General features: G+C 33.7%; 1 protein-coding gene across 1 annotated transcript; it reads right to left on the reverse strand.

Annotated features, from left to right (window-relative positions):
- Nucleotides 1-15,632: 15,632 nt before the first annotated feature.
- Nucleotides 15,633-52,548, reverse strand: Cpsf160 (cleavage and polyadenylation specificity factor subunit 1). Its single transcript, XM_088226748.1, has 28 exons — nucleotides 52,128-52,548; nucleotides 51,708-51,922; nucleotides 49,208-49,375; nucleotides 47,497-47,657; nucleotides 45,796-45,935; nucleotides 44,552-44,662; nucleotides 42,288-42,469; nucleotides 41,116-41,254; nucleotides 40,033-40,181; nucleotides 38,724-38,910; nucleotides 38,232-38,362; nucleotides 37,086-37,224; nucleotides 35,769-36,022; nucleotides 34,455-34,598; nucleotides 32,982-33,176; nucleotides 30,661-30,849; nucleotides 29,909-30,050; nucleotides 27,743-27,933; nucleotides 25,347-25,561; nucleotides 24,409-24,555; nucleotides 23,129-23,201; nucleotides 21,230-21,382; nucleotides 20,649-20,843; nucleotides 19,571-19,685; nucleotides 19,314-19,448; nucleotides 18,139-18,268; nucleotides 16,961-17,066; nucleotides 15,633-15,774 (listed from the first exon to the last, which is right to left on the reverse strand). The coding sequence occupies exons 1-28, from the start codon at nucleotides 52,288-52,290 to the stop codon at nucleotides 15,694-15,696; spliced, it is 4,350 nt and encodes a 1,449-aa protein (XP_088082874.1). The 5' UTR covers nucleotides 52,291-52,548; the 3' UTR covers nucleotides 15,633-15,693.
- Between the last annotated feature and the right edge of the window lie 12,895 nt (nucleotides 52,549-65,443).

Genomic DNA, 65,443 nt, shown 5'->3' on the forward strand with positions numbered 1-65,443 from the left:
ATTTTTTTTTTTTAAATAAAAAAACAATTTAATTATGTATTTGACCAGTTTTAATAATTTTTAAAGTCTGGCTGTCCACAAAACTTAAGATGTGTATTGGTTGAGCCGATAATTTGTTTCGATGTATTTTAGCCAGAATAATCATATGTAAGTTGCTACGCCTGACGGGAAATTTTTGGTTTTGCTACACTGTTTGGCCTGCGCGCTTCTTTTCGCTTTTTCAACGAGTCATGTTCGCACGCTTTTGAATTGACAAAAGTATTTCTTTATTTATATTTACAATCATTTCATCATCCGCCGCCTCCAGACGAAATTGTGTGCCTGCGGTGTTCCTGATCACCAATTTCCCTGACAACGTGAGCTGATCGCCGACAAGGAAGAGGACGCAACATCAGGTTAGTCAGTGTTAATACATGTAGATTATCTCTGGTCCGAGTACATCTTTAATAAATTGTTGGCGGCATAATCCACTAGCTCATATTGTCAGTTTGGTGAGTTAACTTATTATTCTGCTATCATAAATTTATTTTTATAACGCAAAGGTGAATCTATTTCCACGATTCATCATAATATGCATTTAAGCGGGGGACTTTAAATTGTAGCAAAACCAAAAATGTCCCGTCTGGCGAAGCAACCCAACAAAACCAAAATTAGCCAGCATCTACTTACATATGATTATTCTGGCTAAAATACATCGAAATTAATTATCGGCCCGACCATGCATATTGTAGCCTTAGCAAAACTCTGATGTTCATATGTTGTGTCATTGTGTATTAAACATGTTTTTTTATTGTTTAATAATTTTGTTTTGTGTTAAAGGAATTTTGGTGATTTTTTTTAGTCTGGCTATTTGCCAGATCTAAATTGAATGATACCTCATTCAAACTTTGAATGTATGAGATGACATTCTGTACTTAAAAACATTTTTTTCCTACACGTATTTTTAAATTAGTGAATTTATCAAATTCAAATACTTTTTTTTTCATGTTTATTGAATTTATTTTGAACAAAATAATAATCAAATTTATTCACTTGAATTCTTTAAGGAGAACTAAATTTCTGGAGGCATTTATCTTCCCATCAGCATCTATACCGTAAAAATTTCTAGTGCTGTGGGTGTTTTCTACAAATTGAGAAATGTCGTTTTTGTGATCAACGCTATTTTCAGAACTACAGTTTTTTTTAGGAAAGCGGCTTGACTATTTTTAGAAGAACATAGAATTGATCTTACTGCACTCGATAACACCAATATCTCCAATTTCCAAAATTGTGGACTGGCTGCTTTCTGGATAACTATTCTCAATGAGTCCTTGTATTTGTCTTCCTTGCGAGAGATGCCGGGTCGATTTTTGGCTGATTTGTCACTACAATGTTTTATCCTTCAGAAACGTAAAACTGATCGTCTTTACTTCGTGTAAAAACGATCGTGACAAGCTGAATTTGGTGTTACAATGCAGTGCTCTAAGCGAGCAAATTAATTATTGATGATGATGACAAGAATTGTAATTATTCAATCGAAATACCAGTGCCTCGATTATGAACACTATCTTCATATGTATATATCGAGGCGGTATACTTAACTTCTATACTATCTGTATATAACCTCGGTATATTCTACCTACTTGTCATATCGACATCATATGATCGAAACAAGCCAATGGAATGATTGCAAACAATTAGTCCGCGTTCCTTACGCCATTAACATTTAAAATACTTCTCATTTATATTTTAAATAGGCTTCTGTAATAAAAAATGCTCACTTAAAAGCGATTATAAACTTCAATAAATCCCAATTCAAACAAAAAATGCTCGCTTGAACATGAATTTTGCATGACTTTTGGAAATCACATAGACGGTACGCTTAACGATCGTCTGTATGAATCTACCGATCGACTACAAAGCCCGCTCCTATAACGTCTCGATACATACACTCGGAAAGATAGTAAAACAGATGGAAAAAATATAATAACTAAATTTTTTTTTTACAGTGGTAACTTTCTGACGCATATAATCTGTGTCTGACGCCTAGATACTCTTATTTGTTAATAGGAGAGAACCTAACGACATTATTTTCACATCTAGGCGTTCGTTTTTATTAAAGTGACAGTCATGTCGGAATTTAATTCGACTTCAAAACTTACTTATTTCTCTCTCATATTTTTAAGAGGCTTTTAAGAAAAAAGTGCTAACCTCAAAACCATTAAAAATTTTAATAAATCATAATTAAAGGAAAAATTGCTCGTTAGAACAAAATTTTTGACCCTTTTAATGCGTAGATAAACGTATCGAGGGGTTCTAGACTCGTCGGTATAAAATTATGTACTTACATCAAAACTTGATGGTCGGGAGACTTTTATCTTCAACTATGACGTTATACTGAAGCTTATACTGAAGAGCGTAGGTATGTTTATCGTGACGTACGCTTCCCCTTGCTTCATATCGATGTACCATATTTGCCGCAACAAATCGGTTTCTTAGAACAGGCATTTGCCCATATAGGAACCGATTGCAACATTAGGCGTATTAATATTTCTGGCTTGCCGACCCTTCATATACTGAGCCTACTCCTAGTACAAGCAGAATTTGCCAGAGTGTTTTTTGTGCCATTTTTGTAACATTGTATGTATAAACTAATAAATGAATGAATAAAAAACCTACACAAAACTTAAAGGTGGAGGGGGGGTTGGTAGTATATCTTTATAATCGCTAGAGGGAATTTATCTTCAACTATACCGTCTAGGTGAATGTATGACGTCTTTATCTTCCCATCATAATCGAGGCCCTGGTGTCTATTATAACGGGTCATACACCTGAAGTTTTTAAGGTACTTTTTTCTCATTTTTGTTTTTTTTTAATGCAATATTTTCTAACGGGAGTCGTCCTCATAAAAGATCTCCCAAAAGATAGAAGGTCTCTTGAGAATAGACCACATAGGTCTATAGTCAGGGTTTCCCAAAGTATGTTCCGCGGAACTTGAATAGGTGTTTCGCAAAAAATTAGAGTAATTCTTTAAGAAATCATTTTTTCCTTAAAACTGGTGGGGATAATTCCTGGATTCAGAATCCATTTTCCGTAATAGATGAAGCAGGTTTTGGCCCAAATGATTATGAAAATCTAATTGATTTTATAAGTGACTCTGATTTAAAATAAGAATACAAAGATTAAATGATATCAGGACTTGCTTGTTAAAAAATGTACGCCAATGTGTCAAAACAAGCTATCATTTTAATTCAAATATCAAAATGCAGAAACAGGATCAATGCCACTACAAATATATACAAGAGTCAGTCAAAAACTAATACCTCCTATTTTTTCCACTTAAATAAAGTTAGTCAAGTGAATTTTTTTAATTTGGCGCTATTCTTCAAACCATCTTCTATAATCTACTGTAGTAGTAACTTTCTTCGTCAACAAGTAGCAGCACTGCAGTCGCTTGCAAAATCACCGACATCGATGTTCTTATTAGACAGCGTTCAGTGATTGAGTTTTTGAATGTAGAAGGTGAAACGCCTGTTCGAATTCATAAAAGACTGAAAAATGTGTTCAGTGGTACAACAATGGATGGCAGTACTGTTAGACAATGGGTTCATCGCTGTAATGGAGCTGAAAGACAAACACCGTTGGTTCCAGAAAAGTGTAGTGGCAGGCCGTTGACTGCAGTGACTCCACAAAATATTCAGCGAGTCGATGACATCATTAATGGTGACCGCCGGATAACTATAGATGAATTTTGTTGCATTCTCTCCCTCAGTAAAGGCAGTGTGATGACAATTATTGGACAATTGGGGTACTCAAAAGCTTATACTTTTTACCATAGTTGAAAACATGCCCTTGTATGAACCAAAACTGTGTCATGTACGGAGATTATATTGAGAAGTGACAAATCAATCGTCTAGAGTATAGTATTCTACCAATGCAATTGGATTTTAATTTCTTGACAATAAAAGGGAAATTTTGGACTTACCTTCGTATTTTGGCGGGCTCCGTGGTGTGATGGTCACTCTTGACTCACGCACGGAAGGTTCCGGGTTCGATTCCCGGTGAGAAAATAAAAAAAATATTTTTCTAAAGCCTGGGTGTTCTGTATTGTAATTCACGACTGTAATTGGCCTGTTGATGAAAATAAATATATATTCGAATTCAACTCACCAAGTGCTTGACATCAAAAAGATTGGCGATTCAAGAGCTCAAAATCATTTGAGTCATCGGGAATTTTATTTACTCATACTTTTATGTGAATCGTTATAATTACTAAATAAATAATAAATGTTTTAATAAAAAATAAATTTACTTTATTATCATAAATTACCAGCCCTAAAAGATAAGCTAATTGTTCAGTTAAAATTTCCGGATTATCCATTCGTGAAAAACTTTGAGAAACCCTAAAAGAAAAGGGAAGAAAAATTCAAAAGCCCTCTCTAAAATTTTTTTCACCTCTTTTGTATTATTTTATTTGAATTTGATATAGTTCAATTTAAATTAAATAACATGTTTTATCTGATTTAAAAAATGTACACTTGAGCCAAAAATGTTCATTGAATTGATAGCTGTTCAAGTATTCTGTATTTTTTCATTAGTTCTATCGAAATTGGTGGATTTATGAGATCGGGTTCAGTGATTTTTCAAACAACCTACGAGATTTCCTTAATTGACGATCCCTTCGGGTAGTATAAGTCACTTTTATGTACTGAAATCTCATTTAGATAGGTAACTATTTATGGCCACGAAATCCTTGATTTTAATTCGAAAGTTATCTCTTTAACAAAAAATAGGCCTACAAATTTAACTCCATAGCGCCAAAAATAATTAACATTTAATTTTTATATTGAAAATTTCCGACGACGTATTTTTATATAGACACGCTACGGGCGCGAGGACTTTTTTTATTCAATTGTAGGACAAACTGAAACAAGAAAGCTCTTTAACGTCACAAACATCAACAGATGAAAGAATTAAAGGGATTTAGATCTTCAAATATGGGCAGAATGGTGAATGTTACACAGTGTGTAAAGTGACCACTTAAACAGCCAATGACAGGTCATAAGCCCTGTAGATGCCTAGACTTCTATATTACCTTCTCTAAAATATTCTTCATCTCTGTTGTAATATGTTAGTAAAAAAATATTGTTTTTATCAAATACTTTTCTACTTTTTAAATATCGCTATTCAAAGTGACAAAATTTTATTATTTTTCCAAAAATTTTGCTGCGTCTTACAGCCTTATTAATAAGAAGTACGCAATCATAATATTCTACATACCCTTTGGAGAGCATTGAATATTGTATGGCTGTTTTTATATTTCGGGATGGTTTGGAATACAAATTGCTACCCTTTCGTACTCTATATTGTGTTTCAAAGCACCCTTAGTTAGACCCAACATAATCTCACGTTCTCATAAAGGAAAATCCGCTATCCACAAGGCAATGTTTCCTATTATCGAAATTTGACAAGTGCTTTTTTTAATAACATAAGATAAAATAAAAGGGTCAGTAATAACTTCAAAATTCCATTAGGAAACATCACTTTTCATCGTTCCAACAGAACGATTGACCTGTTAATCCTCTTCTTATAGGTATACAGTGATTGAAATCTCCTCTAAAATCCCATGAGAAATAAATGCATGAACTTAATGATCATGATTACGTATTTTTATTGATAAATTGTTGAATTCTCTTAGGAAAAAATCTTAGTTAATAAGTACACACGCTCAACTTATTTTTCAACAAATGAAAAATGAAAAAAACCAATGTAATTTTTACTATTTTGTGTAATTCTATTATGGAATATATATTATATGCATGTGAAATTGTATCGACGAATACTTTCAAATTGTTTGTTTTCTAGATTACATATTTTTGCAATTGCCTAATAAAATAAAATAAAAAAAATAAAAAAATAAAATAAAATTAGGTACTTTCATATTTTATTTATTTTCTTTTCTTAAAAAAAATCTTAGGCAACTCTGTCTGAATCCGATGGCAATAAGATTTATTTAGACCGAGTTACTAAAAAACTTTTTATTTTCATAAAATCTGTTTTAATTTCATTATTTTTATTATTTTCAAAATATTAGCTTTCTCGTGATTTACCCAAATATTTCAATTTCCTGAGCCATTTCAACGAGTTGTAAATAACTCACTATTAGAAAATATGAATCACGCTGTGGTAGAGTGGGGTTCGAACTTCAGACCTCTGATCCGGGAGTTAGCGAATCTAGCCACGGAACCACAATCTGGTTCTATTCTGAACCAAAAAATTCTAGCAATATATTTAGTCATTTGTCAGTTCGCAGAAATACTTTGATACAGATGCACGTCGGTTTAATTGTAATTGTTTTTTTTAAACATAAGGCGGAATGTGGGACTGTGAAAGTAAATAAAATACCTAGCGTCGGCGGCTCGCTAGTTTGTGTATTAGGCCTTAAAAAATCGTTTTGAACACTTAAAAAAATGTGTCTCCTTAAATACCTTTTCTAAATAAATTTAACATTTTAAAACTAACATTTCAAAACATTTTTTAAATATGTTTTAAACAACGCCTTTTAATTTAATAGAGACGTCACAAACACAATGAAAATGGCATTTATTTCAATTTAATTCTTACAATCTAATTTTAGTGGGTAAAAAATTCAACTCGATTAAACGATTCGATAAATGATATTAGTCTATAACCAGATACTGATTTTTTATGTTACCGGTTTAAGACGTACCCGTCTCCGTTCTTCGTTTATTTATCTATTTATTTATACATTAAAAATTACAATCGTTTAAATATTAATGAACTTATTAAAGCTTTTTGGGCTGTGCCCGTGTCAAGCCATAATAATTAACAATAAAAATACATAGTAAAATTAATAATATTACACTTATTTGTTTATAAATTTGTATAAACCACTTTATTTTTTTTTATTACACTTCGACCGGTTTCGAGGTTACTACCTCATCGTCAGGAATTTAACTAACTTATAATTACACGCGTTGCTATTTATATAATAAAATATTGTATGAAAGAGACAGAAAATTGAAAGAAAGAGAGAGAAAGAAGATAAAATAAATCATAACGGGAAAAGTTTTAAAAGAGGACTTTAAGTTAAATTTAATTGATTATTTATTATTTGAAATAGTAGTATTGAAAAAAACGAAGTAATTGTATCATTGAAATCAACTGAAAAAGAATATATATATACATATATAAAAACGTAATTGAGATATGTTTTCTAGAGATGTGCACCCAAACAAATATTGAATCGACAGAATTATCTTTAATGTACTATAAAATACGGTTATATATCTAAGGTTAAATACATTTACAGAACTATATTCTCCACTCCAGGACTAAATTAATATTTGATTAATTTGTCTTCGTCAGACTTTTTAAATTTTGCCAATTTCGCATTTTAATGAGTTTGATTGAATGAGGGGCTCCATGGATCATCGGGCGGTGAAAATGATAGTTTTGCCATTCTTTAAATTTTAACTAATTCCACTTTAAACAATTAAAACCCTTTCAATACAAGGTAACCAACGCAATATAAACGTTAGGTAAGTTTAAAACAAGGCGACACCACTGAATGGTTTTCAACGCTTTCAGTATAAGGTACTTTTGGGGAAAAGCTTTCACAATTTCTATTTTAGATTTCAGTAAAGTAACTACTAAAAAATAAAAGAAAAGGCGATTTTGCGTATAATTTATCGTCACTTGCGATACTAATATCTATTCTCCGTACGTTTCGATTTAAACATCTTTTTAAGCGACTTTGAAATAAAACCCCAACGAGATAAAAGAGATTTTTTCAAATTCGATATTTTTTTATCGATAATACTTTTTCCTATAATTATAATTTTATTCTTATCTCAAAGCCCTTATACATTCTTTTTATTTTCGATAGACGGGTATTTCAAAAGAGAAGGAGAACATTTCTAAAGGGGGATGAATATCTAGGCATTTTAATTATTTGTTCTTTAAAACATGCATTTCATATCATGACAATTTTTACATTCAATGCTCCAGAACGGCGTTATTTACTTATATTAATTTATTATACTGTTTTCAACCGGGTTGTGGTCCTGTGGTAGCATTGTAGACTCACGGACCAAAGGTCCGAGGTTCAAATCCTACTCTACCACAACTCGATTTCCATTTATATATATATTTATTTATTTATTATATATACGGCCTAAGCCAACAGTTACTTGAAGAAACATAAATGCAAGAAACTGAACAAAAATAACATAAAACTAAGTAGCAAAGACAAACAAGGCCAAAACAATGATTGTACGCAAGTTATTCAAAAAAACGAAAGACATAAGACTTCGAGCTAAACCATGCCAATCCAACTTCATCCCACACTGTTTTACGAAAAGCCGGAAGATCTATCCCAAAGAATTTCAAGTCGTGTGATGAATTGACTAATCTACACATTCTGGACATTGGGCATAAAAACAAAAGTTGCTCTTAGATTTGATAAATAGCAGATTTTGACTTCTGGTGACACGGTTGGGAACATGAAAAGAAATTGATTGCAACCGAGATGGGACATCACTTATAGCATTAGCATATTTATGTTTTTTGCACCACAACAGGCTCGAAGGCCCAATTACAGTGGTGAATTACAGCTCAGAACGCCCAGGCTTGAGAAAAATCAGATGAATTTTTTGTGTTCTCACCGGGAATCGAACCCGGAACCATTTATCCAGCTCAAGTTATTTGCGACTTTTAGGAAATGGTCTGAATTTTTTAAATATTTGAGTAAATAATACGAACTCAAGTATTTCTTTTATTTAAAAAAAAATGTCGGGAATCGAACCCGAGACCTCTTGCATGGTAGGCAAACGCGCTGACCACTACACCACTAGGCCGATTTTTTTTTAATATACCCACTTCATATTTTTTACTATAGTTTTAATATCAATACATGAATTCACGAAGATATTTGAATTCGCTTCTCGGGATTTCTTTTATTTGCCGATGACTTGAAATTATTCTTCGATATAGAAAACTCAGTCGACTGTTTGCGCCTTCAGTCCAATATTGCTATAAATTAATAAAAACATGTTGCCGTGTATTATTATATAACTTTTCTACATTCCATTTTTCGACATGTATATTTTTTCATTATTTAAATTTTATTTTATTTATTTGGATAACCAACAGCTATAATTATCTTATATATACATAAATATATATATGACAAAACAAATAACAAATAAGCCAATTACAGGTGTTCACGAGTAGCATCGCAGTAAGTTAAAAAAGATTCTCGAACATAAAATGAATAGTAATTAAATGTAAATTCAAAAGAAAAGAAAAAATACTACGAATTATTTCGAAAGCAAACGCCGTACGTCATTATTTTTCTATTATTATTTTGTATATTGTTTTGATTATTTTGTATGTTATTAACATATTAATGTTAATAAGTGTTTTGTTTTATATATGGAAGAGTCCCGACTTAACACGGAATTTTCTAACAAGTCGAGACATAAAAAAATATAACTGTGCTCTATGATAAAATTGTGTATTTTGTGCATTAAATAAATAAATATAACAATATCCTTGACTGGAGTACTATCAACAAAATGTATGTCAATATTTCAAAATGCGTAATTTTATCTTTTTTTTTTTTTTTAAATTTAAATCTTAAAGTAGGACACACATATCATACATATTGTTATGTGTGTTCTAATAATAACATTGCAAATATATTTAATTTATAAATTGTTTATGTTTATTTAAAATTGAATTTTGTGACTTTGCCTTTTTCCTAAATGGAAGTCTAATTTTGTTCTTTTCTCTAGTATTGTGATCGTGTTCATGCTGGTTCCGATCAATTTTTTTCCAAAATTCTGTATTTTTATTAGAGTTTATAATTTTATGAACAAATATCATTGTATTGTAAAATATTCTTTGTTTATATGTTAATAATTTCATTTCATTTACCATCGACTTTACCCTCGTATATCTGTTTTTTTTTTCAAAATGATTCTAAAGGCTTTATTTTGTAATACAGTAAGTTTATCTATGTTTTCTTTGTTTGATAAAAATAAAATGCTACTACAGTAGTTAACGTGTGGTTCAATAATTGCTTTGTAAATAGTTTTGCTGGAGTCCTTATCAATAAATCTTCTGATCCTTCCCAAAATTGATATTTTTTTTGCAATCTTATTTATTATCATCTTAGCGTTTTGGTGAAATGTAAGTTTTGAATCCAACATTACACCTAAATATTTAATTTCAGTGACTTCATTAAGTTTTTCATTTTCTATTACAATTGATGGTGTAATTTCTATTCTTTTGTTTCCTATATTCATATATTTAGTTTTGTTAACATTTAATTTTAATTTATTAATTTTTAGCCACAGTGATACACTATTAAGATCATGATTTAGTCTGTCCATAATTGTTTTATAATTTTCTCCCGATATATATATTAAGGCATCGTCTGCAAAGAGTCTTATTTTTGAATATTTTAATGTTTCGACAATATCATTTATGTATATAATAAACAAAACCGGTCCGAGAACCGATCCTTGTGGTACTCCCAATGAAATTTTGAGGGGCTCGGAAATTTCATCATTCACCTTCGTTATTTGGTATCTATCGCCAAGATACTCTTCAAACCATTTCACTAGAGCATTGCGTACTGTATATCACAGATACGCAATGGAAGACCGCCAACTCATGTTTCGACAATTAAGGATCTTTGGGTAATCTATAAAAGCAGTGTTCATGCTCACATCGAGAGAACACGTGACCTTGCACTGAAGATGTTGGGCTTTATTCTCCGAACTGGCGGGGTTTTCAATGCTTCCCGTACATTCAGAATCATGTACAACTCGTTGGTTCGGACCAGAGCCTCGATTATGATGGGAAGATACAGACGTCATACCTTTACCTTGACGGTATAGTTGAAGATAAATTCCCTCTAGTGATTATAAAGATATACTACCGACCCCCACCTTCAAGTTTTGGGTAGGTACATCGATATGAAACAAGGGGAAGCGTACCTCACGGTACACATATCTACGCTCTAAAATGACATAGCTTCAGTCGTCATAGTTGAAGATAAAAGTCTCCCGACCGACTATAAAGGTACTACCGATACCCCCAACATCAAGTTTTGATGTAAGTACATCGGTTTATACTGACGGATCTAGAACCCCTCGTTTATCTACGTATTAAAAGTGTCAAAAAGTTTGTTCCCCCGAACAATTTTTCCTTTAATTGTGATTTATTAAAAAATTTTATCGTTTTGAGGTTGGCACTTTTTTTCTTAAAAGCCTATTAAAAATATGAGAGAGAAGTAAGTAAATTATGAAGTCGAATTAAATTCCAACATAACTGTCACTTTAATAAAACGAACGCCTAGATGTGAAAATAATGTCGCTAGATTCTGTCCTATTAACAAATAAGAGTATCTAGGCGTTAGAAAGTTACCACTCTAAAAAAAATATTTAGTTATTGTATTTTATCCATCTGTTTTACTATCTTTCTGAGTGCATGTATCGAGACGTTAAAGGAGCCGGCTTTGTAGTCAATCGGTAGATACATACAGACGATCGTTAAGCGTACCGTCTAGGTGATTTCCAAAAGTCATACAAAATTCATGTTCAAGCGAGCATTTTTTGCTTGAATTGGGATTTAATGGAGTTTATAATTGCTTTGAAGTGAGCACTTTTTATTACAGAAGCCTGTTTAAACTATAAATGAGAACTATTTTAAATGTTAATGACGTAAGGAACGCGGACTAATTGTTTGCGGTCATTCCATTGGCTTGTTTCGATCATATGATGTCGATATGACAAGTAGGTAGAACATACCGAAGTAAGAGGTAAGATACAAATAGTACAGAAGTTAAATATACCGTCTCAATATATACAGATGAAGATAGCGTTCATAATCGAGGCACTGGCTTGAGAGCGCCTCGGGGATATGGAGTCCGCACGAGACGAGATATTCCTTCATGTTGAAGAAGGCTCAGAAAAAATTCTGAGGTATCTCTACATGATGGAGTATAGTAGTTATCCGTGGCTCTATCCCACTGCATTCCTCTTGGGCATGCTTGGGACCAACAGTTTGCAACTTAGAAGGGATGGGTTCACACTGACCCAAATTTTTAGACTGACAAGAGGTTTTATCGAGAACTCAGCCATTTTAGAGATTATCCCTTTTTATGTTCCTGATGGTTTTCTCCGACAGCATCAGCACAGACTGTTTAACCTCCCGGCTTCCAAAACCAACCTGCCTCAGGTTATACCGATTGAAAGAGCAGTCAGACAGCTGAACATTATCACTTTAGAGATCGACATCTTACACATCAGTGAAACTATGTTTAAGAGGCAAATACTCTTGCTATTGGAGAGTAATGTACATTAACAATGTCGAACGTATCGAGGAGATCCCGTCGCGATTTTCCCGATGGAGATCACGTCGCACGCTCCCGCCACCTCCCGTCCGAGCAAAATCCGCACGGTCAGCTGTTTCTTAACTTTGCAGAACAATACCGCCGCGAATATCCATCAGAAACTCGTGGAAGTTTATGATAGCACCGCAGAAGGGAAATGCTAGCCCGCGGAGTAAGCCTCCTGCATGACAACGCCAGGCCCCACACCGCGCGAAGTACACAGGAGCTATTGACATCGTTTGTATGGGACATGGTCACCTGACTTGCGCCTTCGGACTATCTCCTTTTCACTAAACTTAAGAGTTTTTAGGTGGGAAACGTTGAATATAATTGTCGTAACCTTATTTTGTGGATAACCCTCGTATGTAACTACGGCCTTATTAAAAATCCAAGTTTTCTGATTTGGCAAGACAGTGCGTGCGTCAGTAGGACAATTTTTGTCATTTCCTAAGATTTTCTCTCAACTCTTTAATCGTGCATTCTATAAAAATATTCCCTGTATCTTTTTAAAGAACACAATTTTTTCTACAATTTATCCTAAGAATACACTTTTCAAAACCTCATACTTACAGAAACACCTTCAAAGTACATTTCCAAAAAAGTCAGTGTCCATCATCACTTAACTAATGTGCAAAGCAAATAGCCGCACCTTAAGTTACGGCCGTTTAGCTTAAAGCTAGGGTTTCCTAGGACAGCGGTGCCCGCATCTTAACGGCCGTAGTGAACGGTGATGCGGTAGGCAGCCGTCGTAGTGGTGAATAGAGAGTGGTTTTATTCTTTAACGGTGTTATCAACACCATTTTTTTAGGAAACCACTTTTTAGTCACCGTTACGATGGCTGTCAACAGCATCACTGTTCACTACGGCCGTTAAAATACGGGCACCGCTGTCCTAGGAAACCCTAGCTTAACAGGGCCCCGATTACAATGGGAAGTTAACATTTATCTTCAATTTTATCTACAAACTAAAATTAAGTTTTCTGTATAAAAAACAGAATATGGATACATTTTTTTTCTTGTAAACATGTTCAATTATAGGTTACCGATGGAGATACTTGAGGGCATTGGAAGCAAAGATAGCAACCTCCAAAAAATTAATATTTTGGTTATGATGTCGTTCTGTAGTTTATCAACTTTATTTTTATAAAAATCATGAGTTGAGTTGCAAATGTACTTTAAAATCATACTTCTGATGGTTTGAAAATAGTGTTTGGAAGCAAAATAGCAATTTCCATCAGCCATTTTATTCGACCAATGACAGGCTTGAGATTTAAATTTTCCAAATGGCCGTGCCATACAAATATTAAGAAAGTTTTTTTAATTAGTGTTTCTATTAAAGCTAATTTATTAGTATCTTAAAGTTTAAGTTCAGTGACAATAACATTTCTAACATAAAGACTCTTTGGCATTAGTGTAACAGTTTTTGTTATTTTTCTCAAAACACCAAAACGGGAGTTTACTATCGTTGCTTCCAATGCCCTCACTTTAAATGGTCATGCAAATATACTCATTTTCTTTATTGACAGTCGAGGATAACTCTGTTAACTTCTCATTGTAATCGGGGCTCAGGGCTCCAGGCATTCCTGTAAGTAGCCTCCATCATATTCCATCGCCTATTTCAATATCTTTCCTATATTGGGATATTTACTAGCCAAGAAGCCGGATATCGTAATATTTTGGTATTTGTTTTGCCAGAAAGCATCAATTTAAGTTGCTACTTATTTACAACCTAATATGTAAAAATTGTATTTAAATAACGTAGGAATCACACCATATATTTGAGATTTTTTCATTAATTTAAAAAAAACACAAAAAAAATTGTTGGCTCTTTTGGAAAGTTGTGTAAATTTTGCCTTCCAACTGTCAATATGTAACATTTATACTAAAAAGTGTTTTTTCATAGCAATCGGAACTAGCTCCCTCGGTATATTCAAAAATCTTCATGTAAAATCTATAAAACAACTTTATGTAAAAGTTCTGTTACTATACGCACACAAACATTATTCTTTACCTTCCATAACTTCTTTCACAAATATAAGAGTTACTAGATACTCCACCCTAATGCTACAAAAAAATAAATTAATACAACCTTCGGTCAAAGAGGATTGGCCTACTACTCGGTTAAAGTGTACAATCTACTTCCATTATCCGTAAGGACAATTAGTAAGTACTCAGAATATAAAATTGCTATTAAGAAATGGATAGTGGAGGTGGGTTGCGCACGGATAGATGAGTGGATCAACTACTGTTTATGAAATTTGGTCTCTTGGTCTATATAAATTGGTTATGTTGTTTATGATTATTTTAGTTTATATTACTTATTATATTAATGATAATTAGGTTAATTAGATTAATTACGTTTTTTTTTATTATTATTTTGTTAACTTTATTGAATAACTAATTAAAGGCATGTTTCACTTTTTGTAAAATGTTTCCCTCGGCACGGGACACCCCAGTGAGGGAACATCATTCTGTTTAAAAAAAAAATACAAATAATGTAAACGTATAAATACATATATAGTCTTTTAGAGAATTTGTAGAATATTTCAGAATTCATATTTTGTCAAGAGTCTAATGTCTTTTGAGTATGAACTAAACTAATATTTTTATACTGTTCTTTCCTATCAAAGTGAAGTAGTTCTGCCTATAAAATGTATATATACTTAAACAAAATTGTCAAATATAGTAATAACAATCCTTTCACTGCGACTAGATTAAATCGAATTTATGTTTTGGTGACTAAATTGACGAGCGTCAGTAGAGGAGAGTAATACTTCAAAATAATAATGAAGTGAAAAAAAAAACAGAAACCGATAGGAAAACCTATAAAACGGTTTCTGGGTATGCGGAGTGCTTTTACTGTAGATAAGTGTTACCAGCACAAAGTGACGATGCGTGAGCTGGTTCTCGACAGTAGACATATTAAATTTTGTCAATGTCACAGCTCAAATGGATTACAAGGAAATGGGGTGAATGGGCTGACCTTTTTTGTAGATTCTCTTATTTTTCTGCTTAAGCGGAAAAATTCAAAACCGAAAATGCACTTCAATCGCGGTCAAATCGGACAGTGACCCCAGGTGGCAAAATAATAAACTCAATAGTTATTGGAACTATAAAGGTGCAAAAGGGACAGGATTCAAGTGGGCGAGAGAAAAGGAGACAGGTATAGGAATTTATTTATGCTGTGACACATTTTTAATCGGCCTAACCACAAAGATAATAAAAAACCATTAAATTCATATTTTTTTTATTTTTACACTTAATTACAATAATTGTTTTTAGTAAATAAAATTAAAAGTGGGCAGTCAATCTATCAATCTCCACAAGATCTGAGAATATTTCTTCTTCCTTGGTGCCAATTTTTTTGGCAATCTGAAATAAAATAAAAACATTTTAAACTCTGTAGAAAAAATGTATTGACTTTACACAATATCACACATCCAATAAAATAGAATAAAATATTTAAAAAAAGAAGCATTTGCAAGAGACCCTAAAAAATAAATAAACATGCTTTTAAACCATGTATTTTTCACTTAGTTTTTCTTTCTACTCTTCAAAGCGATGCTGATGTGTCAAACATATTTAGTTATGTCTTTAAAAATGCTTTAGCATTTTTAAAAGAAAATCTTGATTGTCAAAGAAAATAGTTAAAACATGACTCTGTTTCAGAAAGACAGCGTTCAAATGAGTGTAAAAGGTCGTTTACACATGGACAATACAATATTGTTCAGTCCCAGGATTCGACCATTGTCCATGTGTAAACAGAAATTCGTAGAACAGGACATTGTTCCGAGATTTTGTCACAGAGATAGACGGACTGGCTATCTTCGTAGAACAATGATATCCTCCACCACCGTGGGCGGCCACATTTACTTCGCGGACAACACTCACGGACAGGACCTTGTGACAATAGCAATTTTCTGGACGCGCGCATGAAAATGGTGTGAGAAAAAAACATTTTTATTATTTAGATTATTTTTTGACAATTCCAATACATCTTGGTATAAAATAAATCATATTTTTAGTAAATTTGCTCCTCATACACTGTCATGTATTAATTTTCACAGTGAACTGCAGCCAAATTTCCATATTGTCCCAGCATTCTGTCCTGGGAGCCGGGGCAAGACAATATTGCCTTATTTATTGTATTGTCCACGCATAAATGATACTTTAGTGCAAGTGTGTACATAGAACCATGAAGCGAGTAAATCGTAAAGTTACAATAGGGAAATATCACATACTACGAATACCGATAAAAATATATGAAATGGATTAAGAAAAATTAATTGTATTTTCAAAATCAATATGGATATTAAAGGGAAATGTTTTCATACATGAATTTAAAAAATAAATTATTGAAAAATATGTCCCTACAAAAACATGACATTTTCGGCCATAATTTTTACATCAAGATTCGTGAAGGATGTTTTATTTAAATTTAAACAGTCAAAAAGTTCAAAATTTACACAAATTGTGACATATTGACGACATATATTTGTGAAGTAAAAATTCCCATGGGACGTAAATAAATGTCTTGGAATACATAAGAATACTTCACCTCGATTTTTTCATGTTCCGGAAGATAAAGGTATTGGCTAACTAAGTCTCCATCCAATATTCCTCTTGCCGGACCACCAGGTACTTTCTTAGAAGATTTATAAGTTCTAAAAAAAATTGTTATTTTAAAATTCAACAAAACAAAACCAAAGTAAATTGTTACCCGAATACATGTTCAGTAAAATTTGACGTAATAATGAAATTCATTGCTATCCTCCGAAGAGAGGTGAATGTTTCAGACTCCCAAAACAAGAATCAGGGCAACTCAGAACAATATATACCATAAAGTTTGAACAAACTCAAAATATTGTTGATAAATCCACCTGGTCCATGAAGAAGTATAGAATTTGAAAAAATAAAATTTTCAGCTGTTGCCTAGTATGTAGGTGAAATAATTCAATTACATGAATCTCACCCGCATAAATAAAGGTTTTAGCTGTTTAACTTCACAAACATCAACAGATGACAGAATTGAAGGAATATAGATGTTCAAATATGGGCAGAATGGTGAATGTTACACAGTGTGTAAAGTGGCCACTTAAACCACCCAATGACAGGTCATAAGCCCTGTAGATGCCTAGACTTCTATATTGCTCTCTAAAATGTTCTTCATCTTTATCGGTATCGACTACAATTCATGCGTTTGATCCGAGCATCGAAGGAAAAACAGCAGCAATACGTGCAGAGACACGACAAAGTAATTTTGCAGCATGACAACACTCGGCCGCATTAATTTTCACAAAAAAACAACGACAATTTATTAAAGCACCCAATACATTGCATTAAGAATATTCACAAACCGAAAACATGGCATAAAGAAAACCCTTAAAAAAATAATTCACAAATTCCGTGAAAAATTTTATCAAACTTCATAATGACAAGTAAATATTTTTTGGGCATAAAACTGCTAACAGTAATATAAAACTAGGATTTCGAAAAGTTGTTCAGGTCTTCTATGGATATGTTGACCTTTTTTACTGATTAGTCATTAAAATATTTGATGTACCCACCTACCAGGCTGTATATAATGAACTAATTCTCCCTTAAAAATAATAATAGCATGTCGGTGATGACCGGGTGGGTTTCATATTTCAAATATGAACGTAAAACAGATTGGCATATAAAAGGTCAATATTTCATTGGATGAGTCAATGTACTTTAAATACAATTTAAAATTACCTATATGCTTTGGGATTCAGTCCTGCAAGATGACAGCAATAATTATTCATGACATTTTGTAACATGAGAAGCCGACGGTAGACTTTTTCAGATATGGGTAAAATATACCCTAAACCACCGTCCAATGTTGCTGAAATGAGAAACAAACATTACATTAAATAAACTTGGAAGAAGAAAATGGAAAGCAAGGCTAGCTTTTATTAAAATCAAAGGGTGGTTTTTTAGTGCAGTGCACTGTAAAAATATAAATAAATAACGTATACTTATATTATTAAAAGAATTTGACAGAAAAGAATTTAAGCGAGCAAGAAAAAAGTGTAAAACTGAGGAAAAAAATGATGGAAAATGAATTTGAAAAAATAGGAATTACATAAAACTAAAATTAATTTGCTACACTATAGTGTACATATACTTCCAGAAAAGCTGTAAAAACGGTGATAATTGGGGATTGTTAATATTTTTTTGACTAGGTATTTTCAATAATTTCACCAAAAATACTTTTATATTTTGTATTTTTTCAAAAAATAATATGTAATCTGTTTTTTTATTTGATTTAAAAAGAGCATGTTAAAATTATTTTATGTGTAAATAAAAAATAACAAAAATAAATTTTGAATTTGCATAAAATAATTTTTCCCCTATATGTTGGGAAATTTTATTTAAACGGTATCACTTTTTTTCTATGGCATCACTAAAACCAACTGTCATATAGATCACTGTAAAATTGTGTCACACTTTTATGACAACTGTTTAAATCATCTTTCAATTTTTATAACTTTAAATATTTCTATTTTTATGTTTTAATCATCGCAATTTATTGATATCAAAACTTTATTGTTCCTAAACATTTGTCAACTGTGTATCATGATTTGTACAAGTCTTGTTCAATTGAAAACTAAAACTAACTTCAACAAAAGGGTCAATTACACTGCACCTGCTTTGAATTTCGGTTGAGACAATAATTTATCCTTTATTAGTTGTTTATTTTGGAATGTAAAAACGAGGTTTTACTGTAATTAAAAAACATTTATTGTAGTCAATAAAGTACTGATTGTTTAGAAGTAAAATTTTTAGCCAATGCGCATGATATGTACACATGTTAATATTATTATTATATTTGTTCTCCAATTATCTTTAACTATGTAAAATAAAATAAATAAATAAATGAGCCTTACCAAACATTGTGCAGTGTCTTTTTTCTTTACTATATTGTTGTGTGGATTGTTCCCCTTCGGGGCGACATGCAATACGGAACATACAGTTGACCTTTTGGCCCAAGTGGTAGTCTGCTCTGCGAATCAACCTTTGACCTGGTAAATAATAAAACAATTCATCTTTATTGCATCTCCCTGTCTGAAATAATAACTGAAGATAAAGTAAACCCAAACCAAAATGTTATGAAATAAGAAAAGCGAAAACATAAATAACGAACCTCCTAAACTCTCCCTTGCTTCTGGTTGGTAGTTAAACATAACAAAGTTTCCTTCCGACTCGGAAACCAAAAATCCTAAGTTCGTATTATCTATAAGGAACTCCATATCATAAACCTGAAAAATTAAAATACTGCGTTGATTAAAAAGCTTTTTTGGGGACGAGGGCATCAATACTAATGTTAATATCAGCCCAGATGATAGACACTGCAATGCTGTCTAAACTTCTTTTGCATTCACTTTTTTTTTTAAATTACTGTATTCTGAAAATGGGGGTTAACGCTATACAAGCTTCCGACATTACCTGTGACGGGTCCCTGTAAATTATTTCTCCCTCTCCAGGGCCAGGTCTTTAAAGAGCCTGGTTGTTACTGAATTGAGGGTGAGTATTCTTATTTTGCTAAATCTCCCTCTCCAAATCCAGATGTTTAAAGTATTGAGCTACTAATGAGGGGGTGAGTACTCTAACATCCTCAGGATTCACCGGTGGACCCCTGAGAATGCGGCTTCTTTTGTGATATAAAGCCTCACATTCACATAGAATGCGTATGGGTGTTTCATCATCTACACTGCAGAACCTATACATAGAAGATTCAAAAAGGTTTATTCTAGCAAGGTGTTTATTCAATTTGCAGTGCCCTGTAAGGTCTCTAGTGACAACCTGAGATTTTTACATTGCACTAATACATTATAATCCTTGTCAGCTACCTAAGTGAGACATCACGAAATCTCTCCAGACCTCTCTGTCTGCAACCAACTCTCGTGTTTCCTTCCAAATCAGGTCCGCGTCCCGTAGTTCATACATAAACTGCAGAGGAACTGTCGGCCGTGGACCTCCAGGACTGCGAGAACCTGATGGCTAGTAAAGTAGGCAAGTGTGATTAAGGGTCTCGGAAGGCATCCTTGGCATATGACTCGTGCATCCGTTGTCTTAATTTATTATTCCTCGCAAGTCAAACTGTATTCTTCCGAGGGGCCTAGTTTCAAAACTCAATAGGGATGCCATGATTCGCATCCGTTGAGGTACTTACTATGTAAGCATTATATTGGTGACATTTGGTTTTTACTGAGTAAACATACCTGAACAGTTCGCATATCTCTCGCAGCCAGTGAGAGAGTCCGGTGATTTTCTTGGAACCTCATCAGAGCTACTGATCTGTATACATCGGCAGCCAACAGCATACTCTTCACCGCGAGGATTCTATGCACATAGACCTGGGTATCTATGAAGGCCACACCAACTAGATCATTGTCCTTTAACTGCCATATGTAAATCTACAAACATATCGACAAAAAAATTACATAATAATTCATTTGAATATCACTGAGTACAAGCTAATATTTTTGTACAAAAAAAATTGTATTGTACAGTAAAACTAAAAATTTAAGATTTAAAACAAGCAAGGAAAGCAGAACACTTTGGAAAAAAATATTACAGACTTTATTTAATGACAATTTTATTATGTAGGTACTGTGTAGATTACAGGGGGCTGTTTTAAGGAAGTTTTATCTGTGAACTTTAGAATTTATGCTTCCAAAAAAAATTCAGTCTATGACACATTTTGGTGTCAATGATTTATTTATAATTTGTAGTAATTTATGTATGTTCCTCCCGTTTTACTACTTTTCCAACATCCTGGAAAATAGTTTTTAATTAGTACCTTTTGTCCCACAGCTGAGACCAGAAATCCTGAAACTTGTGCTAACGCAGTAACAGGTCCTTTTTGTTCCTTGGCATAAATTTCTTTGAAACGATTCTTTGTCAATGGCTGCCCAGGCTCAGGGACTACTTCTATTACATCATATATTAATATCTAAAAAGAAGAAAAACACAAAAAAATGTTTAATTAAGAACTCTAATTTAAAAGTGTTGCGGTCCAGTAGTAGTGTTGCAGATTTTGAGGCAGAAGTCTAAGATTTAATCCTCATTTTAATAGATAGGAGTCAATTCTATTTTCTAACACAGTTGTTTACGGCTAGTGGAATTTAAAAAGTTATTCAATATTTTAACAATGATTTATTTACACCCCAGAAATACTTACATATCCATATTAAATACTTAGGTGTCTGGTAAAATTTGCATGTTAGTGTATTAATGTCCCGACAAAGAGACAGGTACGTCTCAAAACTGGTAGGACCGAAACGAAACTGTTTATCTGAGAGAGCTTACCAACCTCTTTCACAACACGGACTATCTCTTCGTTCTAGAAACGAGAGAACCCTTTTAAAACCTTTCATCGCTCTAATTTACTTGCCTCCTCTTTCACAGTAGTAGCCGCTTGATTGTGGAATAATCTACCCACTAATGTTAGAGACGCCCTTTCTTTATTTACATTTAAGTCAAGATCAAAATGTCACTATCTAAATATTTTAATTGTTCCTTTATCCTTCTTCTTTCTTTCCCATCCCCTCTCCTCTCTTCATAGTATAGTGTTAATTTTTTTTTATATATTTTTATTTTGTTAATTATATAAAATTGTAAGATTCAATATGTCCATGTATTTATAATTTTCTCAAACTGAACGGTTTGGGTAGATAGGAAGAAATTACATTAGGGCAATATGCCCGCCCTTATATGTATATATATTGTATATGTATATAAAGTGTCAAATAAATAAATAGGAGAAAACGGGGTGCCTTGATATAGCAGGAGGCTTTATATGACAACATTTTCTTCCTTACCAGCAGAGGTAGGTGGCTCTCATTTATACTCAGATCCATAAAAAAGATGGCACTGCTCTCACTAATATAAAATTTTACATTTGTGAGACACTTTCGACATATTGTCAATATTTACAGTACTTCATGAGCGTGTAAACGTGGTGCCATTAGTTTGTCCGGATCGTAGAACAATGACGCATGTCATTTTCTTCACCTTTACGTGAGAGCAGTTTAATTTATTTTTTTACACTTTATGTCACAACTTGATATTTACAAAAGTATGCCATTTGATACATGAGTTAGTTATATATACGGGTTGTTCATTAAACCCTGTCCCATCCGAAACCACGGTGATCAGTATGAGCAAGAAGACATATTGGCACATTAAAATATTGTTTTCGAACTAATAAAATTTAAAAAAATAATATATCAAAAAAAGCAAATGGTTGCTTACTTCTGCAGGGTTGAAACGAGGTGGGGGAAGGGGGGAGTATGATACTGCGCCGCACTCCCCTCACTTCTCCCCTGCAGGAGTAAGCAACCATTTGTTTTTTTTAATATTTTTTTTTTTTTTTAATTATTTGTTCTAAATATTTTTTTTAATATGCTAATATGTCTTCTTGCCCATACTGATCATCGTGGTTTCGGCTGTGACATAGTTTAAAGAACACCCTGTATATATATATATATTTCAAATCTGGAAAAAAAACCTTTATATGACTTTTTGAACACCAATCATAAACAAAGCCAATGCGCGTTTTTCACACATCCTTCGTTGTTCTACAATCCTGACGAGTTCATCAATACGATTATGAGGTTTTTAATAAAAATCGCTAACCAAAAACCGTATCATGCCACCCACTTTTTACCCCAGACATAAAAAATGTTGAAATTCTTACCCTGCCCCTAGAAGTAATATCTTCTCCGTAATTATAATTTGTTCCTAGTACAATATACCCTCTCAGACCAGTCCTAGAAAATAAACAAACAAAAATAATCTTAAATAAATATTATATATTAATTTTAAAATGTTATGAGATTGCATTTTTTTTTCTTCTGACACATTAAAAAAAGTGAGTGCAAATTTATTATTGACCCTTTCATCCCGGATGTTCATTCAAATATACATAAATTTGAAGATTTATTTACAGCTTTTATCTGCTTAAGTTGGTAGTCGATATAGCACAGAAAAGTTGGGTTTAGTTTGACAGCTGGCTTCTGGCAGGTTTGTTTGTTTGGGATTTCCTCCCTAGGTAGTATAAAAATTGGAAAATTGTTTTCAGGCGTTGCCTAGTAGGTGATTTGGTTCAGCCGGATGAATCTCACCCACGTGATAAAGGTTTTAGCTCTTTTACTTCACAAAAGTCAACAGATGGAAGAGTTGAGGAAATGTGGATGTTCAAACATGGGCAGAATGGTGAATGTTACACAGTGTGTTAAGTGGCCACTTAAACCAGCCAATGACAGGTCATAAGCCCTAGGCATTTACCTAGACTTCCATATTCCCTTCTCAAAAATGTTTCCCCTCTCTGTTGAAATAAATTTAGATTTATTATTATTTTGAGTGATAGAGAATTAGAATATTACCCTAGTGTTTATTAAAAATGAATATTAAATTATTTCTAAAGTACAAAAGGTAAAAAATATTTAAATACATAGATCAAAATTTTTCAAATAATTACTTCAGTACATACAGAATACATAATATTTTCTGCATCGTAATTTAATGATATAAAGACTTTATTCTTCATAAACATGTGTCAACTGCGTGTCACAATTTAGTAAAATGTCAATATGGCATTTTTGTTCAAAATACGTGTAAGAATTTTATAAAAACTAACCCTAAAGGACATTGGAACGTCATTCAGAGAGCACTGTTCAAAAATGTATCAAAATTCAATGCAAAACGGTAAGTAATTAAGAAGTCAAACGAAATAGTCAAGCACACTACACTCGCTTTAAATTTAATTGAACAATAATTAACACTTTTTTTGTTATTCACCTGCTTTCATTCATTTGAACTAAAACCGGTGGAAACTTAAAAAAGTTTAGACGGAATATGTGTATAAGAATGTATGGGGATTAATGGGACATTAAATTTCCAGCATCAAAAGTGGGAAAATGTAAAATTAAGCGACGTAAAAGTGAGGTTTAACTGTAATTCATAATCCCACATTACCTAGTTCCTTCGTGGGCAAGGTTGACATTTTTCAAGCAGGTGACGTGTTCCCATTCTTCGAGTTCTATTTTGGTGTTGGGAATAATTTCCCATGAAACGGGTGAGAACAGCATCATGGAGAACCTGTCCTGAAGGGGGTATGGGAATCTGAAAACAATCAACAAATGTTAGAAATAATCAGGTCAATGTTAAATAATCAGGTCATTGGTAAATAAACGGGTCAATGGTAAATAATCAGGTCAATGGTAAAAAATCGGGTCAGAGGTAAATAATCAGGTCAGTGGTAAATAAACAGGTCAATAGTAAATAGTCAGTTTAATAATCTGGAAAAGTGGAGGCACCATGGTGAATTCTTTGAGACATTCAAAATCTTGATGAAATGACAAAACGTGAAAAATGTATGCTATTTTTTCACCTTTAACCCTTTATAGTACACATATTTAGATAGAAAAGATCGAAATATTATAATTAATTTGAAAAAATATATTATTGAGAAATTTTAATAAAAAATTGTAATGTTATTAAAAGATTATATTAGTTCTTAAGATGTTATGAACTAACTTAATAAAGCATAAATAAATATTTCGTGTTAATTTTTCATCTTGCAAACCTAATCAGATGAAAATGCAGATCGCTGCAAAATTATTTCACACTTTTATGACAGTTTTTAAACAATCTTTTTTATAACTTTACATATTTTTATTGCTATGTTTTAAACATCGCAATTTATTAATATTAAAACGAATGTTAATGAATATTAAGAGAATGTATGAAGAAACATGGGTCCTGAACATTTCAGTGTAAAAGGCGGGAAAATATAAAATCGAGGAATGTAAAACGAGGTGTTTACTGTATTTATTGCATATGCTGTATGGACAGCATATTAACTTCAAAACAGAAAAGCGTACATTGTAAAATAGCAAGTACAATTATTTTACCTTTCTCCCTTGCTTTCGACGGACAGTTCTTTATCCTCTCCGTTGAATTTGTAGTAGGATTGCGAAGGGGCAGCGCTGGACGTCACTATGCAGTAGGTGCGAGACTCCAAGTGGTAAGTCACGTAGTGAGGACTGCTTCTGAGGGGCACCTTCCTCACGGGCCATGGGGCATCGTACGATAAGTGAGTTGGCAGGATACAGATTTTCAATTCAGACTGAAAAAAACATTACTTTTTTATTTATGATCAATACTATTTGTGCCTAAAAAACTAACCATCACATTGTTTCCTGCGGGGAAGATATAACGTCACATCACTGTCTTTGAATACAGACCACGCATCTTCTACATTTGTACATCTTCTCACGCATGCATGCCGATTATTCTGACTGTTGGCATGTATTTCTTCAAATATTTGTTGGATTTCTTTATCAGTCTTCTTCGTTTTCTACATCCATCGACATTCGCATAGAAAATTCGCAATTCGCAAAGTGCGCAGTTACAAAGTGGCCGGACAAAGCATGGTACCGTTGCACAGCTTTACAGATGAAATATAGACAACGGACTTGCATGGAAAATAATCTTCGATATTTTACTAAATGGCAGTGACAATTTAAACACTCATTTATATTTGAGAACGTACTTCAGAACTTCGATGATGATTTCTTCAACAATAATTGTGTTGTGTGTGCGTTATCATTTGTTGCAATAACATTTGGCCGACTTGATTACTCCGCATTTTCTCTCAAATTAAAGGGTAGTGACATTAAAAAGGTGAACAAGTTTAAGTACCTCGACAGCATTCTAACCCAGATATAGAAATTTAATGCAGAATTGAGGCAGCAAGAGCTGCTTTTGACAAAATGAAATCCCTCTTTTGCAATGCTAATCAAAACATGAAAATAAGGCAAAGATTGGTAAAATGTTATGTGTGGTCTGTATTGTTGTATGGCTGTGAGACTTGGACTCTGAAAGTGAACACTGTGAACAGGCTAGAGGCTTTTGAGATGTGGTTGCATCGCAGAATGCTTAAGATATCTTGGACAGACCTGATAACGAGCTCGGAAGTCTTAAGTTGAGCTGGAAAAAACAGAGAACTCTTAACCACCATAAAATGCGTGGATAAAAGTACCAATCGCTTAATTTAATTTTGAAAGACAAGATCGAGGGTCACCGAGGGGTTGGAAGAAGACAGATGTCTTGGCTGCGTAATATACGAGACTGGACTGGCTTCAGGACTGTGGAGCAGATTTTGCGGGCAGCACAGGACAGAGAGATAACATGACAATATCCATTGACAAAACAAAATTTCTAACAATATCTAGACAGCCTCTAAGATGCAAACTGGTTGTAGACGATAGACCTATAGAATAGGTCATGATGTTCAATTACCTAGGTGTGGAGACATTTAGTCGCAGTGATCTGTATAATGAAGTCAAAGAACAGACTAATAAAGCAGCAGTTGTCTCCGGATGCCTAAGGGACACTGTTTGGGACCAAAGCGGAAAGCAAATTTAGAATATAAAAAATATGCATCAGGCCCGTAATGACTTATGAGGAAGAGCAGACACTGTTAGAACGAAACATCTAAGAACATCAAAAACGAAAACATTGCGGCCTATCGTAGGTACCCTTAGAGATAGGATACCTAATGAAGAGATTTGCAGTACCAGCTATTAAGAGGACATTGTGAGATGGAGTAGGCAGAGAAGACGATTCTGGAGATGGACTTAGCAAGGATTTCCAAGACTCCAGAGGGTCGTCAACCACCGGGGCCTCGATTACAATGGGAAGTTATCTACAAAGTAAAATTAAGTTTTCTGTATGAAAAGCAGAATATGCATACAATTTTTTCTTCTAAACATGTTCAATTATAGGTTACCGACAAAGATACTTTGAATGTTCATGCAAATATACTCATTTTTGTACACAAATATCGGTTTTTCTTTATAGACAGTCGAAGATAACTATGTTAACTTCCCATTGTAATCGGGGCCCAGGACGACCACCAAAGAGATGGAGAAAAAATTGGACATCTGCATCACAGGACTAAGATTGATATCCTATCTGAATCTATAGAAAGAAAGAGAAAAAAAGAATTGCAGTTTGTGAAAGAAGCGCGTAAATATCATAAATATTTACTATTGTCGTAGTAAAAAAAAAAAGAAAATCCGAAATAACTCAACTTCTTATCAAAGCATAAATTGTTTGGTTATTGCAATGCACCTTGCACTCGATTATAAATGTTTAAGTTACATCATAAACAGAAGAATTGTACCTTTTTACGAAGATGGCGATTTTATGTATAACCCTTTCACGTGAAACCAACTTCACCATCAAAAAGTAGCTTAAAATTGATTGTCTTCAATTATTTCATTAAGTTAGTTGATTATTTTACCTTTATGTTGAAGTATAGGAAGCCCTGTACACAGTTGACGTTATTGAAGGGTGCAAAAATGGGCACGTGGTTGCTCGGATCAGGAAAGGGGTTAGTGTGCGGGTGGCAGCGCAACTCTCCTCTGGGAGGAAGCAGCACCCACATCCCCGGATCCCCACACACAAACACACCGTTGTAGCCCGCAATATTACCTGGAGGAAGAAAAATATTAATTACTCACAAGTGTATTCTTCTTCTTTCTGTGCCATATCAGGTCTCCCCGACGTTGGCGATCACTCTAGAGTAGGCATTCCGGTCCTGCGCCAACTGGAACAGCGCCTCAACCCGCGCACTCCTGTCCAGTCGCGGATGTTTCTCAGCCAGGACATCTGTCGCCTTCCAACTCCAGGCTTTCCTTCGATCTTTCCCATCATAATCAGATGTAGAAGCGTATATTTGCTTCCACGCATGATATGGCCCAGATATGCGAGTTTTCTCTGTTTTATTGAGGATAGTAGTTCTTTTTCGGCACTGGCTCGTCTCAACACCTCCACGTTGGTCACTAAATCTGTCCACGGGATTTTCAGCATTCTCCGGTGAAGCCACATTTCAAAAGCCTCTAATCGGTTCATGGAGTTCACCTTGAGAGTCCATGTTTCAACCCCGTAGAGCAGTATTGACCACACATAGCACTTGACCATCCTCTGTCTCAGTTTTAAATTAAGACTATCACTGCAGAAGAATGATTTCATGCCATTGAATGCTGATCGTGCTATTTCTATTCTGCATCTAATTTCCTTATCCGGATCCAGATCAGAAGTGATTTGACAGCCGAGTTAGTAAAGTTAGTCACTCTCTCGATTGTTTGACCATTTATTCGCAATACAGCATTATTGTGAGAGTTTCGGCTAAACACTATCATCTTTGTTTTGGCCACATTGATGTTCAAGCCCATTACTCTACCAGCTTCGTCAATTTTACTAAGAAGTTCCTGAAGAAGAATTGTATTAATCAACTATAAATATTTTGAAAGAACCTATTACGCAAACAAAAACACCAAACAGTCTTGGGCTATTTGCATCCACACTGTTCCTGCAATTTCCAAAATGACATCTCTCCAGCGGAGCTGGGGTCGTCCAGGGTTTCTGGTGGTAGTCTAAGGGCGCCAGCGCAGGAGGCATTTCAGTCATCTATCGTCTGAGCTGCGAGCAACGTGACCAACCCGGCGCCATTTCAACGTTGCAACTATTTCGATAATGTCCACCACTCGGCTCTTATGATCTCATTTTTAACTTTGTCTTAGCCTTAGCTTATCCCCAGAATTATTCGCTCCATGGCTCTCTGTGAGACTCTCAGTTTGAACACACTTTTGATGAATAGTGTGATGGTCTTGAACTTATATGTGAGTACCAGTGGCGAGCGGTAATTTTTTTTATAGGTAATCTACAAAAAATGTTCATTAATTTGTACCTACATATAAGTACATAATATAGTACACACACATAAATAATATAATTAGAAATGGTTACTTTTTCTGTGGTTCTGTGAAAGTCATCTCAAACAAAAATTATTATTAATTTCACAATATATGTAGCTTTATTTTACCTTATTTTAATACAACACTTGTATTTATTTATTTATTTAAGAAGGTAAACATGAACAAAGAAATATAAAAGGACAGATAATTAAACCCACTAAACTGCGAAACCGGCTTGTCAGCGTTCATTAAAAAATACCACAATAACATTCAGCAGATATTTCCATTATGATTGAAATGTCAACACTGAGCAATGGCTGATTCCTTTTAAAATTAATAATGCCAAAAACGGCCGCTGCAAATGCCACTGGTGAGTACTGACAAAATACAGGAATCAAACACTTTTCATTTAAGATTGAGTATTTTTCAAAATTTGAGCGAGCTTTCCGAAAGATGCCCGTCCCGAGCCGACCCTTTAGTGGTCAAAATTGTAATTATATGAAGCAGATTATAGCCAATATTTTTTATATGTTCAAACCTTTGTAGATTATTGAACCTTCTTAGGATTTCCTCTAAAGAGGTCGATAGACCAAGGCGCGGAGCTGACGCAGGAGGGGGCATAGGAGATAGCAGCCGACAGAAGCTTGGAGACAATTTATGGACACCATTATACATACGATCCATCTAGGAGGAAATAACTGCACACTTACTAAAATATCTAAGCTTCTTAATGTTGTACTTGAAAATGTCATCATCGTGGCTGCTCTGATGTTCATTTTCTGGAGTGCGCGGAATTCCTACTGGCATTCTCTTAAATCTCATTTTCAAATTTCCTTTGGCGTATTGGAAAACCTAGGAAAAATATTCAAAACATCAGAAAAAAAAACATGGTACATTATCCATTGGTTATCTTTAAAAAAATCACTTCTCAAAAAACCTACCGTTACAAATCCCTCGAGAACATCCAGAATATACTCAAAACAACCAAACTGTCTTTTACTTTACTGTCTATTACACAATGGTTTTACTTTAGAGTCTTGTGCATATTTTTTTACTTAAAGGTCTTTAACATTTTTTTACATTACTGTTTTAACACTTTGAAATGAGGAACTAGAATCCCAATCGTCCATGCGCTCTGTAGCTGCAAGACGTGCTGGGATATTTATTTATCGTACAGCGCCCATGAGGTGATTTTCACAAAAATGGCGTTATGTAAATTATCCAATTATGACCATAATAATCCTGATAATAAATTGTAGTCTGCATTACTTTATGGGTTGTTTAACCCATCACGTAATGCAGACTAAATATAAGTTAGAAGTTAATTAATAAAAAGCAGATAGCTGCTAAACTGCCGATATGTACAGAAAAATATACCCCTATTAATTGATGAATTCTATATGAGCTGCTTTCTATTTTTGCAGTATAATTATTCTAAACAAAAATGTATTTTAAAACTGACCTGGTATATCATTAGTTCAGTATCCATTCTGAGGAAGAGCATTGGTCGTGATCCTTTATTCCCTAATCCAACTACAAGCATTTCCTTGAGTCGCGATGCGTTCACTCCGTCAGAAATATCTGAAATAAGGTCTTCGGGAGCACCATGGCCCATCAGGAATGGAACTGATTCCAGACTATCCACGAGAACCTGGAACATTTAATATTTTGAAATAAATAAATTTAAAAAGTTGAGGTCACGTGGTTATATTGCAAACTCAAAGACCCGAGGTTCGAATCTCTTCTTCTCTTCTACCACAACTTCATTCCCATTTTCTAGTAAGTGCATGTTGAGGGGAGATGTAAGAAAAAGACATTAGGAGTGATAAGGACTTTGGGACATGGCACCAGAAATATGAGAGAGTTGTTTACTCCGATTGCCATCTATAAATGCCATTAATTTTAATGCATAATGGAAAACTTATAAGAACTAAACACTTGTTCTGATGTCGACGGGTTTCATTAATACTAAGGTGGTTTAGATAGTAAGTAACTTTATAAAAATAAAGAGGTTCGAGAATATAGTCGAACTTGGTTATATCGATCACGGAAATAGCGAGATCTCGGATATAATGAGGAAAGATTAGTTGACATTTTAGTTTGTGGTTTTCTCCATACAATTATTCACTTTTATAACGAGCTTCTTCTCGGACATACCGAATAAAAATATTGTCAACAGTTGAGAAAAAACTCTTCAATTGTTTAAAAACATCATTTTCTAAAGAAGAACCTAAGTACAGTAGAGTCTCGGTTATCCGACCTTTCGAGTTATCCGACCTAGCGGAACTGTTTTTGAAATCCAAAAACTTGCCACGGAAAGCAATATTGCTTCTTGACAATGCTACGTGCAATCCTGACGAGGACGAAGTTAAAGATAAGGAAATAAAGGCCATGTTTTTGTCTCCAAATGTGACTTCCTTATGTCAACCTATTGATCAGGGGACCTTAGAAACAATGAAGAGGAATTATCGAAGAAACCTGCTTTCTTCTTTAATTGACGCTATAGACCAAGGAGAAGACATGGTGAACAAATTGCGTCATCTAAATTTGAAAGTCGTGGCTTACTACGTGGCCTAATCATAGGAGAGTGTTGGAGCGAACACCATTTCTAAATCTTGGACCGTTTTGGTCCAAAAAAATTAAGAATCTCCGGGCGGTGAAAATGTACAGAAGGAGACCGAACCGGACAACACCAGCCTACTTCCATTGTTACAATAAGTGCCGGGTTGCGCAGACGCAACAGAAGAGGACGTGAATGAGTGGATTGCCCAAGACACATTTTCAATGTTTTTATCATTTTCCGTGTTATCCGACCTTTTCGCTTATCCGACCTTGCCGCGGCCGGTTTAGGTCGGATAATCGAAACTCTACTGTAATAAAATACAAATGGGGGACTAACTTATTACTGATGCTGCTGGGCGTTGGGATCGGTTTACGTTTATGATACTATGTAAGTGTCCAAGTACCTAATTGGTGTTTTCGCCGACAGCATTGACAAAGTATCACAATACACATATCGACTTATTAAAAGTGACAAAAATCGTGTTCAAGCGAGAATTTTTTGCTCTAATTGCGATATATTTTAATTTTTAATAGTTTTGAAGTGAAAACTTTTGAGAAAAAGCCTAACCTGTGATAACAGAAGCTTATTTCAAATATGAAAGAGAAATATTTTAATTTTTAATTGAGCATTGAATGCGGAGTAAAGTTTCATAATCACTTATTGGTCAAATTCGATCATACGATGTCTGAGATGACGCAATGAAAATGCATAAAGACATGTCGGTAAATCCAAAGCAACCATACCTAGGAAGGTACAAACAATAGAAGTTAAATATACCGTCTCGGTATGTACAGATGAAGACAGTGTTTGCAATTGCGCCCCAGGGAAGCGATTACAGTGGGAAGTTAAGAGAGTTATTTTCAATTGTCTATAAAGTTAAGTTAAATTTTGTGTATATATTCATATAAAATAAGTTTTGAATATGTACAATTACAGGTTACCAATGAAGATTCCATGAATTCCCATACAAATATACACATTTTTGTACATAAAATTCGATTTTACTTTATGGACAATTGAAGATAACAAAAGAACCGTCCGTTACACGTTTGTTGTTAAACCAAAAACCAAACCCATAATTTGCAAACGCTATTGTTCGGTACAATAGAGCAAAAAGGCGTCTATATAAGCGGGTCATAAATGATTACTCTGAAGTGGACATCATATGCTCCAATTAGGGAGCGGACATGATGATGATGATGAAATATATTTATAATTACCCTCTGTCCGGATGATATATCTCTCACAAGGAAACTCAGTTTCATGTCGGGAAGAGAATAGATCTCCATGTTGCCATTAATACGCACTATGAACAGCCAATAGGAGGGCTTGTGCTCGATGTAATGTCGCCTCCACCAATCCCGGCGCACCGCTCCAGTTACTATGTCCCTCTGTCCCCGCTCGCTTTGCATCAACTAAAAACAACAAATACAAGATGGACGTTAGTTGTATTTCCATCAAATGTCCAAAATCTGTGGATTTATTTTGCGAATATCTAGGCCATTCAAAGGCCCAAAAATTGCAATTACATTGTATAAATCATTTGTTCGCAGTTAGCTTGAATTTAATTCTATAATATGGTCTTCTAATTATAATATTCATGTAATGCGGATTAAATCAGTGAAATGTGAATTTTAAAAATCGTTAATATTTAGAATTGGATCAAATACTTTCATAATTAACTATTATGATCGTTTAGAGTACTTTCAAATCTTCAGTTTAGAATTCAGAAGGATTTTGGCTGGTTTGATATTATTGAATAAATTAATATCTAACCGTATAGATGCCCATGATATCCTTGGTCAGATAAACCTTTATGTACCTCTCTGTAACTTGGGTACCAATCCTGTCTTTGCTGTGGGAAATTATAAAACTAACATCCGATTCTCTTCCCCTCTGCCGAGAATCCTCAGAACAGTGAATGAAATCTCATTAAATGGTACTGTCGATGTGTTCCTACAGCAAGGGCAAGCATTCAAGAAGCAAGCGGCGTTGTCACTCCTGACTCGCGATGGCACACTTGCCATGTCCGCCTAAATTATGAGTATTTATACCTTTTGTAAATTTAAATAGATTTTAAGACTGTTTAGATTAAGTGTGATATATACTCATTAATGCTAATCTGTTAGGGCTTACATAAGCCTGTTGATTGGCTTTTAAAAAATGCGTTCAATTTGGCACTGAAAATTAGCTAATGTAATAAAATACTAAGATTGTACCTACGTAAATATTTTCTAACATAGCAAAAAAGTTTGTAAAGTGTACATTTTTTTATTTACGCGCCGATTGCTCGAGTTACAGTTGTTTGTATGAGTTAGAATATAATGGCGGTGACTACTGCCAATTCATTGATGTTTTTTTATTTATCTCGACTAAAGAAATGATTGTTTAAAAGATTTATTTTGACAAATATGATCCTTGAATATTTATAATTGATTTAGTATTATGTTTTACTGGCATTTAGAAAGAGACATCTTCAAATTAAAAAGTGACAGAAACTATTTGGCTTAGGGATGTCACCTGTTCTTGGGTGGCTGTGGTTAAATATGTTAATTTTCAATAAATAAATCTTATATTATCGACATTTTTAAGCATACATGTGTCCATTTGGATACATCCACTTATTGATATTTCAAGTCATCAAAAAGCTTTTAAAAATAACACCATAAAGAGTAAACAAAAATGTCACTTACAGAAACCATAGATGCTGGAGTTTGATTCCCACCATAGAGCAGATCGTCGTCATCTACGTCGTGTATAACATTAGGATCCATGGCGCCTTCCTTTTTCAAATTCCCTCCTTTCATTCCTTTTTTAACGGGATTCTCGCCTTTAATCTAAAAAAACCTTTTTTTTCATAGGAAGGCCAACAGACATTACCCTCAATTTTTAAGAAAAGTTTTTTATATCAAATTTCCTGTAGTACTGAACTTTCTCATTATCTGTTGGCTTTCCAATAAAATCAATAAAAAAATATAACTAATTAATTAATACAAACAATATTTTGTTGAGTTTGTCCAAATTTTTGCAGACAAGAATAATTTATAGATATATATATATTTTTATATACATTATAAACAATGATTAATAATAAAAATAATGTAAACTCACTGGGGTTACCTGTGCCGAGGACACTTAACAAAAAATAAAATATTTTTACATGTGAGAATATTTATTTGTTTATGTATTTCACAGTTTTAAAATGTACAAAGTTTTTTTGTTTCAGGTCCCGACTAGCTAGGAAATTCCTGTGTTTAGGAAGGACTTTATTTTTTACATGTGTTTTTTTTAATCTATAATTTCATTAAATGATGCTTAATAAATTCAAAGAATAATAATAACATATGAAAAAATCAATATAAATATAAAATAGAAAACATGTAAGTAATAATAATAAAAATAAATTAGAAAATATGCCATTAATAGTAAAGAAATGAGACATAATTATTATAAAATAGAAAACATACTGATAATAATAAAAATTGAAGCATAAATACACATTATAAAATATAACATTAGTAATAAAGAAATTTTATATACAGAGAGAAATAGCAATTCAGACAGTTTTAAACACTGCGTATTTATGTTTATATTTAATTAATGTATACCTATATTATTTATACTATAATGCACAATAAAAGAACAAAATAAAACATGAACTATACATTTGTGGAGCAGTTGATTCAATATTGGTTTGGGCAAACGAGACAATTTATTTTACTTCTACCCAGCTCCACTATGCATTTTGTTATAGGCTTTTTAAACACTTTCTCGTTACTAATTGTTTTAATAGACAGTGGAAGTAGGTTATAGATTTTATAATATTTATAAAATATTTATACAATATTTTACATTTATTTTTTAAAACTTTTTATTAAAGTTTAAAAATTTAATTTTAACTTTTTAGACTAAGAGATTACCTGCCATTTTTATAACTACCACAACATATATTATGATTTATTTTTATAAAAATTCAATAAATAATCAAATATAAATGATGATCTCACGTGTGAAAAGTCTTCTTGCACTGGCTGCGAGGAGAACAGCCCGCTGAGGTCGCGGTAGAGCGCGGCGGCGCGCGCGGACGGCTGCGCGGGCACGTGGTGGCGCAGGGCGGCCAGGCGCGCCGCGCCTCGCGCCCCCTCGCGCAGTCCCAGCACGAGCACGCGCCCGCCTGCGCACAGCACGCACAAGTAGGGGTCCGCGCTCTGCGCCTCCAGCGCGCCACCCTCCAGGGGGATGTGCTGCACCTGTTGGCTGCCTGCAGAGAGACGCGACTTTACACATTAGTTTGGTATTTCAAAGACGCCAGGGTTGGTTTTCCAAACGCTCTCGTGGCCGTATTATTTTTACGTAAATACACGAGAAAAACTGTTTTCTCGTGCCGCGAGAGCGATTCAGAATAGTACCCCAGCTTTAAATACAATGAAACCCAGAAATTACATCGCAATTTGCAATTTACGTATAGTTAGATCTTTTGGTCCTAGTATTGAATAAAATACAGTAAAACCTCATTTTTACAATCCTCAATTTTACGCTTTTTACGCCGAAATATTTAGGTTCCATTTTTTTCCGTACATTCTCATTCAAATTTTCCCCCAATTAACATTTTTTACGTTTTTCATAACCTCGGTTTTACGTTGAAAATTTTTCGAAACTCATTCGATCTGTCAAATGGCACCGAGCCGCGTGCCGCCGCATTTGCCCAAAATGGGGAATAAAATCAACATAAATAAAAAAAGTGTAAATTGTTGTCCCAAACTAAATTCAAAGTACGTACAACGTAATTGACCATTTTTTTTAAGTGTCTATTTTGACATTTTATGAGATTGTGACATGCAGTTGATGCATGTTTAAGAAGAATAAAGTCTTTACATCAATAAATTACTATGCACAAAGTTTAAAAATTTGGTAATAGAAATATTATTTGAAGCTATAAACATAATTTGGAAAGATAGGTTGAGACAATAATTTATCCTTTATTAGTTGTTTACCTGTTTTTATTTTTCATTCCCGTGGCACACGCAATGGCGCGCGGGCCGCGGCATCATTATTACGACATAATTTTGGCTTTTTTGACACATCAAATGAATTCTGAAAATTTTTAAGCGTAAAACCGAGGTGATGAAAATTGTAAAAAACGTTAATTGGGGGGAATATTTGTGTTAGAATGTATGAAGAAAAACAGGTTCTGAACATTTCGGTGTAAAAAGCGGCAAGACGTAAAAATGAGGAACCTAAAAACGAAGTTTTACCGTATTTACAAAAGTGGTATCTTCCGTAGTAGATACTTAATTATATTGGTTTTAGATAGAAAATCTTACCTTTAATAAGCCTTATGCTAGAAGTAGTAACTTGTACAATGAACTTGTTATTCCCGAGGTTGCCTGCGAATATAGTTGGCGCTTGGGTCATAAACCCGGAATTGTCCACTTCATTGATTTCTTGACCCGTTTGCAATATCTAAAAGAAAAATGTTAATTTTTTAAAATTAAAAATGAAAAACGTGTAAATTATTATGAAGGTATTTTTTACTTTTTTATTTCATTTTGAATCTTGAAGTAGGGGCACACATAAACCTATTCTTATGTGTGCTGTAATAATAACAATGTCTATATATTTCATCTTCATCTGATCATCTTACCTTCATGCAACAAAAATTATCAAGATACGCTGCAAATAGTTTCCAATTCAGTGCCCTATGCACCATTAGGTGCAGAAAGGGAATAATGATGATGATGATGACATATTTCATTTATGAGTTGTTTAACACATACTTCTTTTAGAGAAGAATTTAGGTTTTTTTCTGTTCATAAATGTTTTTTCCCATGTCATAATTTTTTTTACTACCTTTTATAAAATTTAATTTTGTGATTTTGCCTTTTTTCTAAATGGCAGTCTGATTTTTACCTTTCTCTGGTATTGTGATCATTTTCATGTTGGCTTTAATAATTTATTTTCCAAAATTCTTTTCAAATTGCATGAATACATTTTTTCACTAACCCTTTCATACCTTAATTAACTTTAGTGGATACAAAAAAAAAAAAATGTTTTTATTATCATTTCTACTTAAAAAAATATTTGATGTTTATTTTTTATAAACAATGGGTCTCAAACTGATAATCAACAGACAAAATTAATTTAATTAATTTAATTAAAGTGTGTTCTTATCGTACAATACATGTTAATTCAATCAAATTAATTTAATTTTAATGAAATATGTTTAATTTATAAGGCGACAGGAATTTGCTCCAAAACAAATAAACCAGCCAGAAGCCAGCTGTCAAAGTTAAAAACAAACTTTTCTGCGTAATGTTAATTACTGACATTTACAAAAAAAATAGAAACGCACTTAGGGGTTCCAGTAATTAAACAATAAACTCGCTGCTTTTGAATTTCGGTTGGCAAGAGAGTAAAAAAATCTTAAAATTCATCTATGAACACCCAGGCTAAAACCGTTGAACGCTTACCATAGTGGAATCTTCTTGAGAGAGCAACATGTAGGAGTGAGTCCCATCATCAGGGGAAGGATTGGCGGCGTCTTTAGCGGCATCCGATTGGCCGGGGAGCTCACCAATCACAGTCCACATGTCAATACAGCCTAAAAAAAATAATGTCATATATTTATTTTTTTAAAGTTACAAACATTATTATATTAATTTACTTACTAGTAATAACACTACATGTATTACTATTATTTATTTATTTATGCTTTACTAAGTTAGTTCATAACATCTATAATGATGAATCCTTTGCTAAGATGCAAAAAAGATCTGCCAACCTGCCTTTTAATAAAATGTATGAAAAAGTCAAAATCCTGTGGAATAAAGATGCTATGGAAATATTAGTTGTTGAAAATATCACTGCTTCTAAGCACCTTCAGCTTTCAACGGGCAAACATATTTACCAGTGTTATCTAGATCGAGACAGCATACTATGGAATATAGTAAGTCAGCGCTCACCTGGCAGTTGAAAAGTGGTGACTATCTGAGGTCTCACACTTCTCCTTAGCACGCAGAGTGCTCCGTTCTTCCCAAACCCTGAGGTGGTCACCAACTCCACTCCTCCCCCGGCTCCTGCCTCCTGGAATGCTGGCTCCCCCATGGAAACGTTGCCGATCGGACCTATGTTCAGCAAACTGTCGCACACCTAAGAGACATAATTGAAACCGAATCAAATGGGTAAATCAATTTACTTTTATTAATGACATGTAATTAAATAGACACTTTTCAAAGGTGAGCAACACGGCATTTTAATTCGTGGCTGGCCTCCTATGCCTTCATTCTCTAGCGGACCTTCATCGTGATAAGACGTAACACTATGCAGAAATATGTCGTTGCGTGTGACTAGAAAACTCTTACAGTTACAGAACTGTAAAAAACAGAACAGATATCACACACCCGATCAAAAAAGCGGAATTTTCAGAAGAGCCTAAAAACTAAATAAACATGTTATCTTAAAAGCGTGTACAGTACTCTCTCAGTAATGCACCACCCTAAAAACGAGACAAGTGTGCAATTAGAAAAAACGTCAGATTATAATAGGTTGCCCAAAATTATTGTTTCTGATAAACTTTCGTTTACCCACAAGGACTAACAGACTCCAACACATGTTCCAGTGTGAATACAATAGGACAAACTTCACCCACCATTCTCCCTTCCCCTAGTGAGCATCCACAGAACAACTGATAATTATGCTGAGCTGTTAGACTCGCTCCACACCACTCCTGCTGCTATCAAATCAGCTATCCTATCCATCGAATGGCCATTCCCTCAATTCTCTTTTTTTTAATGTGCTTCTCTACTCATCTTCACTTTATTTTCCTTTTCTTTCTTTCTTTTTTCTTAGAATTAATTACATGTTTAGTATAATAGTTCTGATTTTATTTTCTATAATGCTTTATGTACTTTTAACTATATATTGTATTTATTAAATAAATAAATACACGGAGTAAGTGTCCCAAATATCGCCTATGGCTCCGAAATTTTATTGTTTGGGTAAATCATAAGAACGCAAGTATTTCATTAACTGAAATGGAAATTTTAAGTCGTAAGATTTCATACAGAAGATTGGAACTAAAAGTTCCTATAAACAAATTACAACAGAAATGGAGAATATTTTAGAGAAGGAAATATGGTAGTCTGTTTCGGTCTGAATTTGTTCTCCGTCTCTATTGTAATGTGTTAGTTTTAATAATACTACAGGTGAAATACCGTCTTTTGTCTACAAACATTAAAACAAACTTGAAATATTGCCAATAAAAGTTCTTACCTCAAATATGTAAGTCGTAAGTTCCGTAGATGTTCGCCTATCGGAGCCATACACTTCCAGTTCGTCTTTATCTCTGATTTCCTGGACATCTGAAGCCATACAATCGCTCAGCGATTCCAAGCGGCGCTTCTTAGCAGCCGTTGCTGATTCTGTCAAAATTACAAAAATTACTTCACACAGCCAACTGAAAAAATATATTGACTACATACTAGAGATAAGCTACAATCTACGAAACATTAGATAACTCTCAAGACAGTATTTTTACAAAAATGACAAATCCAGGAGATAAATGGTATTCTGAACGCAAAAGCGCACATAGAAAACGCATTTTTATGCGTATTTACGTACTAAATATATGCTAACAGAGTGATCTCTTTGCGCGCAATTTCATTTAAAATATCAGCCCAGGAGCAGATCTCAAATACCTATCATCATTTTTTAACTGGTTTACCTCTTATATAGGTTTTTTAATTGTGATACAAATTCAAATTGAAATCAAATAAGCAAATGTTTATTGGAATGAGTTTTTATGTCTGAAAGAGTAAAAATACACATTTATTTTTAAAAATGATATCTGACAAATGTCCTTCGCGTGTTTGACTACTTTTTCTGACAAATCCAGCATTATTTACAAAATAGCGCATTTTATATTGGCTTGGCTAATGTAGCCGCCTTGTTGGAAATAATCCAATGGGGTCAAATCACAGGATCGTGGAGGCCAATTAACAGGACCATTTCTGGAAACAATGTTGTCGCCAAATTTGTCACACAATATATTGATGGTTTTGCCAATAGCCTTAAACGTTTGGCAAACTGAACACTGATTTTAAAAATAAAGCATTGTTCAGGTGTAAGGCATTCCATTATTAATTTGAGTATTGTTAAAGAGCACAGATATAAAAAAAATATTTAATATACTCATCCAAAATTGCATCACGACAAAAAAAACAACTCGTTACTTTCACAATTTTCACTGCTCAATCCTATGCTCTTTTCTTTATCTTGCCATACAAACCCTTTGATTATGTAGACTTTTGAAGTGACCATTGAAGGGTGGTTATTATATTTTTATTAACAAATTACCTTCAGTAGTGAGGTCGATAGTTGCGGTGGGTCTTTCCACTTGCAAGAGAGTATGGCTCTCTTTCTCCGTAAACCTCAAGAGGAGAGAGTTACCGAGACGTGAACCCAGAAACATGAAACTATCTTCGCAGATGCACATCTAGAAATAAACATTATTTTAAACATGGGATCATTCAGAAATACGTTAGATTTTATTTATTTACAAATGCCCATGGGCTTTCATATGGGTATATAGGGTGTCTCAGCAGGAGGTATACAATTTTAATTGTGTGCCATTTTTTTCTGTCAAATTTAGAAATTTCATTTTTGACAAATGACATCTAGAGACATGGGAAATTAATAATGGAGTGATATACAGCACCATACATTCACCAAATGGATGCTGGAGGACTCAAAGTCAATGCTGATTTTTAGAAGAAAATAAACCATTGCATTCACAAAAAATCACAGTTTGGTGCGGTTTTTGGGCTGGCATATTTTTTCTAGACGGTATTTAATAAAAAATAAGGCCGAATAGTGAACATTATCGTAACACGATAACAAAATTTCTTGTCTTTACCTATATAATTTCTTTGTCTATACTTTATATTTATATCAATAAACTTGGAAATTTCTAAACTATTTGAGCTTTATTGAAAAAACAAATCGTACACCTCTTATTGGCACACTTTTACATATATCATAACTCCAAGCACAATGTTTTCAAAAATCCAGTTTTTCATGAACAATATTGTGAAGAAGTGGCCTTGCTTGAAAGCTCACTTCATTTGTTGTCGACCTTTTTATCACAACCTTCATTAAACTGGCTCACTCATCTCCTTACCATCGAATCACTTATTACATTTTTCAATACACTTCACAGATCTGCTAGAAAATGTCGACTGGTTTAATGTTCTTCTCATTAAGGAAATGAATTACAGACCTCATCTCACAAGCGGTGGGATTTTGAATTTTTTTAAGCATTCCAAACAAGCACCATGAAGCGTGCACAACAGTCAGCTAACTCATAATGGCGTCAACTTCTCAATAGGTCAGGGTCAGTACCGCGCATGGAACATACTGTTTGGATATACCTCGTATGTAGGTACAAATATAAATTATGAGTTTTGAACTAAAAAATCGCTAAAAATAATTCCGAGATCTTTGATATGGAAATAAAGGTTTGTAATTACGCAAGTCGTCAGGACACTAGCCGCTGCTTTGTCCAGGTGAAAGGCTCGAATGCTCCGGACGGAGTCGGCCAGCAGCGTCAGCAGGTATAGCTGCCCACTTCGCAGGGACAGTACCAGCTTTTGGGGGGCAAGGGTACTCACGCATACTCCCTCCAGGGACAAGCAGACGCCCTCCTGAATTTCTAAATTTTATTTTTAAAATATCATTTATTGTTTCGGAATGAACTTTGTAGAATAACATATAAAATATAAAATAAACAAAACAGTTTGTATTTTACTCCACACGCAAGATTAATATTGATAAAAACTCAAGTTTTGGGTAATCAGAATTACCCATCCTCAGGGAAGCAATTACAAATGTTACTTTCATCATTATTTAATATATATAGGGTGTTATTAAAACCCTGTCACATCCGAAACCACGATGATCAGTATGAGCAGGAAGACATATTGGCACAATAAAATAATTTTTTAGAACGAATAAAATTTACAAAAATAAAATATCAAATAAAACAACTGGTTGCTTACTTCTGCAGGGGAGAAACGAGGAGGGGGGAGTCTGATACACTGTCAACCGCGCGGCCAAGCCCCCCTCACTTCTCCCCTGCAGAAGTCAGCAACCATTTGTTTTTTTATTATTTTATTTAAAAAAATATGCTAATATGTCTTCTTGCCCATACTGATCATCGTGGTTTCGGATGTGACAGGGTTTAAAGAACACCCTGTAGAGACGGCATACATAACTTTTCTACTATCTACTTTTGAAGCCAGCTCTACTGACATGTCGATATGTGTCTTCAGGAAGATATGGCATTCGCAGTTAAATTTCTAAGTCAATAATAAGAATGAGGAAGTTCGATGCTACGGGAAATTGAGAAATTGATTGGGTATAAAAAAAGGTTTTCTTACATGCGGTAAAAATTAGAGCATCGGCGAAGTTTCGGTGGGGATTTTAAAAATTACAAAACTTTCAAAAAGTTCAATACCACGTATTAGCCAAAAAAATCAAAACACATTTTTGGCGTTTTAAATTGAATGGGTCAAACCGCATTGATTAGTATATTCGAATTTCAAAATTGACCAACAGACTGCTTGCATTCTATTAAATTCAGTACTGCGAATGAACCCTCTCTACTACAGAAACAAAGCAAAACCGCGTATATCTCTAAATCTAATACAGCGGATGAGGCGTACTCGATTTTCTTTGTAAAGGCAATACCGAGAATAAACCATATGTAGCTGCCACAATAAACCACGCATACAAAAAAACAGATTTTCAAATATAAATCAACAACACAAAATAAACTGCATTTAATTGTATATTTTTTACAAAATCGCAAGGTTTTTTATCCCTCCTGAAAATCCGATGACAACTGTCGTCAAGCAGAGGCGAAGCGGTTGGCTTGGCCATGTACCGCGGATGCCTCCTGAGAACCTTAACCACGCTTGCATACTTTACAGGGCATTTTTTTTTTTTCAAAATATCATGTACATAACAAACTAAAATTTAAGGCGTACATATTATGACTAGAAAAAAAATACATTAAAGAGACTTTTGTCAAAGTAGTAGGAGAATCCTGCTCCGAAAAATCCCTTCGGATACATGGAACAGATCAATATCCAGAGCGATGTTGTTCAGCATAGCGGTAGCCCTTCCAACCGGCAGGGTGGCCCTGTATATCGGAATATGAAACAATCTATCCTGACGCTGTCTTAGATAATTATCAGGAACATACAAACCAATGCTCCTCATAATCTCGGGATTATCGACCATACCGCGCAACAATTGATAAAAATGTGTAGTCAAATACACATTCCTTCTAGTCTCTAAACTGTTGTAGCCAAGCATACCCTGGAGAAACTTGGTTGCATAGAGCCGAGGATAATACCCGCACTCTCTCATGTAGATATCTCAGAAACTTCTTTTGGATTTTCTCTATCATAAGTGAGTACTTCAGTTCATGTGGCCCCCTAATCATCGAGCCACTCTCGAGTCTACTTCGCGCCAAGGAGTTGTAAAGAGTTTTCAGAACGCGGGTATTTTGAAAACTCTGGCAGTAAGCAGAACGAATCCTAACATCTTCAATGATTTACCACTGATTGCCTCTTTGTGATCATGAAATGGCAGGGTGTTAGGTTCTTGACGTCTTGGACGTCCATACGATATATATATATTTATTTTTTAAACCACTGAACTTCCTCATTCAAATATTTCAGAAAAATAATATTCAAAATATTTTTAAAAATTAATGTGCAATTCTTACTTAACGGGAAATTGGTGGAATGATTTGCCATGGAATTCAGTGATACACCATAAGGAGGAATGGATTGATTCAGGTAGATTATGGAGTTCGCAGCCATTATTAAACATCCCCCTTAAAAACAGAACAAATTAAATAATTAAACAGTTGTATTTATTATTTCATCATAATCGTTCCCTTTCTGAGCACTGCATTGGTATTTCAAATGCGGCATAGTTCAATTATCTGTTACATGAGGTTAAGGTGATCAATCTTACGCTTCAGGTGCCAATCCAGGAACAATAAAATATTGCGGTTCATAAAACCTTTAAAATCGATATTTCACGTCCACCCAGCCAGGAATCGAACCAAGGATCTCAAGAATGGTAGGTGAATGCATTAACCACTACAAAACGAAGCAGACCTTTTTTAAATATATAAAATGCACATTACATTACTGTACTCCCATGAGTTGGCAAACTCATTCTTTGACAGTTTCAATTAATTAGACTAAAACATAACCAGAGGTTCTATTCTGAATCTTCTCGCGGGGATAGGAATGATTTTTACCGTATATAATGTAGGGATTTTTATTTTTGGCATGCGACTACACTGCGCTTCATATATTTATTTAGGTTTTATTAAGTTAGTTCATAACATCTTAAGAACTAATATAAACTTTTAATAATATTACAATTTTTTTATCAAAATATAAATAACATATTTTTTCAAATTCATTTGAAATATTTCAATTTTTTCAATTTCCTTTATTTCTTCAGGTAACTCATTGTACAGCTTCAATCCCTTGTACAGTGAGTTTTGAGATTCTGTTTTTTTCCTCATTGGTAATCTTATCTTTTTTTTACCCCTTGTTTCATATGTATGGCATTGTTGGTTAAATTTTATTATTGTTTTTATTTTATTCATCCCCTTAATTATTTTATGTATAAAAATTGCCACATTATATTTAATTTGTTGCTTGACTGTGAGCAAGCCAATTTCTTTGTGCATTCTTTCTACATTAGAATAGATATTTCTTTTGAGTTTAAATAATCCTCATTGCATGTGATAATATTTATAGTATTTCTTTTACGTGTTTGATTATCGGAAAACAAAATGCATTTCTTATTGCTCTACTTCGTATAACCTGAATGACTTGTCTCTACTCCGTTTCCTTTTTAATGGTTCTATTTCAATCACGGAACTGTATTTTTTTCTGCCTGTACATAGAGTAAATAATATAAATAAGAAATATGTTATAACTTTACCGAGTGGCCTCTGAATGGCGATGGAGCTGACACAATCGAAGGGTAATCCAGACACGGCCCAAATAACAGGGTGCACTCTGGCTTGGAGGTTCAAGCTAACTCCGAGCATTGCGCATGTGTCTAGTCTTACTGCCGTACGCCTGGAAATAACACAAATTATCATTGAATACAGTGAAACAACGCTTATATTACAAAAAACAAATCGTCATGATCGTAGAAAAACGACACATAGGATTTTATTCAACGAGACCGGTTAAAAATGTTTTTAACACTTTATGTTACAAAAGTACAGTAAAACCCCCCGTTTTACGTTTTTCAAAGGAACAGCAAAAAAAGTGTTAAACTGAGGAAAACGCTAAAGTGAGGAAATGAAAAACTGCAGAAAAATTGTAAAAACGGTCTTGATCGGGGATTATTCATATTTACCTATGATTTCATTAAAAATATTTTGTATTTTTTCAATCAATACCTTAGAATAATATTTATTGAATGAAAAAAAACAACACGTTTAAATAATTGTATGTAGGTACTTAACCTTAAAAATACAAAAATTAAAATTTTAATTGGCATAAAATGCATACAAGGAGTTTGTCAGTTTTTTTTCATTTACTTTCATAAATTTCTGTCATTCACATAATTCATAATTCTTTAATTATAGAAAATAACATAAAATAAAATCATAACTACTACACTAAACGTGTTAATTATTCTAATAAAAGAAAAAGGAAATAAAGTGAAGATGAGTAGAAAAGAGGAGAATTGAGGGAATGGCCATTCGATGGATAGGATAGCTGATTTGATTGCAGCAGGAGTGGTGTGGAGCAAGTCCAACAGCTCAGCATAATTATCAGCAGTTCTGTGGATGCTCACTGGGGGAGGGGAGAATGGTGGGTGAAGTTTGTCCTATTGTACTCACACTGGAACACATGTTGGAGTCTGGTGGTCCTTGCGGGTACACAAAAGTTTATCGGGGACAATAATTTTGGGCAATCTATTAGGGTGCATATCACTTTGTGCATTAGTGAGGTCAGCAATTGTCCTTCTGGTGGAGAGCAATGATAACCTCAACTCAGACAAAGCTTACATTACCTTTTCAAGATCAAATATAAAAGAAAGTTAAGGTCGCATTTTTCTCACCTCTGTCGTTGGTCTACGATATCGGCAAAATAGAAAACGGACTACTGTATTCTCATTCTCGATGAGGATTAGTGCTAAATAAGCTCCTAAGCGCTAAGATGGGTCTCGGTAAGTTGATTCTAGCCTTGGCTATTGAGTGGAGGGCGAGTGTTATCATATTGCTAAATCTCTCCCTTCAATATCGAGCTATTAGGCAGGGAGCGAGTGCTCTCACATCATCAGGTTTGACTAATGGTCCACCAAGGAAGCGGCTTCTTTCGCAATAAAAAAGCATCACATTAGCATAGAATTTGTATAGGTGTTTCATCATCTGCACTGCAGGACCTACATCTAGAAGTTTCAGAAAGGTTCATTCGAGCAAGGTTTTTACGGACTACTGTAACATGATTTTTTTTCACTGAAATTTCAATATTATTCCTGAGCCAAAATAATAATCCACGCGCTCACGCCTCAAGGCATGTTCGTGACGTTTTGGATGTCCCAGCCACCATATTTACCCGACTTGGCCCCCTACGTCAAGTTCTTAAGTCCACAAGAGATAAAGTAAAAGAGGGAAAAACTCACCCAGGAAACGTCTTGACTGGTTCGTAGAGCAGCAATAGTGTGGGTTCATAGTAACCGTGAAGGAACTGCAGGTCAATTACATTGTCAATCTTTTCATCTAATTCTTTAAGGACTATTACATAGGAAGCCATCACCGGAGCTTTTGCAGAAACAAGCTGGGGCTGAAATTGTTTTAAAAAAATTGATTATTTTGGAAACAAATTCTTCCTTCTATGGGCACGCACTCACTCGCTGCAACTTTCGCCTTGTGCAACACTGAACGCAAGGCGTACCAATTCACCAAAACTACACGATACCAGGATCAAGGAAACAGTTCAGACAGATACTCTGTGCCCGCCGTTGATCCTAGTTCGTTTCCACCTTACTTTATCAAGGACTTTAAAATCCAAAATTAACTTCATTCTTGTCACGATTAAGGTCTACAGTATTGTACGGCATTTAATCGCTTTTGTATTATTTTTTTTTAAAGGAATAACCCGCTAAGCCTCTATTTTCAGACTTGTCAGCGGGTGGAATAGAGGGGATATGGAAGAGGTCAGGTTATGTATAACAGTTGTTAAATTTATAAATAAAACCTCAAACATCGTAAGTGAAATCTTTCATTCCAAAAGAACTTCGGTAAGTCAAAACCCAAAATAATTATTCATTTACACAAAAAGAGTCCACTACATTTCCTACTTATTTGTTTATTGAGTTGGTGTTTATTTTGTAGATCCATATTATAATTTAAAAATTAAAATTCAATTCAATTCATTATAATATGATTTGAATGCATCATTGTAACATTCATGGAGGAAGATACAAAAATGTGTTTTTAGTGGTTAACTCAAAAATGCTGATTTTGAAGTTATCTAGTTGTAGCATTGAGCCCACAATATAATGTGTAACTGTGCGACTGACATTGGTTTCTGTATTCAAAAGTACATTTATTTTCAACAACAACAACAAACCATCACGCCGTTTCTTCGTAAGGGTAGGCAGAGAGGATAGAACGCCACATCACTCTATCTTTGCATACAGATCTCGCTTCTTCTACATTATTCCGATTATTCCGACTTTTGACATGTCCATCTTCAAGTATTTGTTGGATTTGGTCATGCCATGTCTTTCTCGGTCTACCTCTATTTCTGCATCCATCAACATTCGCATTGTAAATATTCTTAGCCGTTCTTTCGCTGTCCATTCGTTCTACATGTCCAAACCAGCGCAGAGCTCCTTTCTTGATTTTGTCGATAATGCTTGTCTCAGACTTACATAAGGTACGGATCTCAACATTTATGCATCTATCGTACATAGTTTTACCACACATTCACATTTATTTTCATATTTATAATAATATAAGTTATAATAACATGTTTACAAGTTGTGTTCCATTACTTATTTTACATTATTTTAAATGCTTCTTTTCTTCTTTTTTAATGTTTTTAACTGTTCTCATTTTGTAATATTTATCCCTATGAACTGAATTAATGGACAATGTCTGTAAATAAATAAAATTATGTATTATATTTTTGTGACAGTTTATGAAATCAATTATGAGGACGCCTCTAATTGGATTTGATGAAATTTATTTATATGTATCTTAGAATTTAATAACTATTGTATGTCGGCTTTCTAATGAAATAATAAAAACCTTTCAATAATTTTAATTTGCATTTATCAGCTAGAATTATTCAAAAAATTTATTAATAAAATTAGATTTTTTACTTACTGTTTTAGTATCTAAAGGTTTGGATTCTAAAGGATCTCCATCTTCTGTATTTGCCTCCCTTCGAAGTGGAATAACTGCCAATCGCCTTCCATATAGCAACATGACAAAACATCTATTCTCTGGATCCACCCTAATCCAAGGAATGTGGTTATGACTTGTCCACCCGCCCTGTTAACAATTTGAAAATAATGTTTAGACTAAAACATTCGAGGAAGTTTGTATGTGATTTGCCCTGTTAACAATTTGAAAATAATGTTTAGACTAAAATATTCGAGGAAGTTTGTATGTGATAATGCTTGACGGAAGTTCATTGTTATTCCGATCGGTTCATGTACATCTTTTTTTTTTCGACTAGTTAATTTTTTGTTTCCCTGAAATCTTTATCTCTGTTTCCAGGTGAATGAAGAATACAATTATGTGTGTGAACATATGTTTTTCACTCAATCAATGGCTGTTCTCAAGAACGAATTTATATAATTCAATATAAATGGTTGGTTGAAAAATATTGCCATTAAGGAATAAGCCGCCAATGTCACTGCGTCGATCATGAACCCCCTAATAAACGTACAAAAATTAATACTAAGAGTGATGCGTTGTCCCCCCACTTTTCCATCTGACATTGTTCCAATTCATGAAGGTACTGGACATTAGACATTTTTTTTAAGAGTCATTGACACATTTCTGGTCATGCGGCTACAAGAGTAGATCCCAGCAGAATGCTCGTGCAAGGTTTTCCTGTAATTTGAATTTTTAATTCCAAAAACACGTACGATGTTTGCTCAGAGGAATTTCTCTTTTGTGGCCCCAAGAGTGTTCAATGTCCTGGATGAACATATTAAGTTCTCCAAACCGAAAGCCATTTTCAGGAGGAGTGTACAAGTCTGGATTTTGTCTAAGGGAAGAGACCATTGCAGGAGACTTCTGCGAGATATTGCATAGATTTATACTAGTATACTATTAAGCGTGTTGTCCAGATGCTCTTTGAAATATGTGTATGTTTATGTAATAATCGTTAATTTTTATTTTTTCCTATTATTTAATTACGTACGTATAATGTAATGCTGTATCCCAACTCGACACAGGGCCGTTGGCCTCATAGAGTTTGGGATACGTATTATTATATTGTATTTTTTTGTAATATGTTTATATTTGTATGAATAAATAAATAAAAATAAAAATGTACAATTAACATTATGTACAAAAAGTTAAATTGATAAATTAATACAGTATAATGTTATTACATTATTTTGTTTCAATGATAGTATGATGTACATTAATTTAATTAGTTTTATTTTTAATCTAGGGATGTCAGTCATAATCACAATTTTTTTCATTTAGATTTTATTTAAATTATTGATCATGAAACTTAAAACACAAGTTTTTAGGTACATTTATCTTCAGTACTTGAATAAGAAAGTTGAGTGGAAATAAGCCCGCCTCATTGTGTAGTGGTTGACATGTTCACAAACCGTCATGAGGTCCCGGGATCGATTCCTGACAGGGTGAAAGTAAAATATTGATCTTCAAGGTTTTTAAACTGCAATATTTCATGTTCATGAAGTGTAAGACTGATTATTTATTATTTATTTAACTTTTTGTACATAATATTATTTGTACATTGGCGGGCTTATTGCCAAATGGCAATTTCTTCCAACCAACCAATAAAATAAAAGTTTTATTTTTATAATTCAAGTTACAGAACATATTCAATAGAAAAAAAAGATTAAAAAGCTCAAGATATATGAAAATAGAAATAAATGACCTTAAATCAAAACTTTTACTCAATGGGAAAAAGGAAAAATAAGGAAAGAGGAAAGGAGGAGAGATTAAGGAAGAGAAAGGAGATGTTTCTTCAGACGGGATTTAAACAGAGATAATGTAGTAACATCTTTGTAGGTGGATGGAAGATGATTCCACAGTCGAGCCGCATGGACACTATATGAGTTAGAGAAGAAAGAGGAATTGTGGATGGGTATTAAGAGAGTGCCTTGAGAATTAGAACGAAGAGGTAAACCATGAACTGATAAGCGTTGAAATTTTTCACGCAGGTATATAGGAGCGTTAGGACTATGAAGTACATTGAACAGAAGTGAGAAGGAGTGATAGTCTCTCCGCTGTCTAATTTTGAGCCATTTCAGTTGCCTACGATAATCAGAAATGTGGTCATATTTCCTAAGACCAAAAATGTACCATATGCATGTATTCTGAAATCGTTCAAGTTTATCTAGTTGCTCACAGCTTAAATCAGTCATGGAAACATCAGCGTAATCTAGAATGGGTAATAGTAATACTGTACAAGGGTGCATTTATTATTAATGGGTAAGGGTAAGTACCTTACCTTCATGAAACAGATGATCGAGGTACGCTGCATTCGGTTTACAAATGCGAAGCCCTCTGAGTCATAGCGGACAGGGGTATGATGATTATGAACTAATTGTAATATTGATATATTACAAAAGAGAAGTAAATTTTATTACACAGCGTCATTTTTCAAAGATACCTTCATGTCATCCTCTTCGAAGTAGTGAAGGCTGAGCGTGGCCAGGCTATGCGTAGAGGGCTCGTATTGCAGGACTGCCAGCTTGGCGTCCTTGAAAGAGACAAGCAGCAGGTCGCGCCCGGTGCCCTGAACACTGACGCTCTGCAGGCACATAATGGAGCCCCAGAGGCTGTAGTTGGCCAGGCACTCCAGCTTCATCTTGGGAGGGGTGCCATCTGGGAACCATCGCAATCATTTAACCATAATAGTACATATATATTTGTAAATAAATTAGTAATTTTATTGATAGTAAAAATATGTTATACGAAGAAACGGGGATTCGTTGCAACATTATACTCATACAATATTTGTAAAAAGTTCTTGACAGTTCAGTCTTCGTTCTTATATCGATTCTAAATGGATACATAAAATGTAAATTACCTGTCAATTTCTCCTTGATGTCGGTATCGGGGATCAATCGGAATACTTTTAGTATGTTCGCTCCCGCAGTAACGACGCATTTTTCATCAGAATTGAAGAAACAACAGCTTACACAATGCTCAATCCCCGTAGCAGGGTGATTTTGACGGCAAATAGAAAACATTGTGTAGTTGATTTGACGTACACAAGACAATTAACCTAAAACCTAGCCGGTGCGTTCAATGTTACATTTACCGATAAACCATGCGATTATAAACGTATCACAAATTACCGGCAGGTATTTATGTGTCTTTTAATTAAATGCATCGTTAAGGAAGAATTTGAAATATAAATCGAGAATATTAATATTAAATTGACAGTTTACAAACACCGCGAAACGCAAAAACACCGCACAAATTTACCATAAACTACTGTAGAAAATACATGTCCTACGATTGCTCCATAGATTTTTAAAAGTAGTGTTGCGCTTCATCGAACGAATTTTAAAAAATGAAAAAGTTGATACGGTTATTACGATTGATTGTTTTATTATTTTAATGATTTATTTTACTTAATATACACAGTTTTCAAGTTTGTTATTGAAAATTCTTGGTGGAAGTTAATCGTTATTTTCATAAAAGTAAAAGACCAGTGACCGGGAATTATCGGACTTCATAAGTATGAGAGTAGAAACAAAATATATAATTGTCCAGCCAATGGGAGAGCGTGCGAAGCTTTCTCGCTCTCCCTTGCGGCCTATGTATGCTGTCTCGTATCGTGCCCGACCGCGACAGGTACAAATTTGTTAATAAAACCCCCGTGTTTTTTATAAATAAAATTGTGTATTAATCAAGAATCTGCGTGTTTTATTGAATCTACGCCCTCTCCGCCTTTTATGTCACCGCCTGCCCCTTTGAAGAATATCGCCGCAGACTCAGCCTGAAGAAAGCTACCTCACCCGAGATAGCCGGTCAAATAGAAGCTGCAGAATCACCCCTATCTACAGTTCAACTGTATGCACGGCAAGGTGTCGTGTATATAGTTGTGGTACCTCTAAATTCTTAATCATGTACGCACGCCGATGATTCCGACATGTCCGTTTTCAAGTATTTGTTGCATTTGGTAATGACATATATCGTTCTCGGTCTTCATTGTTTTCTGCATCCATCAACATTCGCATCGTTAATTCTTTTGGCCGTTCTTTCTTTATCCATTCACTCTACGTATCCAAACCCATACAGCACTTATTTCTTAATTTTGTAGAATCTCGACATTTTTTCACCTATCATACATTGTTCTACCACACGTTCGCCTGAAAGATCGCATTTTGACAGCACTCATCCTACTTTTATCCTCGTTTCTCTAATTTTATACCTTACTCCAAGGTTGACTCATAAAGGTTGGTACCAGGACTCCCTTGTAAACTACCAAGTTTGCTTCCTGCGACAAACATTTATTTACTGGTTGATTAACTAGAGCTGGTGCGTTCGCAAAACTTGTTGATTTTATAAAGGTTAGACTAAATTTTAACCAAATGTGCTATCTGTTTTTTTTAATGCGTGTTGAATGTTGTGTAGGTATAAGCAAAAAATACAAAAAAGGGTTAAGAAAAGATGCAAGGAAAAAAAATATTTTCAAGTATTATGGTTTCCTATTGTGGACTGTTGTCAACTTTAGTAATTTTACTGCTTTTAAAAATATTGTATGAAATTCGTATTCTCGTTTTTTTAAATAAAAAGTAATGCGATTTGTGTATTATTCATTTATTTATTTATACGTCAACGGTTCAATGAATCTTTTACATAAAAATTTTGACAGAAATAATCGTAGCAGTGAACAATAAATATGTAGAACATAATAATATGAAATATAATGGAATAATTAAAATTAAACAATTTAATGAACATGAAATATAAAAATATTAAAAAAGAAACATAATATCTCCAAATAAGATATTACAATTAACATGAGAAAATTTTATATTTTAAATACAAATATAACAAAGTAAACTTTAGAATAATTTAAGATAAAAATAAAACTATGTTATAAATTAATCGAAGGATTTTAATATATTTAATATCGACACCTGTTGACATCGTGGGGGCTGTGTTCGGTGTGTGTTTAGATAGTTAAACTGGCTCGGGATTAAAGATATAAATTAGCTACCATATTCTTTATTCGAACGCTCCCTGGGCTGGTATTCCGAACGCGTTTACAGCGCGCTATAATGCGTATTTAGTACGTAAAAACGCGCTATACCGCGCTATGATTTCGTTTGGAATACCAGCCCAGGAGTTTTTATGAAATTACATTAATTTGAGTTTGCCGCCATTTTACCGAGTCAGTGTCAAGCGCTCTATTTTATAAGTGAAATTTATGGTTTTGATTAGTACACTCATTCATCGAAAGATGGCGCTATAAATACAAAATAATGTGAAAAATAAGAAACAGCTAAACCAGGTTTTTAAAAAATAATAAAAATATGTATTTGTTAAAAGACTATCAAACTTAGCCAATTAAAAATAAAAAGTATTTTTGTACATCTTATTATCAGTGCTATGCAGTGCTTCTTGATGAGTTCTGCTGATTCGTCGGTTGACTACCCGCAAACCGGAAACCTATCACAACTCTCTTATCATTGGTTGATTCGAAAAAACTGGTGACGTCATACAAAGTATTTCGTCATTATTAAAATCAATGAAGCGTAAGACTGATCATCTTACCTTCACGTAACAAAAACATAATGAAGATACGCTGCGATTGATGCATCATTAGGTGCGGAAAGGGAATGATGATGATGATTAAAATCATTTATATTATTTTTTCATATATTTTCAAGAAGCTTCGCCGTACATTCAATGCTCTATTTTTTAACGAGCGTAAGAACACATTTTTATAATCAATTTCCCGTAGGGTTAAACTTTCTCATTAGATACACTCACCTTTTAACTTTTTGAAAAAATTCTCTGCATATCTGTATAAAATAATGAAATCAAACAAAATTCACAAGAACACACAATAATAATAACATTGAAACAAAAATAAATGCAAATGCAATAGGCTTTTTATGTATATTTTATTTTTACTTTTTATGTTTATTCATTTACGTATGTTTTATTTTTCTTATTAATACTAGTATTTACACGTATGTTTAATTTTCTAATTATAAACGGTATATTCTGTAATTTATTTTTGTTCTTCAATTTTTAATTATTAACGATATATTTTCAAATTTATGCTTCAATTTTTATTATTATCAGTATGTTTTCCAATTTATATTTTTGTTTAATTTCTTTATTACTAATGCTATATTTTATAATGTTTATTTATGCTTTAATTTATATTATTATCGGTAAATTTTCTAATTTAAAATAATTATGTCTCATTTCTTTACTATTAACGGCATATTTTCTAATTTATTATTATAATTTAATTTTTATTATTATTACCTGCATGTTTTCTAATTTATATTTATATTGATTTTTTATCATGTTATAATAATTCTTTGAATTTATCAAGCATCATTTAATGAAATTAAAAAAACACATGTAAAAAAGAAGGCCCTTCCTAAACACAGGAATTTCCTAGCTAGTCGGGACCTAAAACAAAGACACTCTGTACATTTTAAAACTGTGAAATACATAAATAAATCACGTTACACTCGTAACTAAAATATATTTTTAATTCAATGCTCAAATATTTATTTGTCGAATACAGCAATTTTTTCTTCAACTGCTCACTCCTGTTTATTGGTTCATTTTTAATACATTTTTTTATCCTCATCCTATCTGTTACGTGAAAATATGGCGATGACTTAACGCTTCAGATGCCATAGTTAAGCCACCTTATGAACATATGTATATTTCATGACTTCCTTCCTAGGAATTAAACCAGGACCTTAACCATGGTAGGGGAACGCGCCAACCACTGCACTACTAGGCGGACTTTTCTCCACTCGATTTTCCTTTTCAGAATTATTATTTGAGAGAGCTATTGAGTCACAAACTGTAGCTCAATCGCAAATAACTATCGACGTGCTAATAAGCGACGTGATTACAATGTCTGACACAGTGTTGTTTATCGTATTCGCGATCACAATGAAACATCCGTGAACGTCTAATATTCAATGTCAAAATATTTACGTTTCGCGACGTATAATCCTGCTGCGCAATCACATATTTGAATTTCACCGGTGTTAATATGGAAAATATTTTAAATCTGCTATTTTGATTTATTTATTGATTATTTATCACGCTATTTATTGCATTTAGCTGGCGGCGGCGGTTGGCAAGCCAAGTGTCAAGAAAAGCATTCGCCATAGTAATTGTAATTTATTTATATATTTTTTGTATTAGATACTCCTTACTATTTTGCAAATGCAATATATTGTAATCTTTTTTATAGTAAACGCCGATTTTTCGTCAGTGAACTATATTTATTTACGAGGAAAACAAAAAACAAACCGACACGAGCGTTGACTCAGAGATTACACACGCGTTGACTTATGACTGCGATAACTTAAGCATTTTAATTATTATTCATTGTGTTCGCTCAAATGCTTAGCATGTTTTTAAGCACGTCGATAGTTATTTGCGATTGAGCTACTGGGGTGCTATTCTGAACCACTCTCGTGGCACGAGAAAACAGTTTTTCTCGTGTATTTTGTATTTACGCGCGTATTTACGTCGCGTATTTACATACAAAATACACGAGATAAAGTGTTTTCTACGGTTGCGAGGGCGTTTGGAATATCACCCCTGGACGCACTTTAATGCGGCACATGAATGATCCTAATGTGAAGAATATTCCTCTTGGTCGTAAGTGATATATGGGACATAAAATGAGAATAAAATAATTGTGTATGTGCAATCAACTTTTGTGAGAAGTGTACGCCTTAATTTTTAGTTGTGCCATAATACCCACTAGTGGGGTAATATCGCATTTCAACTGTGTTTTTTTTCTTCAATTTTAAAAGTTTTTAAAAAATTATTTCTACTTTTTACAGTTAGTCATTCTTAATTAATAAACAAACTATTTTCCGATACTTGACTTTTGATGATATTCCTTTTTCCACATACGAAAAATCCCGATTCTTTTTTTTGTTGTCATATTACCCCGACTCGCTATATTCTTATCAAGAATACGTATGACCGTCAATATAAACAAAGACTTTCTTTGTTTGCATAATCTTGAAAGATTGCAATAATTTTCTACATCTAGGAAGATAATATAATCATTTTTTTGTTTACGATATTTGCTTTGTTTTTTTTTGTTTAGTCAACACGTTTACACAAAGAAGGTTCTTTGTCAGATAGCGGATTTGAATTATTGATTGATATTACCCAGTCTCGCGACCTTGCAAAATCGCACATTTTTATCGGGAAAAAATATTTAATAATTCGTTATAAACACGAAAAACCTTACAAGTTCGCCGGGGGGTTTCCTTGCGCAGATCGGCAACTATTTCAGTCGCATATCCACTAGACTGTCTGATATTTTCTATATTTCTAACGTTAAACTAACTATCGGAAACATTCTCCTCCATCTATCCCTCGTATATGTGAAACATTTAACAAGAATTTTAATAGTCTAGATATATTTAACACTTCATATAAAAGGTACAGAAGAGAACTAACAAGCTTGAATCAGAATAACAAAGAATCGACGCTTTGTCTTTCAAGCACTAAGGAAAACGAAATTTAAACATGTTTCCAATAATGGGATAAAATATTGGACAAGAACATTAGCTCCAATGACGATGGAGAGTACTTTAAAGGCTATTGAAGTTTTTTGGAAAAACGATTAATTAAATAAATGTTAAAATATTAGTTCGGTTTCTTTTGGGTGGCCCCTCGCATGCTGTAAAAACCATTTTTTTTTTAAATACGTAGGAGTATACGTTAAATTGTGTTTTTTTATTTATTTTTTTTTGTTTTTTACTATAAACATAATAATAAAACAGAGTATTAAAAAAATAAAGCATAATTACATATCAATGAAATACATATTAATAGAAAAATAGTTTTAAAAAAATCCCACAAAGGCATCACCTGTTCGTGGGTATACAAGAAAATGTTAGCAAATTTTAGCTCCTATAATAAATACTGTACAGTTATAATATTTTTGTATAACATAAGAAGAAACAAATAAAATGTTCTGTAAAAGATAATATGGTATTTTTTTAATAGTAATTAAAAAAGGGAAAAAAAATATTTAAAAAAAAACACAAAAATATTCCTTATTATTAAAGAGCAACAAAATAAATCATAGAAAAAAAGAGTTCATATCTTTAGTTTGAATCCAGGATAGTGCATGTTTTTTAAAAGAAGGAAAATTTTGAAAGTTTGGAATCGATGAAATCAGTAGAAAAATCAGTAATAAAAGAATAAAAAAATTTTGGGCCTATAAAATATGCATGTCTCTGTGCGAGCCTTGTTTTACAATGTGGTATTTCTAACACACGATTCCTTTTTTGACTTGATCTATTTGAATTACATGTAAATAAGTTTTGGTTGTTAAATATATATTTTAAACATTGAAAACAATATATTTGTCTTAAATCTAAAAGTTTGGCTTCTTGGAACAATTGGAAAGAGGGAAAAGTGCAATTGTTTTCTTAAAATCATACTTGTGTTTCAACAATATTTTGAGTTCGTTCAAATTTTTGTAGGTAGAGACTCGATTTCACCCTCAAGGGAGTTATTAAGATTAACATATTACAATAGATATCTTTACTCCGGGAACTACCCATAAGAGAAAGACACGTCCATGTACAAGAAAAGAATCCTGCAGCTCTTTGGACATATTTCCAGGAGGAGCTCCGATAGTTTGGAGAAAATTATGGTCCTGGAAAGTGTTAAAGAGACAAGGTCGCGTTGGCGTCAACCGACAAGATGAAGTGACTTGGTCGCTAACTTACCAGAACTATCAGTGACAAATTCCTGCAGAGCAGCACAAGACCATTCCAGGTGGAGTGAGACTGTCCACAGACGACCCATGCCTGGAATCGGGGGTGATCACCATCCTCAGACATGAAGTATTCAATAGAGAGATTACAACAGAGATGGAAAACAATTTATATAGAAGAATATGGAAGTCTAGTTTATTACATTGCTTATGACTTGTCATTGGCTGGTTTAAGAGGCCACTTTACATCGTGTAGGTGAAATAATTCAGTCAGATTAACCTCATCCGCATCAATAAAGGTTTCAGCTCTTTAACTTCACAAAATTTAACACATTGAAGAATTGAAGGAATATGTCTGTTTTAACATAGGCAGAACAGTGAATGTTACTACCGCGGGACCACAACCCGATTCATCCGTCGTAGTTGTTCCGGGTCCGAAGTTCGAAACACACTTTGATTTCCATTTTCTGATAATGAGTGATTTACAATTCGTTGAAAATGGCAACCAAAATTAAAATATTTCGGTAAATTCTTATAAAAGAACGCTAATATGTTTTTAAAAAAAAACATGTTTGATGGTTTGTGATCTCTTATCAGCCTCGCTCCAATCTGTGACGTCAGAACCTCCAGCTGACAGATGACGGAGAGGGGAGAGTAAATATGAGTAGTGTACTAATGAGCATGAGTAATGAAAGGTAAATGATAGTAATGAGTGGTAATGGCCCGTCAAGGAATGTAAACATAGTAGATAACAGTTTTCCGCTACTCGCTACTGGTCGGCAGACGAGACACCTTACCGATATGCTAATCTAAATAAAACAGGTGTAGTCAAGAGAAAAACAAATTTCCAATACCTTTTTCAAAACGAATATGCTTAAAATGCTTCAATGTGCCGGTTATTTTAAAAGCTAATACATCGTCGCCGTCAAGACGAGAGTTCCTAACCCTAAAAAGGTCAGTTTTGAGTTAAATATGCGTACCTAAAAGCGTAAAATTATGTTCTCAAACTGGCAAAAGTTACCAAGGTTACTTTGAAAAATGTTGCGTACATCGAAATTATTTATTGTTAGTAAAAAACAGGGCTGTAGCCATAGAATTAAGGATAGTCCAGAAGGAGCGTAGAATCATATTTGAATACATCGGACTGTGTCCAATAATCCCCCCACTATGGCCTACTTTCGCCGCGCGCATTCGTGATGTCGCCGCGTAATGCTGCTTGATGGGGAAAAAATAATCATAACACAAATGTAAGATAAAAAAAAGCAATCTGTTAATTTCTCTAAAATTTTATTGTGCACGTGGAAACATTGATTGACACAACAGAGTAGATAAGTAAAGGGTCAATTAATAAGAGTAATTGAATTGATGAACTTTGAACTTGAAATATAAAACAAATTTTATTTAACGTAAAACGGATATTTTTATATCATGTCAAATAATATTTGATGTTTTAAAGATAATGTCGTTCAAATGTCCCCCACGGCGTTGTTTAATCCGAGGTCTAATTTTCATTTGTTCTTGCATTAGACGAGCAAAGTAGGGTAAAAAAATACTACTCTGGCAACACTAACGAAATTTTTATTTGTTTCTTCGACAATCTGACAGATGAAAAAATAATACAATTTTGAAGTAATGCTACTTACACATTCGTTCGCTAATTACACATGAAATGTGATACCATCCTGTTTCTTTAAGATCCTAGCAATATTTCTACACTTTAAAAGGACACAACACGGCATAGTTGAATTCAAATCAGGAGTTGCGTACTGAGCGACGTCTACAAAGAAACTAATGGATCAAAACGTAAACCTACTCATTTATGAGTAGTTTAGTCGCCTTCTATTTGATGTGTGCATGCGGTTTCTGGACTATTCTTAATTCTATAGCTGTGGCTTTAAATAAAATCTCAACAGGCATAAATCACTAAAGGCAGATATAATTTATTGACAGTTTAGACAATTTTTTATCATTTTCTAAGTATGACAGTTTTCTTTTTTAAAACAACATTTTATTTATATTATGGTATGTTTATAATAAAATATATTAAAAAAAAAAACATTTAAAAATATATCTTTACATAAAAAGTATTTTTAACCACAATATTATTATAATTATTTGTGATATTTTCTTCCCTTCATTATCTCTTTTGGCTTGCGTTGTCAAGATTATAACAACAACAAACCATCACGCCGTTTCCCCGTAAGGGTAGGCAGAAAGGATAGAACACCACATCACTCAATTTTTGCATCCATATCTCGATTCCTCTACATTCATACATCTTCTCATGCACGCGCGCCGATTATTCCGACTTTTGATATGTCCATCCTCAAGTATTTGTTGGATTTGGTCGTGCCATGTCTTTCTCGGTCTTCCTCTATTTCTGCATCCATTGACATTCGCATTGTAAATATTCCATTCGTTTTACATGTGCAAACCAGCGCAGAGCTCCTTTCTTGATTTTGTCGATGTCAAGATAAATAAGCAAAAGTCACTAAACCAAAATTTTGCCAACTTGCCACATTAAAAACCTTCCGTAAAACGAAAATTTATCTTTTAAAAAAGATTATCAGTGGAATTGATTAAAAACACACGAAGGAATTATGCTGCATACATAAAACATCTAAAACACAAAAATCTGATTTTTCCTTGGTCTGCGAACATTCAAATTGCGATTTCACAAAATTGTTTTTTTGGGTTGGTGACTTTTGACTGAATGGCAACTATTATTATTTATTTATTTATTTTATTTATTTGGATAACCAACAGCTATAATTATCTCATATTTATATAACAAAACAAATAACAAATAAGCCAATTACAGGTTTTCACAAGTAGCATCACCGTAAGTTAAAAAAGATTTTCGAACATAAAATGAATAGTAATTAAATGTAATTTTAAAAGAAAAGAAAAAATACTACGAGTTATTTCGAAAGCAAACGCCGCACGTTATTAAGATTATTTTCAAATAAATCTATGTTAAATGATTTATTAATTACATTAAAATTATTAAAAGTTCGCCATAAATATGAATTTTGCCTATAATTAGATGAAACAAGAGGTATGTGAAGAAGAGGGTTATTTCTTAAAACTTTGGAAGGAACATTGATAGAAAGTTTGCAAAGTAGTTCAGGACAGTCAATTGAACCAGAGGCAATTTTAAGTAAATAAATTATATCCGCTATTTCACGACGTTTTTGCAGAGGCAGTAGGTGATGTTTTTTACATATATGAATATACTGGTCAGATTTAAACTCAAGTTTCAACCGGAAACACATGAACTTTACGATTTTTATTTGAATATTTTCAATGCGTGATATCTGCACATTGTACATAGGATTCCATATTTGTGATGCATATTCTAAGTTGCTTCGCACTAATGTACAGTAAAGGATTTTAAGTGTATTTGCCATAGTGAACGACGTAGAGCTACGCATAACAAAGCCAAGCGCACGCGATGACTTTTTTATGATGCTGTCAACATGGGTGTCAAAAAGTAATTTACTATCATGGAAGACACCTAGATCCTTTACACATAATGAGCGTTGGAGGTTTATGTTATGTATGTTCTATCTGTGTATAGACGTATTGAGAATACGGTTTTGAGTGTGAAATAGAACCAGGACCACAATTACAATGAGAAATTAACAGAATTATCTTCGATTGTCTATAAAGCAAAATCGATTCGCTTGTATGAAAAATTATTTATTAACGAAAATTGTCCTTATATACAATTTATAGGGTTTAAATATTACAATAAAATAATAGTTTAAAACATTTTAAAAAAAAGAAAAGAAGCATTGACAAACATAAGGGACATCAAGACAACGTTTGGACTATTTATTTAGTGCTCGTTTAAAACGTTGTAAACTTAAACCAAAAAAGTCCAGATCTTGTCTTGAGTTAACAATACGACAAAGACGGGTCATTGGAGAATTAAAGCCATAGTTTGTTCTGTGCTGATCGATGAACAGTACTTTATTGTTTCTCAACCTACGAGTCGGAATATTGAATTTTACTTCTCCCAGTAATGATGTAACATCGATTATACCATTTAGTATGCCGAACATATTTATGGAGTCAATATTAGTTCTACGTTTTTGTAGACTAGAAATATTTAACATTGACTATATCAGCATAAGAATAATTACCTCTCTCTAGTCCAAGCATCCACGCTACTTTTCGAAGCAACCGATGTTGGACTGATTCAATGTGATTTACGCGATTGACATAGAATGGAGACCAGACCACGGAGGCATATTCGAGAAGAGGGCGAACAGTTGAGCAATAAAGAGTTTTGATTGTACGGACGATAGTAAAATCAGAGGATATTCTGTTAATGACGCCAAGTAATTTCAGTGATTTATTTACTGTATTATATATATGCTCTTTGTACGTTAGTTTATAGTCCAAAACAACTCCTAAATCTCTGATGGACTTACTACATCAATTTTGGAGTTTTCTATTAGGTACTCGAAGGAAATAGGTTGTGTGTATTTGTGTAAAAATGTGTATATTTGTGTGAAAATTTGATGTATTTTCATCGGTTTTCATGAACATGTTTCGAGGACATAGATACAAAAACATAAAATGTCATTTAATGATTTTATTACATTATTTGTTGATGTAAAGCAAATACTAATATGGTATTCCCGTGACATTTTTCATATTTTTACATCTGTTTCATTTGAATAGATAATTTAGGAAATACCTGCGATCCACCTAAATAAATAAATCGGTTAACTATACAAGTACCCATACCTACAAGGTGTTATATTTCATTTATTTCATTTCATTTATTTATTCAGATATTTAGAACATTACAGAAAAAGACCCAATTCATTCTAAATACAATAATAAATCACAAATTACAGTAGATAATTATGTTATTAAAATAATATAACAAAATGTAAAAAGAAAAATTAAATGTTAGAAAGTGCTTTCCTAAGGGAAGGCCCACTGTCGTGAAATATGTCGACATCCGAGGCGATGCGATTAAGTAGCAAGATTGCCCTACCAACCGGCATAACCATTGGCAGGTTGGTTCTGCATCGCGGTAGGTAAAACAATCGATGCTGTCTTTGTCGAAGATAGTTATCAGGTACGAACAGACCTACATCCATCAGAATTTCTGAGTTATGTATGCGACCACCGATCACCTGGAAAAAGTGAACACCCAAATGAACGTCCCTCCTCCTCCATAATGACTGATAGCCTAGCATTCCCAGTAAAAAGTCAGTTGGGAAGAGCCAAGGATAATATCCACACTCTTTAAGGTACAGATAGCGCAGAAATTTTTTCTGCACTCTCTCCACCATCAAAGAGTATCGAGTCTCATGTGGCGACCAAATAATGGAACTAAACTCCAAACGACTTCTTACCAAGGAATTATACAATGTCCTCAAAATCTGAGTGTTAGAAAAGATCTTGGCATTTCTAAGAACAAAACCAAGCATTTTAAGGGAGTCATTACATAGATTAACCATATGAAGATTAAAAGATAACTGAGCATCAAACAACACCCCGAGATCTCTGGACGTTGAAACCCTTTCAAGTCTTACTCCGTCCATGAGATAACGATAGTATATTGTTTTGGATGCTCTTGTGTATGCCATTACAAAACATTTGGAAACATTGAAGAACAATTTGTTTTGTTTGCTCCATTGAATTATATTTTGAATGTCACACTGAAGTTTAATACAATCAGAAGAAGTCAGTATTTCACAAAAAATTTTTAGGTCGTCAGCAAATAAGAGAAAATTACAAAATTTTATGACTTTACCAATATCATTTATAAAGATTAAAAATAACAATGGTCCCAAATTAGATCCTTGAGGAACCCCTGAAGAGGTATTAAATGTTTCAGATTGATACAGTCCATATGACACATATTGCTTACGATCTGTAAGATAATTTGTGAATAGCTTCAGAAGAATGTCGCTAAAGCCAATCCTCTGAAGTTTCAGAAGCAAAAGTTGGTGATCTACCTTATCAAACGCTTTGGAAAAATCGTTGTACGAACAGTCTACTTGAGCACCTTTGTCGAGTGACTTAGTGACAAAATTCGTAAACACCATCAAATTTGTATTGGTTGAACGCCCAGGCCGAAATCCATGTTGTTCGTTTGATATGAATGGTTCTAATTGGGGATAGACAAAATGATATATCAACCATTCAAATGCCTTTGCAGGAGCAGATAAAATTGCCACCGGCCTATAGTTTTCGATACATGTTTTATTCCCTTTTTTAAACACTGGAGAAATTTTGGAGATCTTCCATAACTCCGGAAAGACACCTGTTTTTAAGGACAGATTGAAAATAACAGTTAGTGGTTTTTTGAAAATGTGTACACAACTCTTCAGCACAGCGGTTGGAACAAAATCGGGACCAAGTGAACAAGTGTTCTTTAAAGAACTAATAGATTTGAAGACATC

The sequence above is a fragment of the Micrasema longulum genome, unplaced genomic scaffold, assembly GCF_059751315.1.
Source record: "Micrasema longulum isolate JH-2025_06_02 unplaced genomic scaffold, ASM5975131v1 h1tg000468l, whole genome shotgun sequence".
Classification (NCBI taxonomy): Eukaryota; Metazoa; Arthropoda; class Insecta; order Trichoptera; family Brachycentridae; genus Micrasema; species Micrasema longulum.

What these genes read in the sequence shown, in the direction of transcription:
- Cpsf160 (XM_088226748.1), bottom strand. Translation starts at nt 52,290, where the DNA reads ATGTTTTCTATTTGCCGTCAAAATCACCCTGCTACGGGGATTGAGCAT. An exon ending in CCAGTCAAGACGTTTCCTGG is followed by an intron (nt 45,936 to 47,496) that starts GTGAGTTTTTCC and finishes TGTTATTTCCAG; the next exon opens with GCGTACGGCAGTAAGACTAG. An exon ending in TTACGACTTACATATTTGAG is followed by an intron (nt 38,911 to 40,032) that starts GTAAGAACTTTT and finishes TATGTCTCTTAG; the next exon opens with GTGTGCGACAGTTTGCTGAA.